The sequence below is a fragment of the Pinus tabuliformis genome, chromosome 4_1 (assembly GCF_031772625.1).
Source record: "Pinus tabuliformis cultivar Carrire ecotype Pingquan chromosome 4_1, CPIR1, whole genome shotgun sequence".
Taxonomy (NCBI): domain Eukaryota; kingdom Viridiplantae; phylum Streptophyta; class Pinopsida; order Pinales; family Pinaceae; genus Pinus; species Pinus tabuliformis.
Window position 1 is genome coordinate 458,675,740 of NC_142303.1, and position 72,089 is coordinate 458,747,828.

A 72,089-nucleotide genomic window follows, 5' to 3' on the forward strand; every position below is an offset into this window, starting at 1 on the left:
AGTAGCCCTCTGTGTCCTCTTTCCAATGCCACCAGTTTGATCCAGGTTGGATTCTCCAAGAAAGAGTTATGCACAATCTCCCAAGATGACCTGATTATAGACTATTCCAGAAGAGCGAACTTGTATGAAGTGCCACGTGTCACTATTTCGACCTTTGGCTCTGAAAATATCTACAATAAACTATAGTCCGTCCTCTTTCTGTACCTTCTTACGAAATTTCAATCTGATGCTCAGAGAGAAAGTTATGACGATTTCCCCAGGTCAACTGTTTGGAATGTAATTCAGGAGTCTGCAAAAAGACCAACTTCCTTAGATCATATCTCCGCAAATATAGCGAGAAAAGCTCTAAAATTTGGACCCGAGCTTCAATGAAATCTCGAATCAAATGGGTTTTTGTTTTAGCTTCTAAAATGTCACAGAAAAAAAGTTATAGCGAAAATGCCATGATGACCTGTTTGGAGCAGCGAAACCCTAGAATCCAAAGCTCTAATACCAAATGTTATGAAACCAGCTCACAAAAAGATAGAAAAGAGAGATCAACACCTTGGAATTCAGCCTCTTCGAGGGGGCAACCTCCTTTACATTACACAAACGAACAATTCTTGGATGATACAAATGAAAAGACCTCCTTTTTATATATAGGAGTCTAAGGGGTCATAACATAATCAGAGCCAACATAACAATAATAATGTAAGGGCACAATAATAACAATAGTGGGCCTCTATGGGGCACAATAGTAACAATATGGGCACTACATGGGTACGTCAATATAATAAGTGGGTTGTACTAATAACAATAAGGGGTTAGGCTAGTATTATAGGGGCCTAACAAAAACCCTTGAAAACCACAAAAAACAACCTAGAAAACCACCAAAAAAATTATAATTTAGGTTTTAATTTTGTTTCATTTCATTGTATAAGTTTTCAATAATTGCGGTAACATGTTTATTATGAATTTATTTCTATTGTAAAAACTTTATTTTTAATTATTTGAGGTTTTAAAAAAATTCTTAAGAATTTCGTGAAATAAATTTTCAAAAAAATTGATTTTTTGTTATTTAAAATGCATTTTAAATTTCGAACAAATTTGACAAAAAATATGCCCAAAAAAAACTCAAAAACTTAAAACCACCAAACTACAATCAATAAGTAAATAAATTAGGAGTTTGAGATTGACATGATGAATGTGGTTGCTCATGATGAAACTCTATTTATTAAATAAGAACTTTTATTTTATTTTATTTATTTTAAATTTTCAATAATTTATATTTAAATATTTTTTAAATAATAAGACTATTTTTATTTTATTTTATTTATTTTAAATTTTCAATAATTTGTATTTTAAATATTTTTTAAATAATAAAAATAATTTTATGAAAGTCTTTCGGTAGAAATCACATGAGAGAAATTTTTGGCTGACATGTTTCAAATCAACAAGTGTGGTTCATCATCATGACCTGATGAAGAAGGCGGACCATGGCAAAGGCTTAAATAGAGAACATTGTAGAGACCATAATTTCAAGTAATGGCTATTTTTGAACAATAATATTTAAATTATGATATTAAGCTATTAATTTATTAAAAACAAATATCATTAAGTAACGGCTATATTAAACATCTAATTTTTGAAAAACAATATTTAAATTATGATATTAATTTATTAAAAACAAATGTTATTAAGTAACGACTATATTAAATGACTAGTTTTTGAAAAATAATATTTAAATTAATTTATTAAAATGAAATATTATTAAAAAATTCTATTAATAGAAAATAATCGAAAAAGAAAATAACTAAGAAAAAAATCAAAGTCAAACACTAAACAAGGAGGGAAATAAAAAATTATTATAAAAAGGAGCCAAGGCCCTAAGCGAGACACGATCATTTAATAAATAAAAATAATTAATGGAAATAAAATAAACTAAAATAAAAATAATTAATAAAATAAAACAAAAATATACACGTGTATATATATATATATATATATTCAAAGAAAAGTAACCACTAAATAAAATAGGGTCAACCATAAAATACGGGGTTGAGGCCTATTAAACATATAACAAAAATACTAAAAGGGGTTAAGAACGAATAGGATGATAAAATACTTAAGAAAACACAATGGAAACTCTAATGAAGAATAAACCCATAACAAATACTATAAAAAAGATGTCAATACCTACATAGATAAATAAACAAACAAAATAAATCTCAAAAAGAAACCTAAAAAACTAGGAGGGCACGACACAGACCCAACTTCTACTAATAATCGAACTATTGTCTCTATTCAAAACTTAATTTTTAAAAAAAACTTAATTGCACTTGAATAAAATATTGACTAAATTAAAAATCCAAAACAAGCTTTTTTGTTATTTAATTAAATTTTATTAACATATATATATATATATATATATATATGACATAACATAACTATATATATTTAACTATAACTATCACATCTCTCTCTCTCACACACACATATAACATTTAACATAGTTTTATAACTATTTAACACAATGTTCTCTTCATAATAATATAAGATGGGTTCAATGCTCAACAAGTTTTGTAGACTCCACTGTGATTTTCCTTAAAATTTCCACTACTCATATTTGTAGAATTATTTTAATTTAAGGATATGAAAGCTATATATCCTTAGTTCTCATCTTTATTAAATTTATTAGTTGAGTAATGATGTTGCAATTTACACTTCCTATAATTTTATTTAACTATATAACATAACACATATATAACTATTAACTATATAATTATACAACTATCAGTTAAAGTTTCAACAATGCATCATTGATACACACATTAAATCCACGATGAAAAATGCATTTAAAGTGATTAAAGTGAATAAAAGCATTTTAACGGTTTTCTAATTTGTACCATATTGTTTCATTATGTAGTGTGTTGTACCATAAACATTGTCTTCATATACTTGCACCTAGTACATGTCATGTGCCAAAGTCAAACATTATAAGAACTCGTCTTATGTAGTATTTGGTTGGTATGAAATTTTATTAGTTTTGCAAATAGGTTTATTTTATTTTTTTACATATATTTACATATTTATGCTCTATGAATAAAATGCATTATTTAGAAATGGGAAAAAGTGTGAAGTTAGATTTGATCACCTCTTTATGATTGTGTTTACATGGAACTCAATACTTAGGTTGATAAAGTATCAAAAAGGGACTCTAAAGTTTAGGACTTTAGGCTAGATTATTCTATTTGAGTTTTAGAAATGGTTTTCTTATCGGCGTTCTTTCTAAGTCAACATAGTTTTCTTTGATAAGTTTATATGGACTATATGTAATAATTTTGTATTATATGTAATAGTTTAGTCAACATTTTTTTCTTGGATTAGTTTATATATGTATTATATGTAACTTGCAGAGGCGTCCCCTTTACGCCCTCCAATTGCAAGTTGTCGAAGTGTGGGGGATCTGCTATACATGGTCAGGCTCGTGATAGATCACATATTCCAACCAGAGTACGTGTTTCAGTCTTAGATCATGGCTTCAACACCCGTTAGAGTGTCAAAAGTAGTGTTTTTGTCTGTGGATGATCTCGTTATAGATTGTACACCTTCTTCACCAGTTGCAGGTACACCTCCTACATTTTTAAATACTCTTTAAACTTTATGTGTTTATGTCTTGAAATTGTCTTCAATTGATGTGTTTGAATTTAGTGTATATGTTATTATTCTTCTAGTTTGTTATATATGTTAAATTATGTTTACAATTTTCAAACCCTCAGCAAAACGAAGCTAAGGATCATAGTGCAACGTCAATCCCTCCATGGAACAACTCTATAGTCAGTATCACAATTGAGGATGTTAGGGCCCAATAGACATGGATCACACGAGAGTTGGGTAAAATCTTTGTTAGTCTGCCTACTAGGCATAGTTTGTCTTTAATATTGGAGAGCATCAGTAGGTTTATCAAGACATACTAGAGGGCGAGCCCACAGAGCCACCTTCTACATTCCATGCATAGGATTAGGATGCTAGAGGTTAGAGGCAATGAAAGACATCACCAAGGACATTGTTGTTCATGGGGAGTTGATTAACATCCCTCTGGACCGTCGTAGTAGACATGTTGTTCTGATTCCGCTCAAATATTTTACGAATGTCCCTTTAGAGTCCCTTTTTGTTACATCTCAATTTCTAAATACATAGTATTTCTTTCAATGCTTATTTTATCTTAATTATATTGTTTCATTCTCCACTTTTTTCTTGTTTTCAATCATATTTCCTAATGCATATAATATGGAGCAGTTAATATGAGAAGTGAGACAACTTGAATTACTTATATTTGCATGAATTTGTTAAATTGCACGATCTTGTTGTTTTCTCAATGTTTGTCATCTTTTCCTCATCTTTCTTTAGTTTTTTCTCGCACTTCCTCTATGCTTGACACTTTCTCTCCTTTTCGAGATTGAAATCTCTAATTTCCCATGATTTTTGTGAACTCTTGTGTAATTTCCACATTCTGATATGAAGGAATGTTTGTTGTTACTATTTTCATGCATGCACATTTGAATTTGATTTTTTTTTTTGGGTAGCAATAGGAGCTCGATTGATTCTATAGCTTGATCAAGCTCCTAGACCGTAGAATTTTACATCAATGCCATAAATAAAATTTGGTTTGTGTTTGGTAAGTGATAAATTTTTCAATGGCTCAATCGAGCCACTGGTTAACCACATTTATCCCTCGATCAAGGGTTTCTTTAACCCTCTATCAAGTTATTTGAAATTGTAACTCAAGAACTTGATTGAGCATTTTAAGAGCTTGATCAAGCTATTGAGGTCCTAAAAATCACATTTTTAGCACTAGATTTTTCTACAACACCATTTTGTACATTGGCGGATTTAGGGAAAAATTTGTCCTTAAGTGGCGAAGTTGATCATGTTAGATTTGTGAAAGAATCTTCTATTCAATGGCGCATGAGTTTGACACTTTCGAATTCATATGATATTTCATCTAATTTCTTTTAAACATAACACTTGATTTTTTTTCTGGCTAGTTTCAAAGGGGCTGAATAAAAAATCAATAACATAAAATATATACAAGGGCAAAATTTCAAAAAATGCCACTATATTCATTTATGAGTCATCTTCAAAAGGGTACACTTGGTTTTTCATTTTATTTAAATAGTTAAAAAAATCTTGCGTGAAAACATGTGTTTGCAAAATGTAATTGAAATATTACTTTGCCAACTTCGAAAAATGATAAAAAAAAAAATATAATTTTGCGTAAAAAAAATATTTTTCTAATGTGCATAATTTAGTTCTCTCCATGAAGAATATATATATATATATATATATATATATTAAAAAATACACATTTTAGACTAAGTTATGCTACATGAACACATGCATACCTCTTAAGATGTGCCAAAATTTGCAACGACGATCATTTCATTTGATGGAAAATTGACAGATTTTACGACACTAAATTTTTTTGCAAAAAATATCACTATGAAAACAACATAATTCTCCACAAATTGTCATTTTACTCCAAATCAAAATTCACAATGCTTATATGAATTTTGAAGGCTTCAATTCGATAAAAGAGTAAAATTTTGAATTTTCATCACCACATGTGGTTCAAAAGTGTAACTCATTTTCATGCATTCACCTTACATCATATTTACACTACATCATTCGAGCAAAAAATTGTAATCTGAAAAATAGCCAAATGCCAACATCATTCGAGCCAAATGCCAATTGTTAAATTATTTATCTAGAAAATAGTTAAATGCCAACTTATTCATTTGTTGATCATGATGGACTGGATGAAGGATTGAAGTTTATCAAAGTTGATAAAGATCCCATTAAATCTCAACCTTTCTTTTCATTATTAACTCAAGCACTGGTCTAAAGGTCTCTTAGTTGAATTTTCGTACAATTTGTTGGTGGTTTTTCTATGAGATTAAGCACTGCCCTTTAATTCTAGGTATTGTATCACCTAGTTTCTTCCTCAATTCAGGCTCTTAATATGTGCAAATGGTGATTTATTGTATGTATACTACGTCGACATATGTTGGCTTATCACCTTATTCCTAATGTGTGAGCTTTCATGAATTAGACCAGATATAGAATCATACAAAGTGTAATCCATAAATTTTCATAAATTGAAGTATGTATTCATACAATTTTGAATTCATTGTCAAACTAATTGCTTTCACTTAGCATGGTTAATACCATAGTTTTTAGCCCACGGGGTTTGGATTGACGGTGAATGGGTGCGTTGTTAAGGCACTCCTTGCGATAGGTCACCGGTTCAAATCCCCCATGGGTACTTAGGTTAGTCTTAACTAGAGAAAAAAAATACCATAGTTTTAAAAAACAACCGTTTCGAAACGGAAACGACTGAGTTGGTCCGTTCCATTGCCCTACGGAGTGAATCGGTACAAAAACGGCTAACTCGACCGAGTCATTGAATGACTCGGACGAGTCATGGCTGACTCGGCCAACTCGGCCGTTTCCCGTACTGACTCGGCCGAGTCACAAACAGCGGCCCGTAACCCACTAAAACAGCGATTTAATATTATTTTAATGAAATTTTAAGGGGTTTGATGATTGGTTTGGACTTCAAGGTGTTTTATGAATTAGCTAAATGTTATTTGGGGTCCATTTCCCCCTCTCAAACCCTGTTTAACACACTCAAATGCTCTCTACTATTGATATGCTATTCAAATTTCATGGTAATGTTAAATTCTTAAAGTAAAAGTGACATTCTCCTTAATCTTCATTTTCATCCTTTTACTTAAATTTTTAACATTACCATGAAATGACTCAGGATGTTTGAGAGTGGTTTCGGCCTCATTGGATTTCATATGGAGAAAGGAGAATTTTAGATTTCATTCAAAATTCAGCAGACTTATCAGTTTTTCAGGATTGGAGGATTGCAATGTTTCCATTGAATTTTGTCATGTATTAGGGTATGGAACTCGTATTTAATCAAGAGCACCAATCCCTCTATGTACCTTGATGTTAGTGACATTGGTTGTCGAACTCCTCTAGGATTCGCTCCCAAACCACGAGCTTCTGAAAATGTCGCTCCCGGTCTCGTTTTCGCTCCTGCGCCCAAGTAACACAAAGAAGAGAAACCGTTTGGATCAAAAACAGTTAAATGATCTAGTTTATGTCCAATACAACCTCCGGCTCAGACGAAACCATTTGCTGAACAAAAGACCTGATTCAGATCCCATTGTGTTGGAAGACATTGATCCAACATCAGATTGGGTAGTGGAGAGTCGTCCAACAGAGTTTGATCCTGATGAGGATCTTGATTTAGATTTAGATATCGAGACATCAGTTGAACTTGAACATGCTGTTCAGTTGAATGCAGATCCCAATCCACCAGCCTCAGTCTCACAGCCAGCAAGGACTCCAGTTGTAGGTTCTTCCTCTGCTTAGCCACGACAGAAGCACAGTCGCATATCTACTCTATCTCAACTTGCATCTGCTGCAGTTGCACAGCCTGCTCGTGGTATCACTTCTACAGCTGCAGTTGCACAGCCTGCTAATGGTACCACTTCTACAGCTGCAGTTGCACAGCCTGCTAGTGGTACCACTTCTACAGCTGCAGTTGGAGATGATGATGATGAAGAGGAGCCATGGGCCCCCCTATATGACTCTGATGATGATCCAAAGATTGATCGACATGATCTTGGCTCCTCTGGTAGTAGCTACTAGCCAGTAGCTGTAGTACTAGTACTGGAGTCCAGTCACAGTTTACTTTTGTTGTAGAGGCCATTTCTAGCCTCCTTGGTTATGTGTTTTTTGTTTTGAGTCTTTGATCATGTATGACAGTTGACTATGTATTGCCATTGGGTACCATTTTGATATAATGGATTGGTTCATGAGCCTACTTTGATCATATGTTGTCTTCCATCTATATTATAATGCTTTTTGTTTGGAAACATGAATGGAAAATCTTTAAAATTATGTTTAAAATCTTTAAAATTATGTTTTTTTATAAAAAAATAAATATTTAATGTATTTTTTACAACGACCGAGTCACTGAAATCAAGCCAGCCGAGTCATTACCGTTTCAGAGTCGGAGTCGGAGTCGATCCTCGGCCGAGTCAGAGTCGGAGTGGATCCTCGGCCGAGTCGGAGTCGGAGTTTTAAAACTATGGTTAATACTTGTAAATTATATGGTTTGCATGCTTTGAAGCTTTGCGTGCTTCATCATCAATCCATCACACTAGAAGATCAAGTGACCTTTGACATCAATGCAAGACAAGACATCAATGCCAAAACCTTTAAAATACGTCTGTTGGATTGTTATCCTCTAGGAATTTGACTTGGAATTTGTAACACTTAAGAGTAAGAAGGGCTTGGACCTTGCTGATTTCATTTCCAAATTTCCCACTGGTGTGCAAGACTCACCCTTGAATGATGACATTCTAAATGAACACATGTTTTCCATATCATCTGATGACCAATGGCATGGTGACATCCTCACATATATACGAACCCAAAAATTTATGCCTCATCTAACTCGAGATGACCAATGACATATTTGTAACCAAGGTCCCCACCACCTCCTTATAGGTGATTATCTCTATCGTTGTGGCGTTGATACCATTTTGCATCACTATCTCACTCATGTTAAAGTTAAGCAAGTGCTAAAGCTTGCCATAATGGGGCCTATGGTAGCCACCTTTCTGGAATGGCCACTACTCAGAAAATTGTGCAATTCAACTACTTTTGGCCCTCTCTTTTTAGTGATTGCATTGAGGTAGTCAAAACACTACCCAAATTTCCAAATATTTGCCCCTAAGGCAAGGGCTTCACTTGCCTCTTTGCACCATGTTATCACCATTGGCCCTTTTTGCAAATGCGCAACCAACTTTATGGAGTGTAAACCCACTTCTTCCAATGGCCATAAGTACATCATTGTGGTTGTTGATTACTTCATCAGATGGGTTGAGGCCATGCCCACCTTCAATAACACTGCAACTACTGTAGCCCATTTCTTCTTTAACCATGCCATTGTGTGATTTATGGTTCCAAAAGAATTGGTCTCTAACCATGGCCGACACTTCGAAAATTAAATCTGGCACAAGCTATCTTCAATTTTAGGTTTTGGGCACTAATATTCATCGTCTTATTACCTGCAAGGGAATGGACAAGTTGAAGTTGTCAACAAGATCCTTAATATTATACTTCAGCAGACAGTTAATAAGTGCAAGACCAATTGGAATTCAATGCTCTTCCCTACATTGTGGGCATATATAACTTATGTTAAGATCACCACCGAGTTCACTCCTTTCCATTTAGTCCATCCAGAGGAGGCAGTATTACCAATTAAGTCTCAAATGCCCTCCCTTCATCTTACCACCGAACTCATCCTAGATACTTTGCCCTTAAAAGAGAGACTCAGTATGTTGGAACATGCCAATGAAGACTTTCGAGTTGCTTTGAAAACCATTAAGGTGGCTAAAAATCACACCAAAGCCCAATATGACCACAAGTTCCACTCTTGTGTCTATCATGAAGGTGATTTAGTTCTCGTTTATGATTTGGTCCATGATATTATGGGGCATAGTAAGTTTGAACCCTTATGGAAAGGCACTTACATCTTCAAAAATTGTTAGGGAAAGGGGGAATATATTCTTGAGGGCCCCGAGGGAGAGATTCTCCCCAACCCTCGCAATGCCCTCTAGCTTAAGAAATTCTACCCTTACGAATTTCCCTAGAATGCATATTTTTGTTTCTTTTTGCATCATGTAGGTAGTTTTGCATTCTTTTCCATCTTATAGGTTGTCTTCTTGTGCCTTTCATATGGATCCATCATCCACACTATACATCGTTTATGCGAACGGTGCGATTCATTTTTAGAATCTAACGTCGACAACCTGGGCCATATTCACCCCTTTGCATTCCTTAGTTCGCTCCACTGGAATTTGCATTGGATTTGCCACCAATAATTAGGTTGAATTTGATGTTGTGATAGGTTTGTTAGTCGATTCCCTTGATCATCGCGTCATTCAACTTCGTGTTTCTCTTGATTCCCAACTTCTCGTCATGCAATTGAATGGCATTTATCATGTGCGTAACCCTATCCTATTTAGAAAATGTCTACAAGTTCAGCTTTTGGTGCACGCATTTGAATCCATTTCATTTAATCATGTTCCTAGAGCTTAAAATAACTATGTATATACCATTGCAAACAATATTATATATTAGCATTTATCACATGCACCCATAAGAAGATAACCAAGTCATAAAAAACGGCAATTGTAAAAATCACGCATAATCGTACTATATAATCAATATCCATACAAGTGTTTGTAATCCATTATTCTAAATGCATCTAGGATATCCATAGCATGTTATAATCCGAAGTACGAAAACTAGGGGCACCTTTTCCCTAAGTCTACTCATCATCTACTGGAGAGTCTCATGTTATAAGGGCAACACTAGCAGCACGTAAGCCTCTAATAGCTTGACCAACCATACATGTTCACCTCATTAGGGCTCGCCACTTAGAGGGAAGACTAGCACGCACATCCATGTATTGATCCTCTAGCTTATTCCACCCATGATCTGTGACACCGCTCAATACTATGTCAAATATCCTCTTGAGATCCTCCATGAACTCATTGTCTCTCATCTCCCTTGAGATGAGGATACTCCGCAATCCTCTCCCCCCTATGTTGTTATTCATGCTCATTGTCCCATTGACCTCACTGGTGTAATATCTACATGTCATATGTTGAATGCCATTAGCACATACATAAACATTCTAACCTATGATAATTAAAAACATACATAACATATCACATACCATCTGGACCCCATGCTTGTCCCGGTGGGAATCGTAACTCGAGATCACCTTGAAAGTTAATCTTGGAGTATGGGTAATCCTCTATATACAATGGGAGTTGGTACTAATGTGAAAAAAACATGAGTTGGAACGCCCTCCCAACTCCTCCTCCTCCTCTTTGTAATAGCTACCCATAGTGTAGCATCCTCGGCTCTTGTGGGCCCCCATCTCGGATTCAAATATGGGGACGAAGAGGGGACCTTCTCCAAGAAGAACAAGTAAAGCATTGTCCCAAAGGCACAATTCCCTCTGGTCACCCTCTAAAAAATAGTCAATTGGTGCTTCAGCACTGACAGTAACATTTGGGCCCACCCATAGTAGGTCCTTACATGCACACTCTCCACCAAGATCATATGCCCCCTAGAGACCTTGTGCAGAGCATGGCTACCCAAAAAGTGAATCATAATAAATGTTGTAGCTTGTGTCTCCAATCTCTCTATGTCCTGTAAATGCATGGCTAAGTCCCTCACCCATGCACCCAATGCACAATGTATATCTATGAATTTGTCCATGTGCCTCCCCTAGGGTAGCACTAGATGCACCTCTCCTACCACCCCCATCGAAGGCAACGTTGTCAAAAAGTAGATGTCCTGAATGGTGATAGGGATCTGGTGGCCTTGTATCACAAAAGGCCTCAAGATCTGGATCCTAGTGGCTCACTATATGGATCAGTAATGGCTCACCAACTCTCATCAATGGGTTCTCAAAGAATTTGAGTAACCTGTAGCGGGAAAGAGCCCCTCTCAGTGCTACTTGGTTCTCCTGAACCTGATATCAGAGGTCCTTGAACTCCCATTCTCTCCATAATACCTTGAACTCTTCCATATTTGAACACCATCATTTTGTCAGTACTAAAGTGTCATACATTCACCATAACAAAGTCTAGACATAATGTTATCCAAAGGGCCACAAACCCCCTCAACCCCTGCACTTTCAGTCTCAAGTTCACAATGCAGGTTTTTCCCTCAAGCCTTCATTCCCTAACACATGAAATTCCCCAATACCTACATTCCTCTTGCAGGAAAAATCCCAACAAGTGTGTTGGTGCAAAAATGTTAAGCAGGGTTTCCCTGAGGACCAAATAAGTCCTAGTCGAGAAATCTAAATCGCTGAAAAATGACAAGTAGGGTTAGGCAACCAAATTAAAATTCACAGATCTAAATTTTGCTAGTTTGTTTTTCTGCTATGAGCTCGCCAATATTTAGGGCCTTCTCCTCCTCTCAAACTTCTCCACTAGCCAAATGCACAAATGAATCGAAATTGGAGGGAAAACCTTGTTATAAAGGAAAAATCCACCATTTTCTTGTTGGCCATAACGAACTCTTACTAGATCCATTTAATGGACCATCAACACCATTGGAAATCTCTTTCTGAGCTCTATAATGGGTATATCTTGGTTTTGGTTGATCTGATACTTCATTTAGAAGCCATTTTTCCCATGAGGTGTCAAGTCGCCTCTTTTTAAATCAAATTTCTTCCAATTTGTCACTCATACTCTTTATTTTAGTTTTGAGTAACTGCTATTTACTCATGTTTTTAGGGTCTCCTTTGGGGTTATTCCCTATGACATTTCACATATAAGTAATATCACTTCGTTCATTGCATTTTCTTATCATTTGGTGGATATCACCTTAGATACCCCCACACTTATATAGGTGGATCAACCCATTCATCTCTTACATTTACCACCTATCGAGTGTTAGAGCCTTCCTCACATGGGCACTCCACCACCATTACCCCTTTGCATTTTGGTGCCCATGTCATTCACTCTCCTTCATTGACGGGGCTTGACACCAAACGAACCACTGAATCAATGAGAGATAGAGGACAGGGTGGATGGGTGTTGAAAGTAGAAATGGGAGCCACATAGAAACTGGGAGAGGACATGTAACCAAGGGAACAAAGCAAAGAAACAAAAGGAAAGAAGAGAAGTTGTCAACTAGCCACAAGGGAGCAAGAAGGTCGTGAAGATTGATGAGGATGGGAAATGAATTGGCTAGGGCGGGAATTACAAGGGGTTAAGTTACTCTTAGAAGAGGGGTAGAGGACTAGGACAAGAAACCTGCAGAAGTGAGAGGGAGGAAAGAAATGCAAGTGCATGGAGAGCTCAAAGACCGAGTAAATGAAAAAAAATGATGCCTACGAATAGGAAATGAAAGAGAAATCAATTGAATACCTAAGGAAGATGAGCTAGTGGATGTTATTAGGGAAAGAATGTTGCAGAGGGAGGAGACAAGCGAGATGCTATAACCTACTGCCAGTCGAGCACTCCAACCTATGTGCTAAAAGGATGAACCCAGAAATTGAAACAACAAGCACATGCTTGCCAGCCACATATCCAAATGGAAAGTAGTCAAGTATCGTCATAACCACCAAGGAATACCAACAAGATTCCAATATCCAAAGACAGGGCTTGACCGAGCTTCACCAAGGTGACCCATCTAGAGCCCTTAGTGGAGGGGACTCCAAAAAAGAGTTGAGGATGTAGACCACAAAGCAAGGTGGTAAACACCATTAAGCAGATAAGTTCACACCAGAAGAGCCATGTTTATAAACAAGAAGATACAATCCAATTCCCACACGAGGGTGGGACCATCCTGGCATCGCAGTTACGAAATGAGATGTCTATTGTGCATGGTCTCGGGATCGAAGATTGTGAGTACTGCTCACCTCATGTGATATGTAATGATCAAAGCCAACACTAACTCTATGGTAAGGGAAACTGCCACATTCCTAGACCACTTGGCTAGGAGGGGCAGTGGCATCTCGTCCCTCTTTTTTCCAAAGAAACATCCCATCCAAGATTAAAAAATATATATATAATAATTAAAAATAAAAAATTGTTAAAAATATAGTATTTAAACTTTATTCATTTATAACAAAATAAATAATATAACGATTAAAAAACAAAAAATAGTTATAAATAAAACCATTAGACTTTACTCATCTATAATATAATAAAGGGATATACACTAGGTTTAAACCTCATGGGGAGGGGTTGGGAATGGAAGTCACTTTAGGGGAATTAAACTTCCCAAGGGGCATCCAGGCCCAACTGAGCTTCACATAATCGTGGTGATAAGCATCTCATTGTGGGTGGATTGGTCTTCTTCCAGTGAATAAACAGGCTAGCCCCAACCTGGACTCAACCTAGTCATGCAAAACAACAAAAAAATAAAATAAAAACTAAAAAATAAAACTATTATATACTACAAATTTTTTTTAAACATTAGCTATCAAGTATTCCACAACTGAAAATTCTTACTTTTAAATGTGAGTCATTATTCCAGTGATTTGGATATTGTAATTGTTATGTAACACAAATTTGAAAATATAAAGATATATATTGTCAATACAAATAAAAATGAAAACGTTTTAATTTGGCAATTTAAAAATGGAATGTTGGAATTTTGCCATTCATGAAAGTTATGGTTGTTCCTGAATTTATATTTTTCAAAATTTAAATTTTAAAATTTAATGTACTTAGAACTCTGGGACCAAACTTAGTCCATCCTTAACATCTAGCAATATTCAACGTCTTAAGGTTTGTTTGCAAACAAAAATGGCTCTGTTTTTTGTTAGTTTTTGTAGCATCAGATGTGTTCTAGCCACAAAATTTGGTGGAGAGGCTAGAATACAATAGATCTCCAAAACCCATAAATCGTTTCTGAAAATTCCACCTATAAATGACTTAATTAGATTGTTAACCTATTTTTAATGTTTCCTAAGTCTAAACTTAGGAAAACTAGTTAATTAATCATAATTAACTAAGTCAGGGTGAGAACTCTCTAGAAACTCACACAGATCGATCCAAAAATGATCTAAGCCATCGATTAAGATTTAATATTGGTTGTTGGAGTCCCAACAGGAAGATCTAAGAAGGGATCGATGTGGTGATGGAGAAAAAACTTCAGTAGTTTGATTTCATTGGCAGATCGATTTCCAGAGAATAGCAAAAATTGTCAGATAACCAGAGATCGAAGCAGAGACAATGAAGGGTGGAGACAGTGAGGCTGGAGGAAGATTTCCAGATCCAACAAGTGCATTTGCAGAAAGGCCGAGATTTCTCTAGGAGGTTGTGCAGAGCCTCAAGAAGGCAGTTTGATTTGCTGAGAGGTGAAGACATCTTCAATTCTAGAGGTCGGGAAGGAGTCCCAGAGTGTCGGAGAAGAATTTTCCCAACCAACAGTAGATAGGAAAACATGAATAGCAGTTAGTTTGGGTAGCACGCAGAGCCTACGCAGGCCTAGTTGGACGACTTGCTTCTTAGAAGCAATTCAGTGTCGGAATTGCCCGAAGTGACGGTAATTTCCCTCGAGTATTTTTGCTAGTATTTTTCTCTACAGGATAGCCAGATTTTGGCTTCCAGATTATTGTACTCAAAATTTCTCACTGCTGCGTAATAATAAAACCCTTAGTTGTTGCACTGGTTTTCCCAAGTTAGGTTTTTCTGAGGGCATTTGTCCAAAAATAACGGTGTCATTTTTATGTATGTCCTATATTTTCTCAAATTATAGTACTATTTTCTTCCACAATATTTATTTTTGAAAATCACAGTGTGAATTTTTGGTATATTGCATAGAAAACTACAAATAAATTGTTAAATAAATTAACAATTAGGAAAATAATTTCTAGTTGTGATAGATGAAATTTTCACATTGTATCAGAGCGTGAGTAATCAGTCAAGAAGCTCAAAAGCGAAGGAAAGAATTTTGCTACTCAGAGGGAGAAACATACCGAAATTCTTAGAGGCAGTGCAGTGCTCAAACAAGCAAGCCGAATTATTGGGGCAGGAATTCAATTTTCAGTTGCAGGGTTGCAGAAAAGTCTAGTTGCCCGAGTTAGTGATTCCAACAGTCAGAGGGAGAAACAATAGATTAGATTTTTGCTGAGCAGATTCTTTGGTTGGAATCAGAGGGTTTTGCACAGTAGAACCAATGTTGGGTGGAAGGGAAAATCACACACAGCAGAGGGAAAAATTCTCTCATGTAACTTCAAGTCTCAAAAGTTTGATTTTTTCAGGCAGATTGGAAGTAGCAGCTAGAAAATCTGCGCATTCCAGAAGGGAGTGCGAATAGCAGAGCAGTAGTTAAGCAGAGGGAAAGAGGGATTTTTCGACTTGATCAAAGATAGCCACAACAGAACTTAGATATCAGGATAAGTTGGATGGAGATTCCAACTATGTCATATGTAAGGCTAGGATGTCCTTCCTTCTAGATGAATATTGATTGAAAGCCTAAATAGATAATGTGGTGCTAGTTCCCTAAGATGTGAATCGGCTCAAAGAATACAGGAAGGAGATGGCAATGGTGAAGCGGTTGATCTTGGATAGAGGCTGAGATTATATAGCCTCACATTTGGAAAACAAAGTTACAGCCATAGAAATGTGGGTAGCTCTCTCCATGCTATATCAGAGTTCTTCCAAGCAGTGGAAGATGTTCCTAGAAGAAAAGATAAGATGCATAAGGGAGAAGGAAAAGATCCCTTCCTCACTAGGATTCAGGAGGTCCGGGATCAGCTTGGAGATATTGTGGCAGTGCCTCAACCATCAGAGTTAGTACGATTGGCACTAAACAATGTCTCGGAGGATTGCCAACTCTTCGTCCAAACTATATTGGGCAAAGACACACTACCTAGATGGGACAAGATGTGGGTCGATTTGTAGCAAGAGGAAATGAAGCAAGCTTTGCTTAAGAGCTCCATCAGTGGCAACAGTAGCAGCGGATCAAAGAGTTTGAAGGAGGAGGAGAATGTGGCCCTAGCATCGAAGGGTCTCATTTAGGGGCAGGTGGAGTAGAAGAAAAAGAAAAAGGACCTATATAAGGTCAAGTGCTTCAAGCGTGGTGAGTTCAGCAACTACAATGCCTAGTGTCCTCTCAAAAATAAGATGTAGTGACCAATCCAGGGGTCTAGATTAGACTAAATTTAATGTCAACCAAGGTAGGTAAACTTAGAGGCACGTGTCTACAATCTATAGACCTAAAAGGATCTCATCTACCTAGATAAGTGTCTACTGTGATAGGCTACAACACTCTTTTACAAGAGATTGGAATATGTTTCCCTTCACAATTCAAACACTTATATCACCTAATTTAATCAACTGTTCTAAGAAAACAAAGTGTTACTAGTCTGAGTTTTCAATCATCTTACAAGGATATTGCTCACAAAAACTCTTTCCAACTAACACACTAAGCATTCATGAAAACCAAAAACTCTTTTAAGAATACTAAGACTCAAACGCATGAAAACAGAGACCACATAGATACTTCGAAATTCAGTGCTCAATTAAATCTTTTACAAGATCTTGTTCAATAATTTAGCAATTGAAGTTTCAAGCTATCACCATGAATCATACAATAACCCAAGAACTTCTAATCGAATTAATGAATTCACAAGCAAAGAAATGGCATCAAACGCTATTCGGATCTGAAGTCTAAATGCTATGAAAATAAAATGGAAGTATACCAGTCCCCACGTAGGGCCCGTCCACGTGTTGATAGTACACTTAGGAAACATCAGATGTCGAAACTGTTAACACATAAAACACTAGAATGATAAAATGCTGCTTGTGATTAAAGTCTGGAAATCAATTACATGCAAGAGTTCTGGTAACCATACGATACAATACGATACGCAGTCTTAAGTCTGCTCATGTCTCTTATCATGCAATCCTATTTGCAATCGAATGTACATACATTATCACGTAGATGTTTCTGCTTTTACAGTCAAAAAGGCGATTTTTGTTTTTTTCTAATCTTAACTGATTTCCAAAACAAAACAAAATCAGTTTAGGTAACTCTGGATTTTTGCTGCTTTTATGACCAAAAAGGCTAGGTTTGACCAGCATTGACCATGTATCTAGGAGCTCCAGATGCGATGCTGAATAGATCCTTCGCCATGTATGTACATCTGTGATCGCGTCCCTATCCTCGGTTTTGATTTTCCTGCCATGCCACGTGTCACAACATAAACCAATTACAGGAAGTCATGACATCCCATAATTTTGTTGAAAATTTCTAATTTTTAACATAAAAATCCACAAATTAAATTTAATGTAAAATAACAATTATAATGCTTAATTGATCAATTTCAATGGACTATGAGGGGTTTATGGGAGAAAATGATAGATGAATGTTGGATTTTTAGAAGAAAAGGATGGCAATAAAATAGTACCAATAGAAGGACAAGCAGGAGAAGAAGGACCAAGAGGCAACACATGCTAAAATAGATAGGCTATCCTCTAGGTTGGAGGAAGATTTTGCGATATTCATAGATATACCTCCAGGAGTGAGGTGGGGTGATTTAGTGTTGTAGCCCCAAAAAGCTACAAAGATTGGGCAAGGTCCTTGAAGATTTCACCTCATGGATCATTACATAGCTATGGGGGGCCCACAGTGTTCAATAGCAGGATGGATCAGTGGCAATTGATGCAGTCGGTACTAGAGTGACAATTGCAGACTAGTAGCAGTCAGATGTTGAGGAGAGCAGTGCAGTGTTAACAACAGAGAAGGTGGCTCAATGTAGAGTTAGCAGCAGCGTAGATTCTTCAGTGGTAGTGCAGAGGCTAGTAACAATTAGGACTTAGGAGATAGATGCATCATACTAAACACGGATGATTCGGTATTTTGGATGCTTCTCAGTTGCAGTAGTTGTAGTTGCAACAACAACATATGAGAGGGGGTTGTAGTGAAGATGTAGACTTGGCATCAATATAGCAATGTCAACAGCAACACATATGCAACATTAGAGTTGTGTAGTAGTTGGTGGACAAGTGCATCCAGACATCGACTTAATGATAGGAGGTGATACGGGGATAGGGTGTTGTGGTAGGATGTGCAACACTAGAGAGAACATAGTCCTCGCTAAGAGGGAGTGTTATTTTCTATAGCATCAAATGTTTTCTAGCCATGAAATTTGGTGGATAGGTTAGAATACATGAGATATCCAAAACCTAGAATCGTTTCTGGAAATTCCACCTAGAAATGACTTAATTAGATTATTAATCTAATTTTCAATGTTTTCTAAGTCTAAACTTAGGAAAACTGGTTAATTGATCATAATTAATTAAATCAAGATGAGAATTCTCTAGAAACTCACACAGATCGATCCAGAAATGATCTGAGCCATTGATTAAGATTTAATATTGGTCGTTGGAGACCCAACAAGAAGTTATAAGAAGGGATCGATGTGGTGAAGGAGAAAACACTTCAGTGATTCGATTTCATTCGCAGATTGATTTCCAAAGAGTAGCAGCAGTTGCCGAAGAGCCAAAGATTGAACTAGAGATAGTGACGAGCAAAGACTATGAGGCTAGAGGAATATTTTTAGATCCAGCAAGTGCATTTGCAAAGAGGTCGAGATTTCTCTAGGAGATAGCGCAAAGCCTCAAGAAGGTAGTTCGATTTGCTGAGAGGGGAGGACATCTTCAATTCAAAAGGTCGAAAAGGAGTCCCAGAGTGTCGAAGAAGAATTTTCCTAGCCAGCAGTAGGTAGGATGGCTTGAATAGCAGTCAGTTCGGGTAGCTCATAGAGCAGGAAGCTTCAAAGTGACGTAATGCCTGTGCATGCCCAGTTGGACTCCTTGCTTTTCGGAAGCAGTGCAGTGCCATAATTTCTCGGAGTGGGGGTAATTTCCCTCTAGTATTTTTACTAGTATTTTTCTCTGCATGATAACCAAATTTCGGCATTCAGATTATTGTACTCAGAATTTCTCTGCATAATAATAAAAAACCCTCAACTGTTGCATTGGTTTTCCCAAGTTGGGTTTTTCTGGGGACATTTGTCCAAAAATAACAGTGTCATTTTTATGTGTTTGTGTGTTATATTTTATCATATTACAGTGTTATTTTCTTCCACAATATTTATTTGTGAAAATCACAGTGTGAATATTTGGTATTTGCCATAGCAAACTGCAAATAAATTGTTAAATGAATTAACAATTAGTAAAATAATTACCATTTTTTGTGATAGATGAATTTTTCACATGGTATTAGAGTGTGAGTGATCAACCGAGAAGCTCAAAAGCGAAGGAAAGAATTTTGCTGCTCAGAGGGAGCAGCAGGCCGAAATTCTTAGAGGCAGCGCAGTGCTCAAACCAGTAGGCCGAATTGTTGGGGCAGGAATTTGATTTTCAGTTGTAGGGTTGCAGAAAAGTCAAGTTGCCCGATTTAGTGATTCCAGCAGTCAGAGGGAGCAGCAATAGCTCATATTTTCACTGAGCAGATTCCTTGGTTGAACTCAGAGGGTTTTGCAGCAACAGAATCAACGTCGAGTGGAAGAGAAAATTACACACAGTAGAGGAAAAAATTCTCTTAGGTAACTTCGAGTCTTAAAAGTTTGATTTTTTCAGGAAGATTGGTAGTAGCAGTTAGAAAATCTGCGCATTCCAAAAGGGTGTGCGAGTAGCAAAGCAGTAACTAAGGAGAGGGAAAGAGGGAGTTTTCGAATTGATTAGAGATGGACACAAGAGAGCTTAGAGATCATGATAGGTTGGATGGAGCTTCTAACTATGTCAATTGTAAGGCTAAGATGTCCTTCTTCTAGATGAATGTGGCCTGAAAGCCTACATAGATAATGTGGTGGAAGTTCCCCAGGATGTGAATCAGCGCAAAGAATACATGAAGGAGATGGCGAGGGCGAAGCGATTGATGTTGGATGGATTCCGAGGTTATATACCTCACATTTGGCAGACAAAGGTACATCCAGAGAAATGTGGGGAGCTCTCTCCATGTTATATCATAGTTCTTCCAAGCAGCAGAAGATGGTCATGGAAAAAAAGCTAAGATGCAGAAGGGAGAAGGCATAGATCCCTTCCTCACTAGAATTCAAGAGGTCCAAGATCATCTTGCAGCTATTGGGGTAGCGCCTCAACCACCAGAGCCAGTACAGTTGGCACTAAACAGTGTCTCAAAGGATTGGCAAGCCTTCGTCCAAAGTATATTGGGCAGAGACGCACTATCTAGATGGGACAAGATGTGGATTGGTTTGCAACAGGAGGAAATGATGCGAGTTTTGCTTAAGATCTTCGTCAATGGCAGTAGTAGTGGATCGAAGGGTGTGAAGGAGGAGAAGAATGTGTCCCTAGCATCGAAGGGTCCCATTCAAGGGCAGGGGGAGAAAAAGAAGAAGACAAAGGACCTATCTAAGGTTAACTGCTTCAGGTGTGGTGAGTTTGGCCACCACAATACCCAATGTCCTCTCAAAAAGAAGGACAAGTAGGAGAAGCAGGACCAATCAACAATACATGCTGAAATAGATAGGCTATCCTCCAGGTTGGAGGAATATTTTGCGATGTTCGCACATATACCTCCAGGAATGAGGTGGGGTGATTTTGTGTTGTAGCCCAAGAGAGCTACAGAGATTGGGCAGGTTCTTTGAGGAGTTCACCTCATGGATCATTACCTAGCTACAGGGGGCCCACAATATTTAGTAGCAAGATGGATCAGTGGAAATTGATGCAGTCGATACCAGAGTGACAGTTGCATACTAGTAGCAGTCAGATGTTGAAGAGCGCAGTGCAGTGTCAACAACAGAGTAGGTCACTTAGTGCAGAGTTAGCAACAACGCAGATTCTTCAGTAATAGTGCAGAGGCTAGTAACAGTCAAGACTCGGGAGACAGATGCATCATACTGAACACAGATGATTCAGTATTTTGGATGCTTCTAAGTTGCAGTTGCAGCAACAACAAACGAGAGGGGGTTGTAGTCCAGATGCAGAGTTGGCAGTAGTATAGCAGTGTCAGCAACACCATAGATGCAACATCAGAGTTGCGTAGTAGTTGGTGGGCAATAGCATCCAGACATCAAAAGCATGATAGGAGGTGATACAAAGACAGGGTGTTGTGGTAGGATGTATAGCACTAGAGAGAACATAGTCCTCGCTAAGAGGGAGTGTTATTTTATGTAGCATCGAATGTGTTCTAGCCACGAAATTTGGTGGAGAGGATAGAATACATGAGATCTCTAGAACCTAAAAATTGTTTCTAGAAATTCCACCTAGAAATGACTAAATTAGATTATTAACCTAATTTTTAATGTTTCCTATGTCTAAACTTAGGAAAATTGGTTAATTAATCATAATTAATTAAGCCAATATGAGAATTCTCTGGAAACTCACACGGGTCAATCTAGAAATTATCTGAGCCATTGATTAAGATTTAGTCTTGGTTGGTTGAGTCCCAACAAGAAGATATAAGAAGGGGTCGATGTGGTGAAAGAGTAAACACTTCAACAATTCGATTTCATTGGCAAATCGATTTCCAAAGAGCATCAACAGTTGTTGAAGAGCCAGAGATTGAAGCAAACATAGTGAGGAGCAAAAACAGTGAGGCTAGAGGAAGATTTCCAAATCCAACGAGTGCATTTGCATAGAGGTCGAGATTTTAGTGCAGAGCCTCAAGAAGGCAGTTCGATTTGCTGAGAGGGGAAGACGTCTTCATTTCCAAAGGTTGAGAAGGAGTCCCGGAGAAGAATTCTCCTAGCTAGTAGTAGGCAGGATTGCTTGAATAGTAGTCAGTTGGGGCAGCACACAAAGCAAACAGCTTCAGAGTGATGCAGTGCCTGCGCAGGCCCAGTTGAATGGCTTGATTTTCAAAAGTAGTCCAGTGTTGGAATTTCCAGAGTGAGGGTAATTTCCCTCTAGTATTTTTACCAGTATTTTTCTCTGCAGGATAGCCAGATTTCAGCATCCAGATTATTGTACTCAGAATTTCTCACTGTTGCATAATAATAAAACCCTCATTTGTTGCACCTGTTTTCCGAAGTTTGGTTTTTGCAGGGCCATTTGTCCAAAAATAATGGTGTCATTTTTATGTTTGTGTGTGCGCTATATTTTCTCAAATTCCAACATTATTTTCTTCCGCAATATTTATTTGTGAAAATTACAGTGTGAATTATTTGGTATTTTCCATAGCAAACTGTAAAAAAAAATTCAAATAAATTAACAATTATGAAAGCAATTTCCAATTTTTGTGATAGATGAATTTTTCACATGGTATTAGAGCGTGAGTAATCAGCCAAGAAGCTCAGTAGCGAGGGAAAGAATTTTGCTTCTCAGAGGTAGCAGCAGGCTGAAATCCTTAGAGGTAGCGTAGTACTCAGATAGACATGCCAAATTGTTGGGGCAGGAATTTGATATTCAGTTGCAGGGTTACAGAAAAGTCGAGTTGCCCGGGTTAGTGATTCTAGTAGTCAGAGGGAGAAGCAATAACACAGATTTTCACTAAGAAAATTATTTGGTTAGACGTAGAGGGTTTTGCAGCAGCATAACCATCAGCAGATGGAAGAGAAAAGCACACATAGCAGAGGGAAAATTTTTCTCTGGGAACTTCGTGTCTCAAAAGTTCAATTTTTTCAGGAAGATTGATAGTAGCAACTAGTAGATCTGCACATTCCAGAAGGGAGTGCGAGTAACAGAGTAGCTGCCAAGCAGAGGTAGTTTTTGACTTGATCATAGATGGCCACAACAGGGCTTAGAGATCTGGATAGGTTGGATGGAGCTTCAAGCTATGTCATCTAGAAGGCTAGGATGTCCTTCCTTCTAGATGAATATGGCATGAAAGCCTACAAAGACAATGTGGTGGCAGTTCCCCAGGAAGCAGATCAACTCAAAGAATACAAGAAGGAGAGGGCGAGGGCGAAGGGGTTGACCTTGGATGGAGTCTGAGATTATATATCCTCACATTTGGCAAACAAAGGTACAGTTAGAGAAATGTGGGTGGCTCTCTTCACACTATATCAAATTTCTTTCAAGCAATGGAAGATGTTCTTGGAAGAAAAGCTAAGATGCATCAAGATGCAGAAGGGAGAAGGCATAAATCCCTTCCTCACCATTATTCAAGAGGTCCGAGATCATCTTGCAGTTTTTGGGGCAGCGCCTCAACCATCAGAGCTAATACAGTTGGCACTAAACAATGTCTCGAAGGATTGGCAAGTCTTCATCCAAAGTATATTGGGCAGAGACACACTACCTAGATGGGACAAGATGTGGGCGAATTTGCAGCATGAGGAAATGAGATGAGCTTTTCTTAAGACCTCCATCAGTGGCAGTAGTAGCAGCATATTGAAGGGTGTGGAGGAGGAGGATAATGTGGCCCTAGCATCGAAGGGTCCCAGTCAGTGGCAGGGGGAGAAGAAGAAGGATCTATCTAAGGTCAAGTGCTTCATGTGTGGTGAATTTGGCCACTACAGTACTCAGTGTCCTCTCAGAAATAAGGACAAGCAAGAGAAGCAGGACCAGGTAGAAACACATGCTGAGATAGATAGGTTATCCTCCAAGTTGGAGGAAGATTTTGTGATGTTCGCAGATATACCTCTAGGAGTGAGGTGGGGTGATTTGGTGTTGTAGCCCTAAAGAGCTATAGAGATTGGGCAGGGTCCTTGTGGAGTTCACCTCATGGGTCATTACCTAGCTACGAGGGACCCACAATATTTAGTAGCTGGATGGATCAGTGGTAGTTGATGCAGTCGGTACCAGAGTGACAGATGCAGACTAGTAGCAGTAAGATGCTGAGGAGCGCAGTGCAGTGTTAACATCAGAGTAGGTGGCTCAATGCAAATTTAGCAGCATCGTAGATTCTTCAGTGACAATGCAGAGGCTAGTAGCAGTCAGGACTCAGGAGACAAATCATCATACTGAACTCATATGATTCAATATTTTGGATGCTTCTCAGTTGCAGTTGAAACAACAACAGATGAGAGGATGTTACAGTGCAGATGCAGATTTGGAAGCAGTATAACAGCGTCAGCAGCTACACAGATATAGCATCAAAGTTTCGCAGTAGTTGGTGGGCAGTAGCATCCATACTTCAGCAGCATGATAAGAGATGATAGAGAAACAAAGTGTTGTGGCAGGATGTGCAGCATTAGAGAGAACATAGTCCTTGCTAAGAGGGAGTGTTAGTTTCTGTAGCATTCGATGTGTTCTAGACACAAAATTTGGTGGAGAGGCTAGATTACATGAGATCTCCAAAACCCGGAAATCATTTCTATAAATTCCACCTAGAAATGACCTAATTATATTATTAACCTATTTTTTAATGTTTCCTAAGTCTAAACTTAGGAAAACTGGTTAAATAATCAGAATTGATTAAGTCAAGGTGAGTATTCTCTAGAAACTCACACGGATCGATCCAGAAATGATCCGAGTCATCGATTAAGATTTAATCTTGGCCATTGGAGTCCTAACAAGAAGATATAAGAAGGGATCGATGTGGTGAAGGCGAAAACACTTCAGCAGTTCGATTTCATTGGCAGATCGATTTCCAGAGAGCAGTAGCAGTTGTCGAAGAGCCAAAGGTCGAAGCAGAGATAGTGAGGATCAGAGACAGTGAGCTTGGAGGAAGATTTCCAGATCCAGCGAGTGCATTTGCAAAGAGGTTGAGATTTCTCCAGGAGGTTGTGCAGAGGCAATGCAGAGCCTCAAGAAGGCAATTTGATTTGCTGAGAGGCGAAGATGTCTTCTGTTCCAAAGGTCAGGAAGGAGTCTCGGAGTCTTGGAGAAGAATTTTCCCAACCAACAGTCGGCAGGATGGCTTGAATAGCAATCAATTTGGGCAACATGCAGAGCAGGCAACTTCAGAATGATGCAGAGCTTGCGCAGGCCCAGTTGGACGACTTGCTTTTCAGAAGTAGTTCAATGTCGGATTTGCCCAGAGATAATTTCCCTCTAATATTTTTTCCAGTATTTTTCTTTCCATGATAGCTAGATTTCAGCATCCATATTATTGTACTCAAAATTTCTCATTGTTGCATAATAATAAAACCCTCAGTTGTTGCACCGGTTTTCCCAAGTTGGGTTTTTCTAGGGACATTTGTCCAAAAATAACAGTGTCATTTTTATGTGTGTGCTAGATTTTCTCAGTTTCTAGCGCTATTTTCTTCCGTAGTATTTATTTGTGAAAATCACAGTGTGAATTATTTGGTATTTGCCACAACAAACTGCAAATAAATTAGCAATTGGGAAAACAATTTCCAGTTGTTGTGATAGATGAAATTTTCACATTTTCAAGCGAAGACTCAGGTTCTCAACTGTGAAAATAAATGCATCAATTCACTAAGCTCATCAATCTCTCAAATAAGTATAAAACTTAATTTGATTTTCATGGCAGAATCTTTAGCTTCGGAAAATAGTTTTAGAAACTCGTTATGGCCCCAATTTTCCATCATGAATTGAACCTCAAAATCCTCCATAGGGACATCTAAGGGTGAAAAATCTTGTACATTTAGTTTCCTACTACTATCCAGATCATCGAGAACAAAGTCCCAAAATGTTGAAGTCTCTTGGTCATCATTGTCACAGTGCACTTTCGAACTTGAGGATGAGAACATTGAATGTTCAAAAGGCAACGTGAATTTTGTTGAAGAATCTTGGGCACTTAGAGTTAGAGTGATTCTTCTTAGCATGATAACAATTTGTGAAGTGCTTTTGCAATTTATCTTAGTGTGTGTGTTTGCTTCATCAAATTGCTACTAAAACAAAAAGACAAGAACACAATAAGTGGCATTCTGCTAGGGCCAAAACCTCTCCCTGTTGGAAAGGAAAACCCACACATAATTATTCTTATAAAGATTCTCATTGACGAAAACCAAGACCATGACCCTTGACTGACTGAGCCACTCCAAGACCAAGATGTCAATCCTCTTCTTCATACTGTTGAAATCATCATCATCGTTGTGCCTTTTCTGAGATCATCACTGTGTATGCACCATCGAGATATTCATTGTTTTCACCATAGCTACCCCTTTATTGAGATTATATCTTTGAGATTGTTATCACTTGGATTGAAACTCACGCTGAAGGAAGGCAATGCCAGGGTAACCACAAACCACGCTTGGCCAAGTAGCTAGCCCTACTAGGCTGGGAGAGGGCTCTCTCCGTAAGGATCTCAGCCAAGATGAATGGATTAGGAAAAGTATATTAGGCTAGGTATAGTAGCATGAAGTTTTGATTGGATTTTAAAGGGGTTTTGCTGGATCAGGAGGAGCTGGACAGTTTAGGGCTAGGGAATTAGGTCAAAATTGCAGGGTGTTCAATGGGGCAAGGTAGGCATAAGTTTTAGCACTCTAGGGCTTGATGGGTGAGGTGTTTAAGACTGGTGAGAGGCTAGGAAGAGCATGTGATTACCATGGATCCTTCCCAAACTGTAGAAAACATATAATGGTGAATATTTTCCCAAAGCAGAGCACTGATGTAATGAATTCTGCCTATCAACTTGAAAGAATTCACTTAGAAGCAATGAAATGATTAACGAAATACACAAAACATACTAACATATGATCACAAGAGGAAAAATTGTACTAAAACTCCATACCACATGGATCCCATAAAAATAGCTGCAATTCTTATTAATCTCCTGCTAAATTGCTACAAAATGATGTACAATCAAGGTTTGAGCATCCAGCTGAGTCCAACCCTTTACAATGAGATAGAAGAAGAAGATATAGGCATTGTTTCAACCTTCTCCCATCCTCAGGGGTTGAATCCCTAAGATGAGGAGCTAATCTAACCAACACTGAACAAGAAACAGGAATATAAGCATCTTAACAACTTGCCTCTAAAAGTGAAAAAATGATTCATTTGAGCTCAAATTGACTTTTAATGCAATGAATCTACCCTATACTACTAATTATCCATCATATTTACATTCCAAGTCATCATTTACAATTGTAAAACATCCTCCATGAGAGAAAATCCATGAACACAGTCAAAAATGGAAAAATAGTCATCCTGTGCAAAATTTACCCTACGCGCAGCGCCACTGGCCCAACGCGTAGCGCCACTTTCAAGTCCTTTTTGGAAGCCTCCTGGCATCCAAATTGAGCTCTTGATAGCTCATTGGAAAGGTCTTCAAGTCTACTTTCCAAAACACATGGCATTTCTTCATTTGAAGCTCATTTGACCCCTCAAAAATTGATTCTCCCAATACTACTTCTGTGTGTCCAAAAAGTGGCAGAAATGTCATTTTTAGGGTGTTTTTTGACCTTTTGGTGGACCAGTTCTGCCCCAAAAACTTAGAAAATCCATAGGGTGCATGTACTCATCACTCTGAATCCAAAAATGCAAGCCATTTGTGCATTGGGTGCCCCTAGGAAAAGCGCAACGCTCTTGATTTTCTATGTTTAAAATTTCAAAATTTCCAAATGACAAAAACTCTTCCAAACTTGACCAAAATTGGTGAGAAGCACCATCATCAAGTATCCTGATGAGCCAAGGAAGCTTCAGCAAGCAACCTAAGCTTATCCTCCTCCTTTTTGCCTTTTAGAGCCTGCCTTAGCCTAGCTTTCATCTTTTTGACCCTCATGTTGCAAATTTTGTTTCGAGTCCTGTAATGGTAGGCCATGTGCCTAATCATTTGGTTGTCTCTATTGGCCTTCTACAACAGCTTCTCTAGGTGCAAATTGACTCTCTCAAGCCAAGTCTCTCTATCATCTTCAATTTCCTTCTCAATAGGAGTCAAAGTGACCTGTGCCTCCTTGTCACTTTGTCGTTTTACTTTGAGAAGTTCCAGCTCCATGAGGACTTGCTTTTCACTCAACTGCTTGTTTTCTTGTTCCAAATATGTGATGACATACTTGGCCCTCTCCAAATTGTCCATCAAAGCTTGGACTTGAGCCTCCTTTTCCCATATGATGATGTCCTTTATTGTTTCTTCATTTTGAGCCTCTAAGTCAATTATTTCCACACCATGATGAGTATAACGCTGCTCTCGCTCATCATGCTATGTCAAATCAAAGTCCCTCTCTTTCTTCTCATCATCAAAACTCTCCTCCAACATCTTTTCATTCCCTTTGTGCAGCTACTGCACCTGTACCTACTGTGTTGACGAAGAAGGCAAAGCCCCTTCCACACCTTATGGAGAAAGCATTTGCCAATGGGTTGATGAAAAAGGCAAGGTCCCTTCCACATCCCGTGGAGCAAACATTTGCCTATCGGCTGCAAACAATCTCCTTGTTCCCCTCTGATATGTCATGTAAGTCCCGGGCACCTCAGTAGCTCTAGTCTCTTTGGACTTCTCATCTGTTTTCACCTGAGCACTGCTAGAAGGTCCCCTTGCTTCTTGAGGCACTGGTGGAGGAATTATAGGACCCCTGAAGATGTCATGAGAAATAAATGTCACCCAAGAGATTTTGAGGAGACTGAGATGATGAAGCACAATCATCTTGATCAGGGAATAATTATAGAGACTGCTCATCTGCTGAGGGTATGGCTTTTTCTGCACAAAATGGGCCATCTTCTCAATATTCCTAAACAAGAAATAAGGGAGGTTTAACATCCTCACCCTGGTAAAATGCATGAGAAGACTGATGTGATAGGTGTACAGCCTGGAAAATCTGCCCGCACAAGTGAAATATTTCATGATGATTTTCATCATGGGAGCATACTTGTCTTCAAGGAATCTGAAAGGAAAAGGCCTTTTTGCCTCATTTCTGTACCTAGGTTTGATATAAGGCTCATAATAGTGTTCATCCAGGTCCTGTGCCTTGTACCACTTCTCCCCTACATTCGGAATCCTGGTTGCATCTGCAATGATGGAGGGTGAAACTGTAAATGTGACCCCAGCAAGAGTCACCTTATTGTCCTGAAGATGGGCTACAAAAAATCTGGTGAGCTCAGGGTGGTGTTGAACTCTCTCTACCTACTCACAGAACTCATAGCACCCTATATGTCTGAAGCAAGTGACAGTGAACTTAGAGACCTACAATTCTCTGAGGTTTGATGGCTCCTCCCTAATAATTCTGCCTCCCTTGTGTGGTTTTCTCTAATGCATAGGTCTATCTGCTGAACTGTCACTTCCAGTGTTTTTCTCCTCCTCATAGTCTCGATCCTCTCTGTCCATGTTTATAAGGCTTGAGGTTATATAATCCGAGAAAAGGGATAAAGGGAATGAGAAAGAGTGATTTGGGAGTGAGGGGATGGGAGATGACCTTATGAGGAGTTCTGGTAGACTAGAAAAGGAAGGGAAGGATATGAATTATGAAAGTGAGAGGGAGGGCTTGGTTCGTTTGAGATATTGTTGTTCGGGAAGAGAGATAAAGGGATGTGGATGTTATGGAATGATATAGGGAAAGAGTTTAGAGTTTTAGTGATAGTTGATAGGAGGAATAATTGGGTTTAGGGTTTTAGGCATAACTAGGAGAAATTTTAGGGTTTCACATTTACCATGGGGAATTATGCTTAAAATTTTGATTGCAAACCAACAATGTAGTATGGGAGGAAAACTTACTTGTATGAAGGGAAGGAGGGAAATCTTGAAGTTTTTATGAAGTTTGAGGCCTTTCTGGCCCTTCTGCTCAACGCGCAGTGCCAACCCACAAACGTGTAGCGCCACCTCCACAAGTGCAGCGTAGTGTAAAATTACACTGTGGAAATCTCCAGAGGCGCAATGTCAGACCCAGACGTGCAGCGCCAACCTCTCAACGCGCAGCGCCAACCTCTCAACGCGCAGCACCAACTCTCCTGCCTGAAACGTGCAATGCCAGACTGTAGAAGCGCAACACCACTTCTCCTTTGCCCAAAACTCACTCAACCTTTCCTGCTTTCCTCACTTTTTGACTCCTTGCTTGCCAAATGAGAATGATGAACTTTGAAAATGAAATGTGAGGCCTTATATAGGAGTAAATTTTGATTTTTCACTTGAAAAACCCACTTTCTAATGTTTCTTGGCCTTTTTCAAAACTCTGTTTTTAATGTCTTTCCTTCTTTGTTTCTTTTTAGGTGGATAATGCTCAACTTGAATTGATTTTTGCATTGTTTCTTTGTCTTGCAGCAAGGAGAGATGCTTTGGTGCAGCCGAGATCATTTATTACATAAAATGACTTAAAATTACATAAGAAATACAAATTAACTCAAAATACTCTGTTTTCACCTCAAAAACATGTTTTTGAGGTGAAAATTATATTAGTTTAAAAGATAATTATATAGTGACTATGACCTACAAGCCATCATGCTTGACTTATTTATCACCCTCATACCCTTGCTGCGCTTTATTTACACTTTTAAATCATGCTCTTGACCTTGGTAATGAAACCCTAAGACCTAATGAAAACATGCCTTATGACCTAATGAAAGCATGATTGCAAATTGACCATGAAACCATAACTGAAGACAATCTGAAGAAGGGCCAGCAAGTATACTCTATGAGGGAGAAATTAGATTCTCTAAAGAGAAGACAACCATTAGTGGATCAGTTTGACATGACCTAATGAAATGATGTAAAAATTTCAGTATGGGGCCCCTAAAATGAAAATGCATAGAGCAAATTTTGATCCCTGATGGAAGTATGCAGATACTGACACTAACAGAGACACAATCACTATTGAGATCATCATTGTGCTTAAGGTTGTGACCGTAGAGAGTAGCACCAAGATTCTTGTCTTTAGACTTATGTCGAGAATGTAATCATTATAATAGTTCTTATCTGAGATCACAGAGATATTGTTTGAAGACTTCTCCTTATGCGAAGAGACATAGTTATGTACCCATCCAAGTTCCAACACTTTGAACTTAATTGAGATCTTCAGAGTATAATGCGAAGGTATTACTATACCTTATCACCGAAATCATGTTCCAGATTATCCCATCCAAGAATATACTTCTTTGTATGCAGAGTTGCAAACTTGGTTCTTATCCGAGTTGCTTCAGAATAATGCGAGATCATGTTCCTCCTATATGTGGTGACCCTAGGTGGGTATATATAGTGGTCATGCCTCCATAATGAGCCGACATAACCAAGTGATCTGTTGCGTCCTTTTAGCTAGCCGACATGACTTCATTTTCAGTTATTTTTGTTGGCCAACGTGACAGAGTTTTCCATCGATTTGCTTGCTTGTCTTTAGGAAGATTATGTTGGTCTTGGAGTGTTGTTCTTAGACACTAGGTAGCTTCGCATACATTACAAATATTCTCAAGAAGATCTCATGATTTTGAATTTTTTACTAGACCTATGGAATGAGCAAAAAAACTCATATTTATAATTCATAAAAAATAATATTTCTTTTTCTTAACTAGTACAAAGATCAAAATTACATTTGTAAATTCCGAACCTAGTTACACTTTCTTCAACACTCCCTCTTAACTAGGGAGGTATTTACAATGGTACTTGGTTATTCTCAATCTGAAGAATTTCTCATAAGAAGAATCAGATTGGTAATCCCATTTGTATAGCATCATATCAATCAACATTATCATAGTGCAAGGCCTTGACTAACAACTCCATCTCTTCACGAGACCATGAGCTACAATGTTGGCGAGACCAATGATTTATAGACACCTTCATCATTGTCTCTCAAGGTACATACCCACCTGGGTGTTCACTGAGTTTGACCTTCTAGGACTATTCTTATCATAGGTTCCCAGCCCTCAAAGAATATCAGTCCTCTTGCCTACTCTTGTCTTGGATGCCCTACACATCCTCAAAGAGTATTGGATGCCAGATGATTACCCAATCCTCCCATTCTTTCTTCCCAAGTGAATACAATAATGTCGTGTCTACATTTCCATTCATGGCCTTCATCTAGACTTATGGTTGTTAGTCCTGGTCTAGTGCATGACACATGACATGGAAAAACACAATTGTCACTCCTTTGTAATCAGGGGTCATCTTAATTCAAACTCCCTCTTGATTAGGGACCTTTCAAAGCTCCCTCTTAGCTAGGGACTCTTCTATATATCAACAACTTTTCCTTTGTGGTTCCTTTAGCTATTTGATCAACTTCTCTCCTTGATTTCATAAAATTCAATTGAGCTTCTTTCTTGTAGGGCATCAGCCATCGATCACTTTTCTTCTTAGTTCGTCATGTCATTCCTTTCTTTATGGAAAGTGGCCTTCTTGATACATATCTAGAACCTCTGTCATATAGCTACTTCTTTCCCATCATGCTCCTTTTAGGAATTTCCATCCACCACATGAATGCCAGTTGTACTTGTATTTACAACTCTTGTTCCAGTAGCCCTACATGCACTCATCCAGATATTATTCAAGAAATCAAAACATAACATTAAATCAAATCGTACCTTACTAGATGGCTCTTCATCATGACATCTTCCTGTAGGTATCAGCATCCTACATTCATGTTGACACATCTCCCAAAGATATCCATTGTCAAGGGTCTCCATCTTTTTCAGACTTTCATCAGAGTCTTCATATCCTTCTAGGAGATTTCTTGGTCAAATCTTCTTGGTCTATTGGATGTTGATTGCCTTCATCATGGTTGCATATCTCACGATCTCTTCCTTCCTTACTCATTCCATTCCATGAGCTTTCAATCAGAGTTTCTTAACTGTAGTCAACCACCTCATACTTCATATGAGGACATATTATGTTGATTTCATCTTAGTGTGACTTTATGCTTTCCTGCATCTTTTCAGAGGAGGATATTCTTTTTCTTTTCATCATGCTTCTTAAGATAGAAGCAATGATCCATGTTACCTGCAACCATATGACATGAAATTATAATATTAAAAAAAATCATACATACCTTATTTTACCTTCAGGTCATCGAGGTTTCTTCCAACAGCTTCCTTGATTGAAAAGATATTCAATCCCTTGATCTGCTTCATGTCATATCATCATCTCATGGATTCCATACGTTGGAGTTATTGTTGAAACACTTGCTTCCTCTCTAGATTAGTGAACCCTATGATGAGGATTCCAACAGAGAATTTTGAGGATCTTGTATATCCCCAACTAGTAGATGTTTCCTTTTTGACTTGATGTATGATGAGCCTTAAATGACTCCTTTCTTTCCTTCAATGTCCACTGAGGTTCCCAAGAGCTATATATCCTACATGATGTCTACCATGGATTTTTGTCCTTCATGATCCTTATGAATATGTTACGAGCTCTTGTTTTTAATGCTTTCAGGATGCCATGATGCATCTTATTATCATTGTCATACCTTTTAACACAAGATTTAGGAGCTTATGATAGGACCCTTTTGTAAGGGATGCTATCTTACTCATAGGAGAGATTTGTTACTCCCTCTTTCCTTGGCCCTTTTCTTCAGCTTCCTCCATATTTCAGTGATATGAGCTTCCAAAATATTTCTATAACATTGAATATTAACTATACTTATTTTGTCTTGCTTGGGGACCAACCTTGCCTTTCCTTTCTGCACATGGTTGAGTTCTTTTAACCTTCAATATTTATGCCATCAACTTGTTTTTCTCTATCTAGCATAGAAACCACAAGTTGTTGAATGAGGTAACCTTATTGTTCATGGACATTTGTTACCTTGCCTATCAGTTAGAACGATGATGATTATCTTCCTTCCTAGATCTTGTAGATGGGATCTTATGAAGATATCCTACATCCTTGATACCCTTTTACTTTCATGAAGAATATGTGACCTTCTTCATTGCATCTTTAGAGAATGAATTTATCACCTACATCACTTTGATGTCTCCAATATTGTTATGTGAGGGGATCTTTCATAAGCATCCCTTTCCATAAATTCAGAGGAGACCTATTGATATGTTTAATGACTTCAGCTACTTAGAGGACTATGTCTATCCTCCTTCTTCATGCAAGGAATCTTGATGGCCCATTCAACCTATAGATGTCCTTGCAATCATGAAGTCATTTAACCAAATATATAAATTGAAAAGATACTTACTTGTTATGTGAAGATGAAATCTTCACCTTGATTTCTTTGATGAAGGTTGAAGAAGCTGCATTGATGCTTCCTCCGGATGAGATCCTTGATGTAATGGTATGAAGCTTGCCTTCTTGTCTTCAAGTTTCTTCAACTTATACATCTGATTCTTATGATTCGCAGCCTGTTGATAAACTTGAGATAGCGTTGTCTTGCTATCACATAATTGGATTATGGAACCCTGCAGTGTGCAACATTGTGTAGAACTATATAGTCTTGATGTTGCTTGCCATGATGATCATTTTATGGTATTGAGATCCATCATCTGTTGATTTGGGGTAGCATCATATGTGCTCTAGCCACAAAAATTGGTGGAGAGACTAAAGCACATGAGATCTCCAAGACTCAGAAATGGTTTGGGAAGATTCTTCCTAGTTTAGGAGATATTAAAATAATTAATATTTTTAATGGAGTTCCTAAGTCTAAACTTAGGAAAAATAAAATATTAATGGGTATTAATATAAAACTGGGTTAGAAGGTTCTAAATGACATGGATCAAACCAAATCTAATCTTAGCCATTGATTAGAGATGTAATCTCCGTCGTTGAAGGACCAAAAGGAAAAGTATAAGAGGAGGCTTGAGGGTCAGTTGGAGAACACACCGGAGTGCTCAGTCATTCGATTTACTAGAGCGGGGTTTGCTAAGTAAAGTCGAATCAGTGATCAGTTTGTTACGAGGGGCAGTGAGTACTGGACAGAGAGGCAAAGATAGTGCCAAGAGACCAGCACAAAGGCAGAGAGGCAGACGCAGAATCCAAAGCAGGTCACGTAGAGCCTAGTTGGGACAGTGCGGAGGCCAGAAGGGCCTGCGTCATCCACGCAGAGGGTAGCAGGAGTGACACAGAGACCATAGAGGTTGTGCAGTGCCTTAGAGGGATGACGCAGAGGGTTTTGAGGCTGATGCAGAGGCCAGGAGGGTTGACACAGTGCTTCAGTTGTGCTGGAGAGGTTTTCGTGGGGCCGATTTTCTGAATATCTACTTCCAAATAGAGAGGTATTACTGCCTAATTATTTTTCTCTGTCGGGTGAGACAGTTTGGCACCCAGTTGTACTCAAGGATAGACTACATGATAAAATAAACCCTCATAATTGTTGCGCCAGTTTTCCCGCATTGGGTTTTTCTGGGGACAAGTTGTCCAAAAATAACAGTGTCACTTGTGTGTTTGCTATTTCTTTTAGCTATTGATATGTAGATGGTTGAGACTGTATTGTGTTTATTTCGATGTTTATATGTTTAAATAGCTTGTTTGTAATTAACAAGTAGGAGAAATAAACTAGAAGAATATAGATAAAATTTATAGCAAATGGACTTAGAAATTTCAACATGGTACCAGAGGGTGGTTGCAGATCACAGGAGAGCTGAAGACACCAGCTGAAGCAGAGCATTTGCAGCAGAAACAACTATCTCGAGTGACATAAGTTGTTTCTTGCAGAAAACAACAGAAGAAGGGTTGACGTAGAGGGATTGCATCATCGAATACGGGCCAGAGAGAGGCCAACGCAAAGGCTTAGGAGGGCAGAAAAAAGGCTCACGCAGAGACCAGGAGGGTTGACGCAATTAGCTAGGGGAGCATTTCATCCAGTGCTGGGATTGCGCAGAGCCTAGAGGCTTAGTCCTTCAGTTTTTGGGGCATAGGAATTTGTGGGCAGATTGTGGGGAGTGAAGTAGTGGGGTACTATGGGTAGAACAGTACCTAACGAGGCAAAACCAAGGTAGAGGGAGTCGCTACTGAGGCAGATTTCTAGCCAAGGAATCTAGATCAGTGTTGCAGGTGCATAAGAGATTAGAGAGGATCAACTCGATGGCTAGCAAGCGGATTTCCATGAGGAAAATCGAGACTCAAAGGGAGTCTAACAGAGAACTTCCAGAGGGGAAGTAGCCACTCAAAGGGAGTCTAGCAGAGAACTTCCAGAAGGAAAGTAACGACTTAGAGGAGTTGAAAAGAGAACTTCCAAAGGGAAGTAGAGACTCATAGGAGTCAAAAGGAGGAGCAAAGAGATGGCCATGAATGGACGAGGGATCATGATAGGCTAGACAGGGCATCCAACTTTGTGGTCTGGAAGGCCAGGATCCTGTCCATTCTAGATATACATCGCATCAAGGCCTTCGCCTTAAGAACAGTGGCTATCCCAGTTGACTCGACTGACAATGAAAAGTACGAGGAGGCAATGGCTAAGGCGAAATGCATCATCCTTGATGGGGTCAAGGATCATGTGGTCCAACATATTGTCGAGAAGGAGACGACAAAGGAAATGTGGGACACCTTGAAGAAGTTGTACAAGCATACTTCTATGTAGAGGAAGATGTTACTTGAGAATTAGTTGCAGCCATACTAGATGCAGAAGGGGGAGCAGATGGATCACTTCCTCGGCAGATTGAAGGAGATCCGGGACCAACTGACTTCCATAGGGGCCACGTCGAATTAAGAGTTGATGGTGAGGACCACCCTAAACACAGTCTTTGAGGAGTGGGATACATTTTTACAGAGCATTCTGGGCAGGGAGAATCTTCTAGATTGGGAAGAATTGTGGGCAACTCTTCGCCAAGAAGAGATCAGATGGTTGTCCAAGACGGGAAGTAGCAGTAATGGAGTCCGGATCAAGAAAGAGGAGGAAGAGGATGCAGCTCTGGATTCTGCGGGGAAGCAGGAGAAGAGGAAGAAAAAGGACCTCTCCAAGATAAAGTGCTTCAACTGTGGGAAACTGGAGCATTATGCGAACCAGTGTCCGAGGAAGAAGAATAAGGGAGAGGCGGTTGACTCCAAGGCAGCACCAGCGAAGGCAGAAAAGGAGGTAGAGGAGGATGATGTTTGTGCCATGGGTGCTCATGTACCCCTAGAGAAGAGGTGGGGAGACATCGAGCTGTAGTCCAGAAGACTACAGATGATGAGGGGCAGGATCCCTAAGGTACCCAACCTCTTGGATTATACCTTGCTACGGGAGCCCTGAAGAGAGAGTAGCAGGACTGGCAAATGTAGGTAGAAATGGATGTGGATGAAGTAGCAAAGAGTGCTACAATGTAGTAGTCCCGGGTAGCACAGAGCTAGCAGGCTACAACAGTGCGAGAGGCACAGAGAGTGTTGCAACAGTGCAGGATAGCACAGAGAGGTTTACAACGGTGCGAGAGGTGGGGAGTTGTCGCAGTAGCACAGAGGCAGTAGAGGGAGCACGTGATAGCAGCTGAGAGAGCTTCAACATTGGGAGCGTTTCTAGCCTGACAGGGATGTCAGTAGTTGGGTGGATCAATTACTTACTTCTCAGTAACTAAGCTACAGTGAAGTAGCAGTTGGTTGTAGCACGATGCAGCATGATGAGGGGGGGTTACAGTGCAAATGCAGTATTGGAAGAAAGGACCAGCAACAACACAGATGCAGAGGGAGTTGTCGTACGGATGTAGCAATGGCAGTGGCAGGGCCATGGGAAACAGTGCATGAAGCAGCAGTGCAGAGGATGTTGGGCATGGAGGCCTAGCATCAACACAGGTACCAATGTTGTATAATCAGAGTGGTGCTCAGTGTGGAGTATTACTAGAGCACAATCCTCGCTAAGAGGGATTGTTGATTTGGAGTAGCATTGGATGTGCTCTAGCCACAAAAATTGGTGGAGAGGTTAAATCACATGAGATCTCCAAGACCCAGAAATGGTTTGGTCAAATTCTTCCCGGTTTAGGAGATATTAAAATAATTAATATTTTTAATGGAATTCCTAAGTCTAAACTTTGGAAAAATAAAATATTAATGGGTATTAATATAAAACTGGGTTAGAAGGTTCTAAATGACATGGATCAAGCCAAATATAATCTTAGTCGTTGATTATAGATGTAATCTCGGTCATTGAAGGACCAGCAGGAAAAGTATAAGAGGAGGCTTGCGGATCAGTTGGAGAACACACCAGAGTGATCAGTCATTCAATTTACTGGAGTGGGGTTTGCTAAGTAAAGTCGAATCATTGATCAGTTTGCAGCGAGGGGCAGTGAGTACCAGACAGAGAGGCAAAGATAGTGATGAGAGACCAGTGCAGAGGCAGAGAGGCAGACACAGAAACCAGAGCAGGCCACACAAAGCCTAGCTGGGACAACGTAGAGGCCAAAAGGGCCTGCGTCATCGACGCAGAGGGTAGCAGGAGTGATGCAGAGGCTATGCAATGCTTCAGTTGTACTGGAGAGGGTTTCGTGGTGAATATTTTCTAAATATCTTCTTCCGCATAGAGAGGTATTACTGCCAGGTTATTTTTCTCTATCAGGTGAGCCAGTTTGGCACCCAGTTGTACTCAAGGATAAACTGCATAATAAAATAAACCCTCATAATTGCTACACCAATTTTCCCGCATTGGGTTTTTTCAAGGACGAGTTGTCCAAAAATAACGATGTCACTTGTGTGTTTGCTATTTCTTTCAGTTGTTGATTTGTAGATGGTTGAGACTGTATTGTGTTTATTTCGATGTTTATATGTTTAAATAACTTGTTTGTAATTAACAAGTAGGAGAAATAAACTAGAAGAATACAGATAAGATTTCTAACAGATAGACTTAGAAATTTCAACATCATCCCTGCTACAACAACGAGATCATCACTCATGTATCCTCACCGAGATAACAACGAGATTTGTGATATATGAGAGCTACACTTGGATTCACTGAGATAATGATCTTCTCCCTCAAGGTCATGGTTGTATCTATTATATTGAGACCATAATTACATCTATGATTGCTTCTGTACTATATGCCAAGAGTGAGTGTGCCATTATGAGATCACTGAGATCCTCCTTATCACAAGTATGTCGAGACTGTGAGGAGATAGGTCTGAGCCTCACTATGAGAACATAGAGATCCTTTCCATCATAGATATGCTGAGACTGTAAGGATACATATATAAGCCCTTTTCTGTGGCATCCGAGGTTGCTTCTGTAGGCCAAGATTGTGATCACCGACACTGTGATCACCAAGACAGACTTCTGAAACTTCTTCACTGTGACCTCTGAAATACCTCCTGTGACTGCCCTCTAAAAGTATGAACTTCCTGTACCATCCGAAAATCAGAGACAAATATGAGCTCGGTGTTTTCTGTGGTATGACATAGATTGTAATGACACCCAATTTTGGGTTAGCATTGAAACTGTGAGAGGTGCTTCTTTTGACTGTGATCCAAATTCTGAGCAATGGTATTGGGACTTCAATTTATCTTAGATTACTTGATCTTGAATTGTCTTGTTGTTGTATACTTCTTGTTGAAGACTGATCTTTCAATTCCTTCAACTTTTGTTGATCTCCTTGAATCTGATCCTTTAAGTGTCTCTTTGCTGCCCTTTCTTTGACTTTTGAACCTTAGCTCTGATACCATGTTGAAGAATCTAGGGAACTTAGAGTTAGAGTGATTCTTCTTAACATGATAGCAATTTGTGAAGTGCTTTTACAATTTATCTTAGCTTTATCTTCTTCTTATTATTAGTGTGTGTGTTTGCTTCATCAAATTTCTACCAAAACAAAGAGACAAGAACACAAGAAATGGCATTCTGCCAGGGCCAAAACCTCTCCCTCTTGGAGAGGAAAACCCACACATAATTCTTCTTATAGAGATTCTCATTGACGAACACCAAGACCATGACCCTTAACTGACTGTGCCACTCCAAGACCAAGACATCAATCCTCTTCTTCATATTGTTGAAATCATCATCATCATTGTGCCTTTTCTGAGATCATCACTATGTCTGCACCATTGAGATCTTCATTGTTTTCACCATAGCTTCCCCTTTATTGAGATGATATCTTTGAGACAGAGTCACTATTGAGATCATGATTGTGCTTAAGGTTGTGACCGCATAGAGTAGCACCGAGATCCTTGTCTTTAGACTTATGTCGAGAAGGTAATCATTATATGTTGATTTGGGGTAGCACCGGATGTGCTCTAGCTACAAAATTTGGTGGAGAGGCTAAGGCACATGAGATCTCAAATACCCAGAAAGGGTTTGGGCATATTCTAAAAAATTTGGGAGATATTAAAATAATTAATATTTTTAATGGAGTCCCTAAGTCTAAACTTAGGGAAAATAAAATATTAATGTGAATTAATATAAAACTGTGTTAGAATGGTCTAAAAGTCATGGATCAAGCCAGATATAATCCTAGTTGTTGATTAAGGACTTAATCTCGGTCGTTGATTTGTCAACGAGAAAAGTATTAGGGGAGGCTTGAGGGTCACTTGGAGAACACACCAAGAGATCAAGATTTCGACTTTTTGGGGTTGGGTTTGCTGAGAAAGTTGAGAGAGTGATCAAAGTTGCAGCAGAGGGGCAGTGAATATAGAAGCAGAGAAGTAGAGATAGTATCAAGAGGATCAACGCAGTAGCTGGAGAGAGGGACGCAGAAGTAGCCAAAGGTTTACACAGAGTTAGCCAGGGCTCACACAGAGGCAACCAAGAGTTGCGCAATGCCTCAGAGGGCCAGCGTGGGTGACGTAGAGAGCCAGAGAGCTGACGCAGAGGGCCAGAGGGCTGACGCAGTGCCTCTAGAGGCTAACGCAGGCCAAGTCAGAGTGACACTTGGCTAACACTGGGCCAAAGAGAGGCTGACACTGGGCCAGTGGTTTTGTGGGGCAGATTGGAGCTGTGGAGCTACAAGAGTGTTTATCCGAGGTTTCCGCCGGAATATCTACTTCGAGGTGTTACTGCTGAGATTTTTCTCTATTGGGTGAGTCGGATTTGGCACCCAGATTGTATTTTGAAACTACTTAATAAACCAAACCCTTATATAGTTGCACCGGTTTTCTCGCACTCGGTTTTTCCGAGGACATTAGTCCAAAACCAACGGTGTCACTTGTGTGCTTGTTTCTATTTCCTTCAGTTGTTGATCTGTAATGTGTTGAGCATGCATTTGTATTTATTTCCGGAATTTACATGGTAAATAACTTGTTAATTAACAGAACAAGTAGGTAGGAATAAATCAGTAAAGTGCATGAAGGGTTTCTAACGTGTCAGACTTAGAAATTCCAACATGGTATCAGAGGGTGGTTGCAGATCACAGAAGAACTGAGGCATAAGTTGAACAGAGCAGTAGCAACAGAAAACAATAATCTCAAGTGACAGAAGTTGTTTCTAGCAGCGTAGCAGCAAGGAAGGGGTGACGCAGTGCCTGTGTAATCAAGATTGAGCCAGGAAGAGGCAGCGCAGAGGCTAAGGGATGCAAAGGCAAGCTCATGCAAAGCCACGTAGAGGCCAGGAGGGCTGACATAGTTGGCTGAGAAGGCTAATTTGTCAGTGTCAGGATTGCGCAGATCCTAGGAGCTCTAACCTTCAGTTTGTTGGGGTTTAGGAGGTTGTGGGTAAGTTGCAAAGTGGAGCTGGTGGGGTATTGTAGTCAAAATAGTACCTAACAGGGCAAGACCAAGGTAGATGGAGTTGTTGTCGAGGTGGATTTCTAGCCAAGGAATCCATATCAGTGTTATAGTTGCACAAACGATTAGAGAGGGGTGTCTCGACATTGGCAGAAGGGTTTCCAAGAGGGAAATCGAGACTCAAAGGAGTCATACCAAGAAATTCTAGGAGGGAAGTAGAGGAGCAGTGAAATGGCAATACACGGAGTAAGAGACTAGGATAGGTTGGACAGAGCCTCAAACTTCGTAGTCTGGAAGGCCAGAATCATATCCGTACTAGACAGGAATCATGTCAAACACTTTGCCTTGAAGACAATAACTATCCCATTTGACCCGACCGATAACGACAAGTAAGAGGATTCAATGGAAAGGGCTAAGAGTATCATCCTTGACGGGGTAAAGGATCATATAGTACCACATATTACCGAGAAGAACATGGCACAGGAGATGTGGGAGGCCCTAACCAAGTTGTATCAGCATACTTCCGTCCAGAGGAAGATGCTACTAGAAAATCAGCTGCAATCATACCAGATGAAGAAGGGAGAATATATTGACCCATTCCTCGGTCGATTGAAGGAGATCGAGGATCATCGGACTTCCATAGGAGCAACGTCGTATCCAGAATTGATGGTGAGAATAGCCCTAAACGCAGTCTCAAAACATTGGGAGGTGTTTGTCCAAAGCATACTGGGCAAGGCGACCCTTCCAGATTGGGAGGAAATGTGGGTTGCTCTTCGCGAAGAAGAGATCAGAAGGCTGAGCAAGGCGGGAAGTAGCGGCAAGGGGATCAGAATCAAGAAGGAGGAGGAGGAAGATGTTCCCCTAGCATATGAGGGAAGCAGGAGAAACGAAAGAAGAAGGACCTCTCCAAGGTCAAATGCTTCCACTGTGGGGAGTTGGGGCATTATGCGACCCAATTTCCAAGGAAGAAGAGTATGGGAGAGGCCTATGAGACCAAGGCAGCGCTAGCAAGGGCAGAGAAGGAAGTGGAGAAAGATGATGATTGTACCATGAGTGCTCATGTTCCACTTCAGAAGAAGTGGGGAGACATAGAGTTGTAGTCAGGTGAACTACAGGGGATGAGGGGCAGGATCCTCGAGGTACCCAGCCTCTTGGATTAGACCCTGCTACGGGAGCCCCAAAGAGGAGTAGCAATATTAGCAATTTCAATAGAGACAAATGCGAATGGAGTGACAGAGGGAGCTAAAGTGCAGGATTCCCAGGACAGTGCGAGGCTAGTAGGTTGCAACAGTGCGAGAGACACGGGGGTGTTGCACCAGTGCAGGATGTATCAAAGAGGTGTGCAATGGTGTGAGATGCATGGAGTTGTTGCAGCATCACAGAGGTCAGAGAGGGAGCACTTGTCAGCGACAGAGGGAGTTTCAGCATCAGGAGTGTTTCTAGCTTGACGGAGATGTCAGAGTTGGGAGATCAGTTACTTAGTTCTCAGTCACTGAGTTGCAGTGCAGCAGTTAGCAGTGGTAGTGCTATGGGTAGCACGATGCAGCATGATGAGAGGGGTTGTAGTGTAGATGAAACAGTGGCAGTGGCAGGGCCATGGGCAGCGGGACAGATGCAGATGGAGTTGCAGTACGGATGCAGCAGTGGCAATGGCAGGGCCATGGGTAGCAGTACAGGATGCAGCAGTGCAGATGATGGGTAGTAGGCATAGCATTAGCATAGGGACCGATGCCGGATGATCAGGGTGATACTCAGTGAGGAGTATTGCTAGAGCACAATGCTTGCTAAGAGGGAGTGTTGATTTGGGGTAGCATCGGATGTGCTTTAGCCACGAAAATTGGTGGGAGGCTAACGCACATGAGATCTCCAATACCCAGAAAGAGTTTGGGTAGATTCTAAATAATTTGGGAGATATTAAAATAATTAATATTTTTAATGGAGTCCCTAAGTCTAAACTTAGGGAAAATAAAATATTAATGTGAATTAATATAAAACTGTGTTAGAATGGTCCAAAAGTCATGGATCAAGCCAAATCTAATATTAGCCGTTGATTAGGGACTTAATCTCGGCCATTGATTTGTCAACTAGAAAAGTATAAGAGGAGGCTTGAGGGTCATTGGAGAACACACTAAGAGATCAAGATTTCGACTTTTTGGGGTTTGGTTTGCTGAGAAAGTTGAGAGAGTGATCAAAGTTGCAGCTGAGGGGCAATCAATACATAAGTATAGAGGCAGAGATAGCACCGAGAGGATCAACGCAGTAGCCAGAGAGAGGGACGCAGAAGCAGCCAAGGGTTCACACAGAGCCAGCCAGGGCTCACGCAGAGGCAACTAGGAGCTGCCCAGTGCCTAAGAGGGCCAACATGGGTGACGCAAAGGGCCAGAGGGCTGACGCAGTGCCTCCAGAGGATGTCGCAGGCCAAGTCAAAGTGACCTTGGGCTAACATTGGGCCAGAGAGAGGCTGACATTGGGGTTTCGTGGGGCAGATTGGAGCTGTGGAGCTGCCAGAGTGTTTATCCAGGGTTTCATTCGAAATATCTACTTCCGAGTAGAGATGTGCTACTATTAAGATTTTTCTCTGTTGGGTGAGCCGGATTTGGCACCCAGATTGTATTCTGAAACTGCTTAATAAATCAAACCCTCAAATATCTGCACCGATTTTCCCGCATTGGGTTTTTCCGGGAAATTAGTCCAAAAACAACGGTGTCACTTGTGTGCAAGTTAATTTATGTGCGAAGTTAATTTGATGGGTATTTACTTGAATATTCCTTATTTAACTAAACCATATTACTGGGTGACTTAAAAAATTACCTATATATATATATATATATATATATATATATGCTCAATTTCAAAGAAAATTACAACAACAAAAAAAATTGTCTGTGATTTGGGACTCCAAGATAAAAATGGCACTATGAGACACCCACAATACTAAGATGTTAAGATGAGACTTCAAGATAAGTATAGAATGATGCAATAATGTTGAGACTTCATGATAAGCATAGGCTCATCCATAGTGGATTTTAGACTTATTAGAAAAATTTAGTCTCCATCTTCACTCACGCCATGCAAGCCTACATTGTACATGCTTAAGCCTAAAGCATATACATTGAATCCTGGAGCTTAAAAGTTGAGTCTCACATGACATGTTCACACCCATGGGCCATTGATATTCTATACTAGTGTAGCTCAATCTTAAGAACGAATTTAGCATGTGCTGAGAGAGATCAAATCTCTTCAAGTAGAAACCTCTTTTAGAATGCAAAATTTGAAAAGGAAAAAAATGCATCCCTCTCATCTCTCAATAGAAAACAATGAATTTGTAGTGGCTCTCTCTCTATATATACAATGTGTAATTTTTCATTGTTCAAATTGTATTTTGGAACCTATATAGAGTACATAACTTAAAATTGTAATTCCAAAAAACCTTTGTTGGATTTAAGGGAAAATTGACAAAAATATTTACCTAAAAAGGGAATTAATGTAAAATAGTGAGAGTACTTCAAACGTTTTAACCATGAAAAATATTTTTTCAATTTTTTTATATGATATATACAAAAAAAACAATATATAAATAGTTGACATTGAATTAGTTTAGATAATTTGTGCATTGAGACATTTTATCTATGGACTATATGAGATATACATAATAATATATATATATATATATCTAATATATAAATAATTTATATTGAAATATTTTAGAACGTGTACATTTAAACATTTTATCTATGGACTATATTGTCCACATTAAAATAGTCTTTTTTTTATTAATATATATTTAAGTATAAGTCGATATTAGTTAATCATGCATATTAAAATATTTTATTAATGATCCACGTTGTAGTGCCCCACCTTGGCAAGGTTAATTTTGTGGCACTTAGAGAGAGTGATTTCGATGTAATGATATACGAGTATGCATGGCAGACTTATGTGCATGTTTATATGCTATAGACCTGGTTGGTTGATATGTGCTTATGATAATATCTATGGTTGTGCGTATAAGAAGTGATTTTCCTTAAGAGCATATTATCTATATTTTCTCTTTTCGTATTCTAATTTGGACATAAGTGTATGAAATATATGGTGATCCACGATTGAGACAAATAGATCCATGGATGATCATAGTTATGTGGAATATATGGTTAATTATGATTTATGAATGATACGTTATTTGTATGATTATATATGCTTAATCTTATACTGAGCAAGATGTGGCAAGGGACTTGGTTATTTGCAAACGAGGATGTTCAAATTATAATTCACTATGGAAGTCATGATACATGATTTGTATGATTATATATGCTTAATATTGTATTGAGAAAGATGTGACAGGGGATGTAGTTATTTGCAAACAAGGATGTTCAAACTATAAATTTCTTCAAAACGAAAATGACTGTGGAATTCATGCACAATTCTTGGTCTTGGAACTAGACCTTACCAACGAACCATCAGATGGATATGAGCTCACAATTAGTACCTTAAGGTGAAGCGCAAAGTTTCAAAGCGGAGTAGATGAGAATCCATGGAAATTAGGGTGCAGAGTCCTACATCCATGAAAGATAAAGACGTGGAGTATTGGATCTATAATAAAAGGATTAGGGCGCGGAGTCCTAAATTCATGAAAGATAAAAACGCGGAGTCCTAAATATTTAAAAGATAAAGGTGTGGAATCTTGGAATCCTTGGAGTAGATCAGGGTGCAGAATCCTCAATCTACTAAGGCATAAAGATGCATGCAATAGGGATGCATAATCCCTATTCTTCAGAAGAAAAATACCACTCATGGCCAGCTCAGGAATGAATTTTGGAGTGACTTTCTAACAATAGAAAGTCATGTCTAGCATCTCAAGTATGACCTTCAAAAAATAGTGAATCACCTCCAATCAATGGGTAATCAAATATAGTTGAAGGAAAATCACTTAACTTATCATTAATAAATCATAATAGTTCAATCTCGACTTAATCCTCAATATTATTAATATTACTATTATCTTTTATGAGACTATGATATTATTATTAAAAGGGAATTACAAGTCACCTTCATCTCCTCAATGACTTCACACCTCTTTTCTTAATGACTCACATGGCTCTATGTAACTCTTTCTCTCTTTTAATAATATATTACACTCTCTTTTATGCACTCATCAAAGAATGGCATATTCCTCTTATACTCATTAAAGACATGTCATAAAAGACTCATCTTATGCTCTCTTTAATGCATATGTTACACTCTTCTTAACTAAGGCATGCATACCTATCCTTAATGGCATGAGATACACTCCTCTAAATGGAATACAAGGCGTGCATATTACTCCTCCTTTATGATAAGAATTTGTTGCTCCTCCTATATATGTGTCTCATGTATTCTCACTTGAGGGGAGGTGCATGGTGATACCAAGAGTTTGAGAGATTTAAAGAAGATTGTGAGAGGGAGAGATATGGAGAGTAGCCAATGCTAATCTAAATTACTAAGTAGCTCTACCCAATGGAGTTGAACATGAGTGGTATTCAGAGGAAGTAACACTTATCTTCCTCAACTTGCCGTGTATATCTCTTTACTGCTATATTTTGTTATTGCTTGTTAGCTCTTACAACTTGGGGGTTCCAGGGGGAGAAGTTCTCCCTGGATATGGTTGGGTGGAAAACCAAATGGTTCAATTAAGTAGGTTAAGGAATCAGGGGTGGAGCATGATTTTAGTCATTGGAATTGAATATCGCATTAGTTATATATTTAATTTCCTTGAAATTTTAGCATAATGTTAGCATAACGAATTGTAGTAATTCTAATTTTTGTGAGCATGTAACTTTGGTTTAAGTATATGTTATTTAGAAGCTTATTTGCTAAGTTGAGAATTAAGACTTAAGAGTAGTCTATATGTATGGATGCTTATACTTCAAGTTAGAAATATTGTTGGTGTAATTTATTGTAATAACCTTGGTATTGTAGCAAACTAAGGAAAAAAGTCAAATATTTCTAATTGTAATTATAATGAAGAATTGTGAAAGAGGTTGGGTAAGAGTTTCATGACTTATGGTTTTGTGTTTTTCTAATTGAAATGGTAATTAGATGCATTTTAGAAAGGATTTCAGGGTATGTTTGCAAAGTGTTTGACAAAATCCGTGAATGAGTAATGATATCAAATTATTTATGCATGAATAAGTGTTAACTTACAACTTACAAGAGAAGCAATAAAATGGACATGTACCCAAAATATACCTGGAGGAATTACAAAATCAGCCCTTAAAAGAAAATGCAAAAATAATGGCAACTAAAATATGGTTTGGAAGATCAAAGGCTTGAGGTAAGTTTGAGGTAAATTTCAGTTATGGCTTATGTTTCATATTCTTATCAATAATTCAATGTTTTGTGATTCAAGTTTTTGTTATAGTACTATTAGAATTTTGACAGAAAGCCTTAATGGTTGTAGCATTCAGGGTTTCCATGTGTTTGTCAAATTCTACAATAAGCTTGTCAAATTATGTCAAAGGAATTAGCTTGTGGGTTGTAAAATGTTTCAAGAACTCATATGGTGGATTTAGAAATGTGTGAATTCAATGAAAATATCTTAGTAGCATAACTTTGGGTTGTATTTCCTCATGTAGAGTTGTAGATGAAAGTTTGCATTCCATGTGTTTGACAAAAGTCGTAAATAAGACATTAAGGATCTACTTTTTTGTTGTTTTAAAGAATCGCATCCCTGGGTGTTTTGGATGTGATTTTTGCCCAACATTAGGGGGTATTCATGTTCTATGGACCTGTAACCCCCCATTTGATTCCAAAAAACCACCTTTCATAACCCAAATCGTAAAGTTAGGCGTTTTCGTAGATTACTGCTACCAACTGTGTGTGCATGTTGTTGATTTTTTGGTGAAGGATTAAGATGATTTTAGTTTTTGTTTTAATATGTCAATATGTGAAGTTTTAATTTATGAATTTTATGAGTTAAATAGGTTGAGTAAGAATCTTATATTCATGTTGCTAATGGTTGTAAAAATTGTCTTAAGAAATGATGATCACCAAGTGTTTGACAAAATGCATCAATAGTTGTATATTGTATGCTTGCAAACTGTTTGTCAAAAGGCCTCAATGGTTGTAACATTTATGGACATAAATTATTAGAGTAAATGTCTCACTGACTATAGATTTTATGTACCAGATATTTATGAATAGATTATTTAATGGATGTAGCTTCCTATGTCTGCTAGTTTTTATATAAACATGAAAATGAATTCTAGTAAAGTTGAAGTGTGAATAGATCAGAAAGTTAGTGTTACTTTTACCATATAAAATTATCATAAAAGAAAAACGGGGTGTTTTTTGAAACAATTTTACAATGGAAATTTTTGTAGGATTTAATTACTTGTGCAAATGAGAATAATAAGTTCATATGAGGTGCATGTATTCAGGGGTGCAACCTTATGCTTTAGTGACTGTAACAAACAACTATTTTTGCCCAATTTTGGTAGGTCCATTGTTTTAATTGACACTTTTTTAAAGAATAATATGCTTCTGAATTTATAACAGTAGTTTCTCTTGTTGCAACATTCATTATACAAGTCTCACGATTGAAGCAATGTAATTTTGCAAGTAATTGTTCTGCCTTAATAATTGGGATTGAGAATTTTTAATTGATGAATTTGGAAATGTTGTTGGGTCAATATCTTCTATGATTCCATTTTCCATTTCATAAACATATCATATTCTTCCTTCAATTACCTTGTTGCATGTAGGTTAATACTCATACCCTGATATGTGATTTGTGTGATAGAAGCATAACATTGTAGGTTCTTCTGGCATACTTTTGTAGTTATGATGTCAAGAGTCAATAAGTGGAACTTATTTAACAAAATCTAGGAGATCAAATAGGTTGATCTAGCTTAATGCTCACACATGGCATTATGGTCAAATTTATTTGTCTTACTTAGAGCTCTCATATAAGTATGAAAAGAGCACATGATTCTTTTAAACTCGAGGATAAATTTGTTACCATTGACTTTTTATGTCGTATTCTTATATTGAATTAAATGAAGGAACATGATTAAATGAAAACTAAGTTAGCCATATTATGAAAATATTAAAAAAAAAATAGTGTTCAATGTGATCTTTACTTCTTTATACTATTGATGGTTGGTAAGGTGGGACTTTACACAAATTGAGATATTTTATTATTATAAATATTTTTAAATGTGACATTAATGTTGTAATAAGAATTGAATGAATTACAAATTTCCATCTTATTATTATTATTAGGAAGTATATATATATATATATATATATATATTAACTTTCAATTTTTTTGGGACATTGAATATTTTATTATATATGACATTAAAATAATTTTTTTAACATTTTCTTTCTATATATAGATATATATGAAGTTGGTATCAACATGAATTAATTAACATAGATCTCCAAATGATTCTTTTAAATATCATGTTAAATATTTTTGAAAAATATCAAGTTTAAACATCTTACTCACATTTTTTTTTTGCTTCTAATTACTTTATCTCTAAAGTTGCTATGAAATTATATTATTGCATCAAAATATCTTATTTATCACTAATAGTCAGTGAAATATTTTTACCACATTAGGTTGTAATATCAGCAACAAATCTAGTGATCATAGAGAGGTTGAGATTATTAATGTTTTATAATGCTTTTAATTAAAATTAAATAAACACGCATATTCACTTCTTCTTTTTAATTATAGTTGACATTATTTTTTCTGTTTAGAGAATATTTTATTTTTATTTTAAGAACACGTGTCAACTCCATAATGAGCATGGACAAAATCACACATCACCTCCATACCGGGATGTAGAATGCTCCTCTCAACATAATAAAACACTACCTGACTTTTCTTGTTTATCTAGGTGAAATAGTTGTTTTTCATTTGATTTTGAGAGTTTTATGTAGTCTCTTTAGTGTTGGCACTCGTGATAGATCTTAATTTTTATAAAAAGAGTTTATTTATTAGTTTGATTAGAAACAAATATATTTTGTGGTTGGATACGAAAAGCTCAAATGTGTGGTTACAAGGGTTATGATGTGTTAGATACATTCACACAATTGAGTTTGGGCCTTTTAGGTGTTAGCTTGTCTACCGGAAATCTCTATTCTTCTTCCTTGTAAAAAGATTATGAATTTCTTCAAAATCCATGACTACATATTATTATTTCCTAAAATGTTAGAATCCTCCTAAATTCTTATTTAAAAGTGGTTTCAAACTTGTTTTATTATTTATAAGTCTTTAAGTCCAACTCATCAAATTGAAACTTAAGATTGATTATTCCTCTACAAAATAAATTATATTTAATTGGTTTGACTAAGCTACTTGAAAAATTTTCAAGAATGGTTTAGCACAACTTGTAAATTTTTTGAAATTACGTAAATAGTGACTATACATAATTTCACCAAATGGTGGCTAGTTTGATATTAGGAATGAATACAATTGAATATGTTTGATCTTTTTAAAGTAATATAAAACATATACATATGTGATATTACTTGGTTGAAGCTTATTTTATGGTCAAGCCAAAATCAAAAAATTATTAAAACAAAACATTAAACTTGTATTAACAAAAAAATGTTTTTATATTCATAGCTAAAAATTAAAAAAAAGACACATAATGTTAGGAAAAATACTGAGAGGGGGGGCGAATCAGTGTTTCACTCACTTCAAATTTCCAATTTCTTATTTTGATTTGTGTATGCTACCGTTATAAAGGAAACTAGCATATGTAAGCAACTGTTATTAAGGCAATCGGTGTATATCCAAATTAACCAATATGTTCAACTTTAATCAGTGCATCATTACTTCATATTCGTCAATTAAACAATAATCATGAGCAGTAAGAAGTTGAAAGATCATCAACACGCAAGAATCATATCAACGCACATGAACACCAGTATTTTTATGTGGAAACCCAATGTGGGAGAAAACCATTGTTGTTGTCATCTTTGTCTTTTTTTTTAATTAAAATAAAAACTTCTTATAATCTTGTACTGGTGCAGACTCTAACCAATACATAGGAAACCACCTACAGAAAGCTACAACATTCTCTCGTTTTCCAACACCTGCTGTAAGGGAATTTCAACCCCCTGACTTTGTTTACCAACTCCTATCGGAAGGGTGGAGCACTTTTCATAATATTTCATACTGAATCAACTTTCATCGTTAAGCCCAAACCAAGCAATAATGAAACCAATCACTGAACCAACTAAATCATCAAATCAATCATTGAAGCTTAACAACCAACGCAACTAGATCAAACAATTCCATATTAGGTCAAAATCAATGCACAGTTATTCATAAGTATACCTTACCATGTATTGTTAAACACATAAACCAAATGTTGTCACTGCAAACCCTGGTCAAACATATGTCAGAATATATACGCTATTGTTCTGAATCATACCCACGTATATACACACTTACCCTAAAGAAGACCTATGTACATATCTCAAAATACAAATACTTGAATCTGAATCACTGTAACACTGAATCAATCACTAAATTGTATACTGAATCCATCACAAGTCACTAAACCAAATACAGATCACCATACAGTAGCATCATCACTAATCAACATTCCATTCCATAACCGAATCAACCCAACCAGTGCTGTCAAACACAAATTATTATGAGAGGGACGTCATCGATAGACAACAACAAACATAACAAAACTGATCAAATATTATCAATAACCCATATTGCAAAACCCTAGCATGTATATGTGACATTTACAAAGCACATCTGCATATGTACACGCTTACCATTCTTAACACCTGTGTATAGATTCTGAACTTTCACAGAATATACACGTGACTACTTAGAAGCAGATACACGTATGGACACGACTTCTCAAAGGAAAACCAACATAGAAATATGAAATCACTGAATCATACCTTTGTTGCAACCACAACATCTGTCAAACCCAAATCTCTGCATACATACCATTACGGTTACACATTATTATACCATCATCATCATAGATCTATCAAATCATAAATAGATTAACCAATATGTATTCATTTCATATATATCAGATCTGATCCATCTCCAAGTTCGCTGGTGCACACTTGTTTCAAATCAATTCAGTCCTAAATAATTCAAAATTTGCACACACAACACCTTGATGTCCATCTACTTATATAGTATTTGCCTTAGCCAATACCGCTAGTAAATAGCTTGGTTATGTTGTAAGTATTCTTTGACAGGATCAAATGTCCGTTGTCGCTTCCAAATATTATGGGTCAATAGCATGGTAAAGACCCCTAGTATTCATAATATCATGGTGTGGAATTTGTACATGACTTCTCTTCAGCATATTTGTGTATGTACGTGATCTTGCTTCAGAGGACTCGCGTATACTTTATCACACTTTATCTTTGACATCCATCTGTCTCTAAACGTATATTCCTTTATTCTTATCACCTGTAGCATCTGCATAACCATCATGTTGACATCTCTATCAAGTAGGTTTTCATCAAGGACAACACATTAGCCATAATGCCAACACATAATACATGATATTTAAATGATAAAAAAATTACAGATGAAAGTGTCCATCAAATTTATACCCTACTGTTCTAACAACTATATAAAAATATAAACAATGTTGAATGTGTACAAATTTGTGGAAAGTGCACGTGGAAGCTTAAAACCGTGTTGAGTGCACATAGATTTATGGTTGGTACATGTAGAGCCTCATGAATTCTTCATCTTGACACTCTTCTTTACTCAATTTCCTTCTCCTTGACCATTATTTTTTACTTGATAGGCATCAAATTGCAGGTTTTTGACATAGGTAAGGTACTAATGATACTATTTTTCATATTCCAAAATTGTTCCTTATTATTAAGTTAAATTTTTCATTGACTACCGGATTCATGCAATTCTACATTTAAAATTCGTTTCTGCAACCAAATGCATTGTTGAATAGGGTCGAGGTTCCATTCAAGGAAAGAAAGATATGGGAAGAAAGAGGTTGATCCCCTCAATGATCTCCTCCTATTTATCTGCACCAAATCATTAGAAGAAAGCCTAAATCACATGGTCAAAGGAAAAAGTCAACACATAGCTGGAGCAAGCGAGAGAGAGTCCAAGATGAAAATGCCTCATGATTTTCTTTGCCGAATAGAAAATCGTGAGCGAATCGCTATCTGTTAGAAGCTAAAATTAGGAAACTTAGTTTGATAGTTTGAATTAGAACTTTGTTAGCTGAAAGTAGGCATGAAAGCCTCAAACATTTATTGAATGCCTTTTATAAATAACGTAAGGTAAGACAAAAAAGAGGACAATGGGGGAATGAATATTTTGTGACAGTAATCATTTTGAAACTTTGTGTTTTTATTTAATGGAAGCTCCTTTGAAAACTTGATGTGCAGTTAATTGTTCGTTGAATCTTGAGACTGCTTGTTTGTGGAGGACCCCTGCAAACAATGAGGGTTTTTAACTTGTAGATTTTCCTTTTTGTTATTATTCATTGTAGCGTTTTCACGTATGTTCATTTCATAATTCATAGATTTCTTTCTTGTCTTAGTTTGATCTTAACTCTCTTTTATAGCTTCTGCAGTTGATTTGAATCATCAAAATACGAGTGATTTCCTTGTGATTAATTTGGAATTTCATTAAAAATCATTTCAACTTCATAGCATAAGATGTTTCTCTCTATAGATTTTGGTATATAGATTTCTTTCAACTTTATGCTCAAAGCATTTTTATTCAAAAGTTTTCTTAGTTTAATTTCAAGTTTGTCTGCAATTACTTTCTTGAACTTTCAATTTTGAAGCAAGAGTGAGTTAATATAGTTTCCATTCAGCAAGTGAAAGTTGATTTAGTTTTTATTTTTGCAAGTGTGAGATAATATAGTTTTCATTCTGCAAGTGTGAGTTAATATAGTTTTCATTCTGCAAATGTGAGTTAATATAGTTTTCATTCTGCAAGTGTGAGTTTATTTTTGCAAGTGTGAGTTCTTTATGGTTTCATTTTTCAAGTAAGAAATATTTCTTTAAATTCAAAATCATTTTATTTACACTAGATAGCAATGTTAATTTCATTTTGAAATAAGAATAAAAAACTTAAAGACACATTTCTAAGAACTTAATCAATTAATAAATACAACTTAACAAAAAAAGCCTCTAATATATATCGTGCACTTGCACTTCACAAGTTTACCAACTCCGATCGATAATTTATGTAATCAATTTAAGATAATTAAGTTGACAAATATTTTGGCATCATTGCCCAGGAAGTGTAAATAGAAGTCTTTATTTCTTTTGGATAAAAAAAAAACAAGCAAACAACAAAAACAAAAACATGATTTTCATAGGGAAAGAGATTATAGGGGTAGAGGAAAGAGTTTAATTCCAACAACCTCGACCTCGTAGTGCCACACCACCCACACAAACTCAATTTCCATTCATAACAGGCAAACACAAACTCCTTGAGGTATTAAGATCCAAAATCCATAGAGATTCACCAACTTCATCAATAGAAGCCATAATAGAAGAAGAAGATCCCATATCCCCAACAATAGGAGTAATTTTCCTATCTTCAACTCAAAAACAAATTCTAGCTCAAGAGCTGGAAGTTCCTACTAAAGAAGAGGAAGAAGAAGCCTATTTTAAGAAACCATTGATAAAAGAACCAGAGGAACTAGAGGAAGTTGAAAACCCAATCTTGGAACCAGAACCCTATATAAGTTCTAAGGAATCTACAATGGCTGGAGAAGGCGAAGAAGAGGTACATAATTTGAATGGTGAACAACGTAGGATTGGAGGAAGAGGAGGAAATAGGGGAGGTGGAAGAGGTGGAGGAAGACGAAGAGGAGAAGATATAAATCCAGAACCATTTGGATTTCCTATCCTCGATGAAGATACAACTGTGACAAGGAAAAATATCTCACCCTCTATCCTTCCAAACTTTCATGGACTAAGGAGTGAAGATCCTAAAACATTTCTCTTTGAATTTGAAGTCCTGTGTAGATCATATGATTATCTGCTTGATGCTCAAAAGTTGAAATTATTTCGTGCAACCCTTAAAGATGCAACATTAAAATTGTTTATGATTTTAGGAATAAACTCCATAAGAACATGGGAACAACTGAAAACTACATTTTTAGAGAAATACAAGGACTATTGTATGCCCCATAATATTAAGGATGAAGTCTTTAAAATGGTACATAAAGAAGATGAAAATATTGAAGACTTCGTTGGAAAATTTGCTTATAATGTTAAAAGGGCAAAAATGAATAATCTAGATGAGGAAACTTTGAAAGCTCTCTTATTGAAATCCATTAGAGATGAGTGGATTGATATTCTCAATCTAATGGGTAAGGGAGACATTTCTCATTTGTCACTAGGATAAATTTGTGAGTTATGCATACACATTTCAAGAGGCAAAAAAAGAACCACGAAAAATCCAAGAGATCCTCTTTTATCAAGGATTAATAAATCTGCAGCTGGGATAGTAAGTAGAGAAGAATTAGGAAATTTTCTTGATAATTTTAAAACATATATTTTAGGGAGTCTTAGTGAACAAATTGACACCCTTAAAATACAAAACAAGCAAAACTGAAAATGTTGCATTGTCCATTTTTTGCCCTAAGTGCAGAAAGAAACATGCCTTGAGGGAATGTCCTCTTGATTTAAAGAGTGTAGAAACTTGTGTTATGTGTGCAGAAAATCACGATACAAAAGAATGTCCCTCAATAGTAGGTCTTAAAGTTGTTTATGAAGAATAATGAGTACCAAACCAAGTAGATCCTCTTTGTTTTATTGCTAAAAGACCTTAGTACAATCCACAGCCAAATACAACTCAAGGCTTTAACACTCAACCATTTGCACAATAATCACAAAGTAATTGGACTGCCTCAATGCCTTGGAAATCATTGCCACAACCTTGGTCACAATGATGTCAAAATCCTTATGGAAAGTACCCTCAATATCTTCAATTTCCACAATTTGAACAATCATATCCTACTTTTCCTCCACAATATTATCCTCAACTCGTTAAACAAAATCAACCTCACAATTTGAATCCACAACTTTCATTACCCTTTCCTCAAAGACCAAACCAATTGCCTGCCCAACCACTCCCAAATCCAAACAATAATAAAAAATCACAACCTGTTTACAATATGGAAGGACAAAATTTTCAAACTTACATGATAACTCCATTAGATCTAGACAATGTTCAACTTAGATATGGTAGAATATTAGAAAAGTCCCCATGAGTCGTTATTCAAGAAAGTGAAAAAGAAAACATCTTTGAAGAAGAGAAGTCTCTTAATGAAAAAGAAAAAAATCAAAAACAAGTTACTCCAACACATTCAAATAACTTAACCCTTATTATGGAACAACCTTCAGTATCTGTTTCAAAACCACTTTTCCTGAGAGATTAAAAATCAATGAAGGGGTAGAAAAACAGATTTTATTGTCTGATTATGACATGCTAGATGAACTGAAGAATGTTTGCATATATTCCTTTGCTACAAGCCATTAAGGATATAACAATTTTTGCAAAGACAATTAGGGAATTGAACATAAAAAAACCGGGAAGAGAAAGAAAAGAAATCAAAAGAATCCAACTAGTTGGAAAAATTGCAGATATCATGATGGGTAAGACAACAATTCAAAAATATCTTGATCCAGGAAGTCCCATTGTGAAAACACACATCAATGGGGTAGAGATCCCAAATACATTGATTGATTTTGGAGCAACTATAAACATCATGAGTAAACAAAGTATGAATCAATTAAAACTTTCTAATCTTCAATATACACCTACACTGTTACAATTGGCAGATAAATCTGTAATCAAGCCTAGTGGTGTATCAGAGGATATATATGTATCCTTAGATTCTTGGGAATACCCTGTCGATTTTATGATTTTAACACCCAAGAATAAGTTAGGAGGACATCTATTGATTCTAGGAAGACCATGGCTTGCTACAATCGATGCTTTTATAGGTTGTAGATCTGGTGATATGTTCATTTCTAATGGGAGCTCAACAAAAAAATTCACATTATATCCACTTACAAAAACAACAATATAGGTTGAAAATGAAGAATGGATAGATGATGACATTGATATAAGACCAATATTTGCTACTTCACAAATAGATGAGGAAGATCAAATTTTGAATTTAATAGAAAATAATGAATCTTCATCATATTGTGAATCTAGTCAGAGTTTTCAAGAACAATACAATATTGAATATTTATCATCTCGTCAACTATCCTTGCATTCTATGGAAAAATTTGGCAATTCTACAATTGAAATCTTTCAAGGAAAAACTTTGAATATCAACAATAATTTGGGAGAATTTCAAAAGAAAGAATTAATAAAGATGTTACAAGAACATTCCTCTGCCTATGCATGGGAATATACCGACATGAGACTTCGGATATCGCATCCATCACAATAACATCCGAAGCATGTGGAATTGTGATAGGACGTAGTTGCCCTGGCTTGTGGGGTTTCGGTATGTAGGTCCGACACATCTCACTAAATATGAAGGTCTTATTCAAGAGAGTTCTTATTATATCTATGGCTTGAGGTTCAGAGATCCTATATTTCCCTTTTTCATACTTCAAGAACGAGAATCGATCCTAATACTTGTATACATCATATCTACATTGAAGAAAATTCCAAACCAGTTTGACAACCTCAAAGAAGAATGAATCCAAATCTAAGGGAGATTGTTAAGGAGAAACTAAAAAAAATTTTGAATGTTAATTTCATCTATCCAATATCAGATAGTCAGTGGGTTCACCCTTAGTAATTGTTCCTAAAAAGAAAAGAAAATGGATAGTGTGTATTTACTATAGGGAATTGAATAAATCCACTTTAAATGATCACTTTCCACTTCCTTTCATAGATTAGGTTTTAGATACATTGACAAGAAAGAAATATTTTTCATTATTAAATGGTTTTAGTGGGTATAATCAAATCCAAGTAGCCCGAGAAGACCAAGATAAAACTACCTTTACCTGCCCATGGGGAACTTATTCTTACTAAGTACTTCTTTTTAGATTATGTAATGCACCTGCAACATTCCAAAGAGCAGTATTAGGTATTTTTCTGATCTAATTCATGGTTGTGTGGAAGTGTATATGGACAATTTTATAGTTTATGGAAATTATTTTGAAGAATCTCTTAAAAATTTGGAAAAAGTTCTCATTAGATGTAAAGAGGCAAATCTCTCATTAAGTCATGAAAAATGTTTTATGATGTTTATTGAGGGAATTGTTTTAGGACACCATATTTTAGGAAATGGAATTAGAGTGGACACATCTAAAGTAGAAGTTATTTCTAAATTATCAATTCCAACCTGTCAACGAGATGTTAGAAGTTTTCTTGGTTTCACTAGTTATTATAGAAGATTCATAGAAAACTTTACAAAAATTGCATCTCCACTTTTCAAACTACTCACAAAAGATTGTGAATTCAATTGGAATTTTGATTGCCAAAAGGCCTTTGAAACATTAAAAGAGAAAATCTCTGAAGCACCCATTCTTAGAGGACCAAATTGGAAATTACCTTTTCACATTTCAACTGATGCTTCAGACAAAAGGATTTAGCTCATTATGCCATTTATTACACCAGTAAAAATGTGACTTGTTACACAAAAATATCGTCACCATGATTATTTGCAGTCAGTATGGGTCTATCATCACTTGTACTGTCCTCCTAAGCAAGTCTCAGACCTCAGCTCTTCAAATCAAGCTTTGGAAATGAGAAAAAGACATTAAAAATCAATGTAACTCTGGTTCCGCACTTTCTCTCATGGTCACCTGCGGTCCCGCACCTTCTGTGTACAAAAACTGCGGACCTGCCCGCTCTGTCCCTAATGGTGTAGGTGCGGACCCCTGTGAAAGTCAAAAAGCGCAAGTTTTATCTTAAAAAACTCACTTTGGGTTAATTCTAGAGGTTTCTAGAAGGAATTTTGACGTGGATTGTTCGCTCTAAGGTGGTTCATGCATCCCAAAAGAGAAGGAGCTAATCCCTTGATGAGAGGAGCTATCCCTTTGAAGGAGGGCTTTATCCCTTTGAAGGAGGACCTAGTAACCTCTGTCCATTGCACTATAAATACAGGCATTGGGCTGGTTGCTAGAGAGGTTAGAAGCTGAACATTTTTGAGGGTAAATGCTGGTGAAATCAAGACTTCCTAGTTGAGCTTAAGAGGAGAGATCACGCATCTTTTTGGCTTCATTGGGGAGTGAGTGAAACTTGTCAAAGTAGAGGAGACTTCTTGCTGGACCCTGGGAGGAGCTTGTACAGCGTCAAGGCAAAGGTTGTAAAGTTCTTCTTCTTTTGAATTAATACAATTAAACTCATTTTTCTCAACAAGTATCTTATGTTATTTGTTTCATGGACTCCTTGACTTTCATGTTAAATATGTTTTATGCAATTGGCTTTTCAGGTGCTATTTAATTTGTTTGCCTTGTTTGTGTTTGCAGATTCGCGAAAAGGAGCTCAATTGGATCGAAGGAGCGAGGGCATCCACAAGCTTGCGTTGGACCTAAGGTAGGCCCTAAAAACACTTGTTTGCCATTGTTTATAAAAGCATATTTAGAGAAAGATAGTGTCTAGTTGGTTTGCTTGTCATTAGGTCTTCTTTAGATTCTAGGAAGGTCTATCTTGTCCGCAAGATCGACTTATTCCGTGTGACAAAATGGCGACTCCACTGGGGACTTGATTGTTTTCCTTGTTTTTACTTTGACCTGAGAAACTCTATTTTTGTTTCTGTTTTTGGCTTGTTGTGTGTAAACTTGGGTAGAGTTTGTAGATCCAGGGTTATTTTTTGTTTTTCATAGCTTTGGGAGAGGACCGCACCCTAGCCGTTTGACATAGTGCGTACCTACCCGCAGCTTGGCTTTTAGCACAGAGCGGGACCACACCTGTGTCAACTGTGGGCCTGCGGACCCTATCAAAATTTTGAAAACCCTAAGATTTCCTCTGTTAGTCAGCTTAGTTTATGTTTAGAAATTGTTATCCACTGCCCAGACCTACAAAATTTTGAAAACCCTAAGATTTCCTCTGTTAGTCAGCTTAGTTTGTGTTTAGAAATTGTTATCCACTGCCCAGACCTACATATAACTTGTCAGAAGCTTTCCTTGGATTGATTTCGTTAGTGTTAGGGTTTTAGGTGAAATTCCTAAGAGTTTTGCTTGTTGGGTTTGTTTTTCATTGTGGTTGTGTAGTGGCTCTGAGCTTGGAAGCTGTAGGGACTTCAGATCACCTTAGTGTCTACCAGCCTTCTTATGAGTCTGACCATTGATGAAATCTCCCCTTGTTTGAGGAATCCGCTTTGAGTTTTTTCTTTACAAAACTTCGAAAAGCTTGTGTTTGAAAGTTTGGATTTTCATTTTCAAAAAGAAAACAAAATTGGTTGTTCTTGACTTATTTGTGATTCTGCATAAATTGGTCCTTAGCTTACATCTAGCTAAGTAAAACATCTTTAAAGAAGACTTTTAGTAGGCTTTGACTTCAAATAGGTTTTGATAATTTGTAGATCTCAAAGTTAGTCATTTTCATAGTTTTGAGTGTTTTATTTAAAAAATATAAAAATCTCTTTTGGAAAAAGTGTGTTTTGTAGTGATTGAATGCTTTGAAACGAAAAAGGGAAATTTTTGTGAAATAACTAGTTGTCTCGTTTTGAGTGCTTTGGAAAAGAAAAAACTCTTCTTTTAATTTGTTGAATTGAGAAAGATTTGTGTTTACAAAGTATTTGCATTCTCAAACTCTTTCTTAGTTAGAAGTTCATCGAAGAGAAAAAGATTGTTTAGATCATCTTAGGTGCATTTTTAGTGATTTTGAGTCGAGTCTTCATACCACGAGTTTCATCTTCGCACCTTTGGACTTAAACAAAAACCACTAAAATTAACGCTTAAAGTAAAATTCACCTAGTAACATTTTTATTTCTAGGGCTCTGATACACCAACTTAGCTTAGGCTAGTGTCTTGGAGTAGGAGAGTAATTAACTCTCCAAGACAGTAAAAACAAACAAGTAGCTGTATCTTGTGGTAGGGAAGAAATCCAATTGTTGCATTTATGCTCTGGGAAAGCTCCTCTTAAAGGAGAAGTACGAGATCGTGTATGAACCAGTGTGGGAATCAATCCTTCCTCATTGGGAACGACGCCAGATATTCACGTATTAAAAATGGTAAACCTCGGATTAACCATTGTCAAGGAGCCTGGGGTCACTTGTTGGTAAACCTTGGATTATGTCAAGGAGCCTTCAAGGGGATTGAGCTTGCTACTCTGCCCTTGCGTGCGTATCGGATCGTAGATTGTTCCCCCAGGTATATTTGTCTCAGTTGGTAACCTTAGTGGCCATATTCTTTGGGACTCTTCCTAAGGTGACAGTGGTGGGAAGATCCCACTGTACCTGGAGCAGACGTCGGCTAGACTCACTTGGATTTTCTGGGGGGTTCTCATCACTCGAGACGGTTAAGTGGAGGAACTTGTGCCAGTCTATTCATTAAGCAGGTTGTCGGGGTAACTGTTCCAACCGCCATTTCTGTATTGAACTCTGCGACGTTGGATTTCATCACCAACTAGTGTCTTCGGTACGGAAAGTTACTGTTTGTGTGTGTTTGATCTCCTATATTCTTTAGGCGTGTGATTCAAATTTGTTTGGTTCTTTAGAGAATTTAGGTGATTTTTGTTGAAATTTTACTTTGTTTGCGTGTGAAGTAGTTAAAAGTTTTCAACTGTGGCTGAATTACCAAGACAGTCTCGTAGACTTCAGGGCCAGTCTCCTGAGTTTGTAAACGTGGCTGAGTTACTGAGGAAGTCCCGTAGACTTCGGGGCCAACCTCCTGAGGAAATACCGAGCCAGCTTGAAGGCTTGAAAGTCCTCATAACTCCTAAAGACAGTAGAGTTGGGTCACCTGAGGAAGGAGAATCTTCTTTGATAGTACATCCTGATTTTCAACCGTTAGTAGCAGATTATAATCCACAGTCAGTGTCTGTTTCCGAAATCGCTGGTAGCTTTTCATCTACTAGTGATATAGGTGAAGAACCCGAAATATCGAGCCTGAAAGTGAATTTGCTGCTACTCCGACATCGGGGTTTGTTTCTCCAACTTCTAGTGGTCTTGGTCCACCTAGGGTAGAAAGAGTAATCACCCAATATCTTCCTTCTGGACTTATTGCTATTGAAGAACTTGCTCCGGAAGAAGAAGTAGGCATCCCTATCCCTAAAAATCAACCTGTTATTGAACTAAGGGAGCGTGAATCAATTTTTTACAGTCCACCTAGGAGTAGTTCTTGGTATCTTTCTTTGACTAATTTTCTAGAAAACTCAGGGTTAAGTTTTTCACCACCTCGTGCTCCTTATCACCCAACACCTAGAGGTTTTTATACTCCCGTCAATATGGCAGGACAGTCATCCATGTTTACTCAATCGCCCGAATCTTTTTTGTACGACGGTCCTTCTGTTCCCTCCGGGTATCAGTGACTTTCTGGTACTTTTTCGGGAGCATCTCCTCAACCCATTGAGAAAAGGTTATTAACTGGAAACAATGGTACTAAGCCGTTGAGCGTAGAAGACATTCTCATGATGTTAGGTTCTATTCCCAATCCTCAACCTCAAGGTGGCCAGTTACCGCCTGGGGGGCAGCCTCAATTAACACCTGGGGGGCAACCTCAAGGTACACAAGTTGCATCTGGGGGGCAACCTCAAGGAAAGTACATACCTATGGGACAGTACGTTCCTCAAGGTCAACCCCAGACTCAATATGTACCCAAAGGTCAACCCCAGTATCAATTTATACCTCAAGGTCAACCCCAGTATCAGTGTATGCCTCAAGGGTATCAACCCCAAGGTCAATACTCGAACCCAGGTTTCCAACCACCCCAAGGTCAAACGCATGTTCAAGGAATGGGAAATGTACCTTTCAATTATCAATCCTACCCTCAACCCAGTTATGGTCCTCAGTATTCTCAACCAGTTATGGGTCAGTACCCCGGAATGAATATAGTGTGGGATCCATCGCAAACTCAACAGGTATTGCAGCCAAGTGTACAGTTGTCATCTCAAACTGGACAACCTTTAGTTTCTGGTTCACCCCAGCAACCAGTCCAGTCTAACATTCAAACTTCTGTACCTTCGGTAGTTTCTCAGCCTAGGCCTAGTACACCTCGTATTCCTCCTCAAACGACTGCTACAACTGCCGCAACATCTGTTCAATCTACCCCACCTACTTCTGGAGTATCGGCAGCTCCGGTTTCTATTGTTCCTGTATCTACTCCTCAGACATCTTTACCACCGTTTGGATCTACGATTCAAACTTCGGTTCAGATGCCTGTAGGACAACCTGGTTTAAGTACGGTTGTCACAAGTCAAACACAATTCACTTATCAACTGTACCAGGGACAGTACCAATTCGATCCTGCTGTACAGCAACTAGTCTATCAGTATCAACCGTATCCTGGGTACACTTACCAACAACCTCAACAACCCCAGTACGGTCTGGTTAATCCTGGTTTTCTGGGAGGATACAATATCCAAAATGTGATTCCTATTCCTAGTTATCCTGGATATCCTCCTCCTGGGGCTGGTCTCATGACCCAGAGTTTTAGGGATCCTAATCGGCAATTACCATTTATCGCAACTTTGGACTTACCTGACTTGTCGCGCCTAACGAACGATCCCATTAATTATCTTCCATTTTGGCCGCCAATGCTGAATAAGTTGCCCAGTGACATTCCCAAGTTCGAAGGTAAATCAGGAGAGGACCCGTCGAACCATGTGATGACTTACCACCTTTGGTGTGCGTCTAACTCCATCACAGATGATTCAATCCGTCTTAGACTTTTCCAGCGCACTCTAATTGGTCTCGCGGCCAAGTGGTACATTGAGTTACCGCGAGGCACTTTTTATAATTTTAGTCAGTTAGCTACCTCGTTTTTAACTCATTTTCAGTTGCCAGTCCGATATGACAATGGCACGGAATTGTTAACTTCGCTAAAACAATCGACATCCACTTACATTTCAGATCATATTCATGAGTGGAGATATCGACGACGTTTAGTGAAGGTATTTATTCCGGATCAGATATTGGCTGAGTGGTTTGTAAAATCTTTGTTGCCAAAGATCACTGAAGATGTTGCTAAAGCCGGAGTTGTTACTGAGGAGCAAGTAATTGCTCAAGCACAGTACCTTGACTTGGTCTATACTCAGTCGGGTACGTTACACGAAAAAATCCTCGATCTTCCCAAGCAAAATCAAATCACTGTAGCTCCTTCGGGATCTCATGCCGTCGATGGTATGATTGGCACGGTTAACACTAAAAGTAAGAAGAAGTCTTCCAAGAATTCTTCCCCTATCATAACCTTTCCTGATTCCCCAACAGGAGATTCTTCTGCAGAGATCTCCGCCGATATTCACGTTGTAGAGTCATCTACAGCCAAATCAAAATCTGGTGGGAAGAAGAAAGGAAAGAAGAAGAATAAAACGGACAAAAGTTCAAAGGAGAAACCTGAAAAGGCGGAATCCAATGATGAAAAGCGCAAACCTCGTTATCCTTGTCTCATTTGTGACGATGAACATTTTACAAGCGACTGCCCTCATCGTGCAGAGGTTGTGAAGATTGTCAAGGGTTCCCAAACTCCTGCTGTTTTGAAGGATCCTTTTCCGGCTCAAGACAGTAAGATGATAGGTTCATCCTCGAATGCCAATGAAGAACCCATACTGATGATGTCCCATGTTAGGATTGCGACTCGATCGCAAGATTATGGTAGTAAAAGTCTTGTTGATGGTAAAGAAGCAGAATCTTCTCATTCTAATCCATCAACCTCAGCTCCCGGTTCCGACCCACTACAGATCGAGAAACCTAATCCGGACTTGGTAATCAAACCGCCTGACAAGGGTATACTTCGAAAGTCAGCTTTCAATCCACATGCGAGAGCAACTCAGAATTATAACATTGTTGAGGATTTAGCTGTTTCACCCTCAGCAATGTCGGCTTTGGAAGTGCTGCAATCATGTCCAGCACAACGTAAATTACTTTTGTCGGCTATAGGAATTGTTGATGTTCAGGACCCGAACCTAATAATCTTCGATCTAGAAAATAGTACACCGCGTTTGCCTCATCAAATGGCTTTCCAGATTCCAGTGATAGTAAAAAACAGGCCTATTCATCAGACTGTAATTGATGAGGGAGCCTCAACGTGTATTATGTCGATACAGTGTTGGAGATCGCTTGGTTCTCCTTCGCTAAATCAATCCCTAACGATTCTAAAGGCCTTTGATGGCTGTGGGTTTCATCCTTTTGGCATTCTACAGGATTTGCCTATAGGGGTTGAAGGAAAAACCGTTAGTCTAGATGTGGAGGTGGTTGATGCCCCTCTATATTACAACCTTCTCTTGGGTCGAAGTTGGTCTTACGCTATGACAACGGTCATTTCATCGGTCTTTCGAGTAATAAAGTTTCCACATAATGGAAAGATCGTAACAATAGACCAGCTGGCTTACTTTTCATCCGATCCAGCCTCTTTGGAGAGTATTCAGCATGTCGGTAAAACGACTATCCCATATAAGGATGTTGGAGTAGGATTAGTTAAAGATGCCAGTTTACTGGGAACTTTTCATTTTCCTCCAATCAACGCATCATCTTCATTTGCAACCATTCATATGATTACATCAGACACCATTATTTATGATGATCCTTGGATTGTCCCTTCTGAATCTGAGATAGACTCGTTTGGTAATGCGACACCTTTGATTCCATATGAGATTGCTTATGAAGCCGTGCAGTCGTTTGCCGACCCTTGTTCAACCGAAAATGACTTAATGAATGTGGTCCGTGAGGAATCACTTTTCACATCAACCTCGGATTTAACTACGTTTTCTGAACTTGTTCACTCTGATGAGAAAATTCGTGAAATCCTATGTGTAGATGATTTACCATGGGAAGATCTCCATCACCGATCTTCGTTTTTACCTGAGGATGATCGTTTTGAAAATGATTTATCATCAATTTTTACAACTGACTATGTCAAGGAACCTCAGAATCCAATGAAACATCCCGATTCAGAGTTAAATTTGGGAAACATCTCTTGAACTATTCCTATTGACATTTCGGTTAAGCCCGGAATTGTTGAGAACATTCATATAGGTGCCTCGTGTACAGATGACGAAATTCAATTATATAAGGCCCTATTTCAAGAATTCCGCGACGTGTTTGCCTGGTCCTATGAGGAAATGCCAGGAATTGATCCTGCGATTGTTGTTCATGAGATCAAGACTTACCCAGACGCTAAACCCGTCCGGCAACGTTTGCGTCAGATTCACCCACGAAAAGCTGCTGCAATTAAAGCAGAAGTTGAAAAATTATTGAAAGCAGGTTTCATTTATCCGATCTCGTTAACGGATTGGGTATCGAATATTGTTCCGGTTAACAAAAAACAGGGAACAATAAGAATATGCATCGATTATAGGGACATTAATCGAGCCTGTCCAAAGGACAATTACCCAACTCCCTATATCGATCAAATCATTGATGATTGTGCCGGCAGCAAAATATTTTCCTTCATGGATGGTTTTTCCGGATACAATCAAATCAATATTCTACCTGCCGATCAACCAAAAACGGCTTTCATTTGTCCATGGGGGACATTTGCTTATTGCAAATTACCTTTTGGGCTTAAGAATGCCGAAGCAACTTTTCAAAAGGCGATGTCTTATGCGTTTCATGACATCAAACACATTGTGCAACCGTATCTCGATGATTTGCCAGCTCATTCCTTACATCGAGCTCATCACCTCGTCTATTTACGAGCAATTTTTATGAGGTGTAGGCATTATCGGATTCGTTTGAACCCACACAAATGTGTCTTCTGTATAGAAACGGGTCGATTACTGGGATTTGTAGTTTCGAAAGCCAGCATTCGCGTTGATCCCCCGAAGGTCGAAGCTATCATCAAATTGCCTCCTCCTTCGAGTCTTCGCCAACTCCAAAATTTGCATGGGAAAGCAAACTTTTTACGACAATTCATTCCTAACTACGCCGAGGTTACAAAGGGTTTTACCCGGTTGTTGAAGCAAAACACTCCGTTCTATTGGGATGAGATAGCTCAGAAATCTTTTGATGCACTCAAACACGCGTTGACCCATGCACCGTTGTTGCATCCTCCCAATTACAACCAGGATTACTTCTTGTATCTCGCCGCCTCTCATTCCACCATTGGAATGGTTTTAGTTCAGGAAGATGAATTCGGAAATGAACATGTGATATATTACCTTAGTCGAACTTTAAATCCAACTGAGCTAAAATACTCACATGTGGAGAAATTGGCATTAGCAGTTGTTCAAGCTGTCCAACGTTTTCGTCACTACATTCTACTACGCAAAACTACGGTAATTTCGGATTGCAACCCTATGATCTACATTTTGACCAAGCAATTGCTAGGGGGAAAGTACTCTAAATGGATCGTTATCCTGCAGGAGTTCGACTTGGAATTTGAGAAATCTAAGTCTAAGAAATCTTTAGTTTTTGCGGAGTTAATGTGTGACTTCCCGCGTGCTGACACGGAAACTGTGGCGGAGGAGCCCAATGTGGACGAATCCTTATTTCTAATCAGCACTTTAGATCCGTGGTATGGGGATATCATCGTTTATCTCTAGACCCAATCCTTTCGGCCAGAAATTTCAAGGTTAGAACGTCGAAAAATTCGATTCCAGTCCCAACAATTCAGGATTATTGGAGATACTCTTTATCGCCGTGGGGCGGATTCTGTTTTTTGATGTTGCTTAACTCACGAGGAAGCTGAAAGGGTTCTAAATGACTGTCACTCTGGAGCGTGTGGCGGTCATATGTCTGGGTTTGCCACAGCCCAAAAGATATTGCGCGCTAGCTACTTCTGGCCGTCTTTATTTAAAGATTGTATTACGGCGGTCCGAAAATGCCACAACTGCCAAATTTTTTATCGTAAGATGCGCGCTCCACCTGCTCCTCTCCACCCTATAATTGTCGTTGGTTCTTTTGCCAAATGGGGTATCGATTTTATTACATGTAACCCTCACTCGGTCGGGGGGCATGCATATATCATCCTTATGGTAGATTATTTTACTAAGTGGGCCGAGGCGATGCCTACATTTGAGGCAGACGGCAAGACAGCTGCAATTTTCGTGTTCAATCATATAATTGCTAGGTTTGGTGTCCCACAAGCGATAATCACTGATCATGGGCGTCATTTTCGAAACGTTATGATGACCGTACTTACAGGCCAGCTTGGTTTACGTCACGATAGTTCAACCTCTTATTATCCACAAGCGAACGGTCTGGTTGAATCCATCAACAAAGTTTTAGTCATCATGATCCGACGAATCATTGGGATTCATCGGTCGAATTGGCACAACATGTTATTTTCAATGCTTTGGGCATACCGAACTTCAGTAAAAACATCAACAGGGTTCACTCCTTTCCAACTCGTCTACGGCTTGGAAGTTGTGTTACCCATTAAACGCGAAATCCCGTCACTGCAAATGGCCATCGAGTTACTTCCAGCCACTTCCGAAGAGGAAAAGTGTTTGTTATACTTGGCTCAATTAGATGAGAATCGACGTGATGCTGCATTGGCGATCGAGACTCACGCAAAACGAATGAAAGCTCAGTATGATCGAAATGTGACCCCTCGAAATTTTTCGGAAGGAGATCTAGTCTTAGTTTATGATCAAGCTAATGATAAATTAGGCGCTGGAAAATTCGTTCCTATGTGGCATGGTCCCTATGTTGTCAAGCGAAAGCTAGCCAAAGGGGCCTATGAATTAGTAGACTTTGACGGGGACTCTTTGGGTAAACCCAGAAATGGCCTTTACTTGAAGAGGTATTATGCTTAAAAGAATGGGTATGGAGATTTAGTTAGGATAGTTTTTCTTTCTAGCTGGTGTGTTTTAGTTTAAACAGTGTGCTTAGATTAGAGAGTGTTTTTTCGTCATTATTCCTGCTTATCTTGGTTTTACTCTTGATATTGCAGATGTCGATGCTTCTCTAAACATACATTGGTTTTGCTGATGGTGCTTGTCGTAATACACGGAACATCTCTTCCGCAGCTTGGGTTATCTATTCGCCCTCTGACGAGTTAGTATCTATGCATGGAGTAAGCCTCGATCAAACAACGAACAACATTGCTGAGTATAGTGCAGTGATTGAGTTATTATCTGAATCTATTTCATTTGGGATTCGGAGTTTGATAGTGAGGTTAGATTCTGAACTCGTTGTATTACAACTTAATAGAGTGTATGACATTAGAAATCCAGTGTTGTTAAGATTATTTTTGAGAGTGCGTCTCTTGGAACGTGAATTTGATTATATTGAATATCAGCATATTCCAAGGTCTTTAAATACATTAGCAGATGCAATTGCTTCTCGAATGTTAAATAGACATTTGCAATAATCATACATGTAAATTTAAAACCATTCCATAACATGATTTACAAGATAAGCCGGTAATAGTGATATATATAGGAGTGTGTCAAAAAATACATCGTCCTCGATCATAGGTTGAAAAACACCTTATGATCGGCAAAAATGATAAGTACAAAAAACAAAAATGTCACATGTGCCCACAATAGGCGATCATCCTATCACTGGTGATGATCTCTATAAGAAACCACTGCACGGGCCACCTTGCAAAGGAACCTCCTAAAAGGTCCCGGGACCCCAATCACATAGTGCTGAAGTCGACGAGGAATGTCGTCTATAGTGGTCTCAGGAATATCTCCTGTCAAGCGCTCGAGATGACCCTCCAGCTCGGCCAAAACCTCTGTTGATTCGTCCTGTAGGGCTGGCGCGGGTGCAACTGGTTGCCTCCTCTCGTAACGCCGGAGAGCGGCTGGTCGCTGTGGACCCACATCTACATTTGAAATTTTTACTATCAGTTTTGAGACGATGAAAAAATAACAAAAAAAAAATTAAAATAAAAAATGTTGAAAAGGATTTTACCTGACTCGTCCCATTGCTCTCCTGGTGGAAGAACCATGTCTGGGTCACCACGAAAATCTATCCCAGCGTAAGGGAAGTCCTGAATGGAAAAGACCTGGTTTTCCAACCATTGGAAATACTCAGGTTTGAATCGAGCAACCTCTGTCCTCTCATCCGGGTGACGGGCCATGACTGCGACCCATCGCATCAGTTTGGGCTCTCGAGGAAGCCCAGCTCCAACAGTAAGGTGCTGTGGAATCTGCACAGGAACCCTCTCCAGGCCAAAACTCACGACCAAAGCCCCATAACCAAAGGTCTTTAGTTGTCCGTTTTTGGCCCTGGTCAGTTGGCCTTTCAGATTGGCCAACACGGCATCGCACCAGTTGAAGATGGTGCCTCGAAAGCAATCAACTGCCATACGCATCTGGGATCCGGTGGCAATATGTAATGTTGCAGCTCCGCAAAGTCTGGTGACAGTGAACGCAATCACCATGAGCTCAGGACGGGATATGGTCTTTATGTCTATCCCTTTGTCTCTAGCCTGGCTATTGCAGTACTCTAGCCTGAGGCTATCGACAGACTGGCCACCTGGCCTAGCCCCAAACAGAGTCAAGTCTTCGCCTCTCTTAGGCAAACCAGTCAAGAAATATATGTCCGCTGGCTCGATTTCGAGCTGGTGGCCACTAATGAAGAAACACTGGTCCTGTATGCTCCATCTGTCAACCAACCACTGTAAGAAATCCACTTGAGCCCTCATGCCAGGAGTGGCCCAGTATTTGTACAATCCGCATGCCCTCAAAGCATCAAGTGAAGGCTGATGATTCCATGCGGCAGCATCCACGTTCTCATGCTCTCATTCACGCCAATCTAGCATGATGTACTCTCTGCATCAAGCATAAAGACAAATTAAATTGTTAGAAATTATTTTGTGTGGTCAATTTTTGAGAATTTTTGGGTTAAAAACCCTTGCGGCGGGGACCGCACCCTCCGGGTTAGACACAGTGCGTGGGACCGCACTTTGTCTACACGGAAGGTGCGGACCCCGAGCTTTTTCCCAATGGAGAAAAAGTCGGGGTCCGCAGGCCCGAAATGGTAAACCTGCGGGCCCTCGCGCGTGGGTTTTGTGCCTAAAAACCCTCCAAAAAATGAAATAAATGACTAAAACAAGAAATTAAACGGTTAAAAATGAAGAGTGGGATGATGTGGATTACCTGGAGAAGACAGCGTTCGATTCCGACGATTGGATTTTCCGCAATCTTCACGGGAAGTTTTCTGAGCAAAAGCACTATTTTCTCACCCAAACTCAAACGGTAAAAAT